This window comes from Meles meles, chromosome 17 (genome assembly GCF_922984935.1).
Source record: "Meles meles chromosome 17, mMelMel3.1 paternal haplotype, whole genome shotgun sequence".
Classification (NCBI taxonomy): Eukaryota; Metazoa; Chordata; class Mammalia; order Carnivora; family Mustelidae; genus Meles; species Meles meles.
This window is the reverse complement of record NC_060082.1, coordinates 25,413,500-25,464,871: the sequence shown is the minus strand read 5'-3', so window position 1 is coordinate 25,464,871 and position 51,372 is coordinate 25,413,500. Positions and strand designations below refer to the sequence as shown.

General features: G+C 43.5%; 1 protein-coding gene across 2 annotated transcripts; it reads right to left on the bottom strand.

The window, feature by feature from the left end:
• Nucleotides 1–18,031: 18,031 nt before the first annotated feature.
• Nucleotides 18,032–48,875, bottom strand: NUCKS1 (nuclear casein kinase and cyclin dependent kinase substrate 1). Of its 2 annotated transcripts, none has more exons than XM_045982772.1 (7): nt 48,650–48,875; nt 29,086–29,135; nt 26,822–26,927; nt 23,747–23,802; nt 21,774–21,926; nt 20,772–20,918; nt 18,032–19,306 (listed from the first exon to the last, which is right to left on the bottom strand). In XM_045982772.1, the coding sequence occupies exons 1-7, from the start codon at nt 48,664–48,666 to the stop codon at nt 19,107–19,109; spliced, it is 729 nt and encodes a 242-aa protein (XP_045838728.1). In that variant the 5' UTR covers nt 48,667–48,875; the 3' UTR covers nt 18,032–19,106. The 2 variants fall into 2 exon arrangements, with proteins under 2 accessions (XP_045838728.1, XP_045838727.1); XM_045982771.1 differs by having other exon boundaries at nt 20,772–20,921; nt 48,650–48,874.
• Nucleotides 48,876–51,372: the final 2,497 nt, after the last annotated feature.

Below are 51,372 nucleotides of genomic sequence, written 5' to 3'. Positions count from 1 at the left end.
TGCCCGGGCCACAACAGCAGAGAGAGAGGCGGCCTGCGTGAAATCCAGTGGGCTGCCGAGACCAAGTTCCCCACCCTTCATCACACTCTCCTGCTCCTCTTGTGCCTCTGTGGGCTTCCTTTAAGCCAGATTTCTGAAGTCTTCTCCTGATTAGCCCGCTGCGATGTCTTTTGGCCCTCCTTCCCCTTCGGGAAGGGAGAGGAGAAGGAAACTAACATTCATTCGGGGTCACTTGGAGTCAAGAACTCTATACGTACTGTTTTATTCATTCTTATGACTCCTACGAGAAAAATATTTATGTTCCTTTTACAGAAAGGTTAAGAACCTTGCCCAGAACACAGCTAAAATGGGGTGCTGGCAGGATTTTGAATCAGGTATGCTTCCAAAGCTCCCTTCCCTTCGCTCTTAGAGCTGCCTGGGCATCTCCGGGACTTCTCTGTGTACCAGCGTGCACTGCCCCGTGCTCTCTGTGCGCTGTTCTCATTCTCTTCCGCCTGGAGACTGAGCCCTACCTACCTTTGGGTTCCCTCCTGCCATCCCAGCAGCTTCCCTCTAATGATGACCTTGCCTCCTCTGATGGATCTTTTCTCAGAGGTGTCTTGATTTGGGGCGGGTTGTTGGAGGTCATAGCATCACGTGGGGGTAATTCCTGTGTTCTCGTTCACCTGTCCCTGGATAGAAGTGCTGTTTGTCCTCTGTCATTTCCAAGAAACGGTAACTGAGGATCCCCGCAGGATGCTGTCACTGGATAGAAAACCACTCAGTGTTCACCTAAAACCTGGACGCCAATGTCCACAGCCGCCTTATTGGTAATAGGACCCAGACTGGAAACGACACAGATGTCCTTCAACAGGCCAGCAGTCAAGCAGACTCTGGCACTAACATGCCACAGATTACAACCGGGGAATAAAAAGGATGAACTATTGATACACATAACAATTTGAGAGCACCGTCAGGGAATTAGGCTGAGAGGTAAGCCAGTCCCACAAGTCACATGCTATATGACTCCTTTCGTATAGAAATAAATTGGAGAAATGGAGCCCAGTGTTGCCAAGGGTCAGGGACGGCCTGTGGGGAGCTGGGTTACGGAAGGACGTCAGGGATCCTGTTCCCTGTGGGGTAGTCATTCAGAACCTGGATTGCAACAGCTCAGGTGTACACAGGCGACAAGACTGTAGGCAAGTCAACACCCAGGCAAACACACACGCATGTCACAGGTGAGTCATGGGCCATCTGCATGAGATTGGTGGAATGTATCCGCGTCCATACCCCGGATGTGATATTACACTACGTTCTGCTAAAAGTTACCATTTAGCAAAGTGTATAATCGCTCTGTATTATTTCTTTTCACTGCATGGGAACTTACAATGATCTCAATTTTAAAAAAAAGATCTGAGAGATTTCCTGCCCCCAAGGGCCTCACAGTCTCTGTGTGTCCCCTGTTCCTTTTCTCTGATTGTGTCTGCCTCCCGCTAGGGCCTGAACGTTGTTGAGACATAATAAATTGGTGGTCTGATTTTTCTCAGGGAAGAAATCGCTGTATGGTCAGTGAAGGGCCATCAATTCCGGTTAATCTTCAAGCCTCTTCCTGATTTTCCCAATGCGGAGCTCCTGGACTTTGCATTTTGTTAAGGGAGAATTGGGAGGGGGAGTCACCTAGAACCTTGGGGATCCAACCCCTCAATCAGGGGTGTCGGAGGAAGGCCACAGAGAAGAAGCCACCTCTCCCAGAATCCCCCATGTGGAGCCGAAGGGACTGCGGGGCGGGTCCCCCAGCCCCGCCCTCCCCCTCTCTCCAGCGGTGGAAAGAGGAAAGGTGCCCAGAGCCCTCACATCCTGGAACAGGCTTCATGAGTAACCCTTCCAGGGAAGCCGCAGCGCAGCTGTTTCCTGCTCCCCTCGCTGCTCCCGGCACGGCACCCTCACCTATGCGCCCACGTGGCACTGTGTTCTACCACCGCCTCCCGGGGACTGGGCCGCCCAGGGAGGCCTGGGGGGAGAAAGATCCTGCCGGCCGGCCTGGGCCCTCCGCCAGCCTCCCCTGCCTCCCCGCCGCCGTGTCCGCCCTCCCGCCCCCGCCCCCGAGCCAAGCTGGAAGCAGCCAGCGGGTCCCCAGCAGCTGGACACAGCAGGGGTGAGCCAGCCACACTCCTTCTCACTCCCGAGCTGCAGCTGAGGGACTGTGGATAAACAGCCCCTCGGGGACTCTCCACCAGGCAGCCACCACCTAATCTCATCCTCTGCTGGGCTTCCCCGACCCCCCCCCCCCCCCCCCCCCCCCCGCCCAGCATCCGTGTCATGCCCAGCGGCAGGTTGGGACAGAGGCCTCCACGGTCAAGAGGAAGTGTCCTGAGTGCAGCCAGCCGGCACCCCTGCGCAGGGATGTGGGGGAGGAGCGCGGAGGACAGACAGCTGCTTCCTTCTTGTCCCTCCCATGATACCCACGAGGAGGGGGCACGGGGCCTGGGGTTTCCCAGCTCAACTGAGAAACTATTTTCTTTCACGAAGAGGCATGTAATTACCCTCGGGGGAATGGGAGGAACCTGGAGATCCGCCCGGAGCCTCGGTTGGCTACTCTGACAAGAGAGGGGCTACAGAGTGATAAGAAGCCCCCCTTCCAGCCTTCCAGCCTCCCAGCCTCCAAAACACACAAACACTGGGTCCTTTGCCTCTTTCCTCTCTTGGACCCTCACCCAGGCCACACTCTGGGTGCCCCAGAAAGTGTGGACTGCCTTCCTCGTGGGGGGGGGCAGGGTGGGGAGTGGTGGGTGGAGGGAGACAGGTAGAGGCAGGATCACCCCTCCCCTCTCCTAAGAGGGGGTCCTGTGCAGCCTCCCTGCTCCACATTTCAGGTTCTCTCTCCACTCACACCAGCCATCTCGAGAGACCCCCCGTAGGTGTGGATGTCCGTTCCAGGCTTCCCCACCACCCCGCCGTCCCTCCTTCATGGGGACCTACTGCAGCATGAGAGAGGGCGAAGTGGGGGCTCATGCTACTTCCAGCCCATCCCGACCTCAGCCCGCATTAGCACAGTCCTATTTCCGAGGCAGAGCGCCCCTGGGAACCCTTTCCCCAGGGGTACTGGTTACCTGTGATGGGCCCCACGAACCACCCACCACCACCTAACCATGGAGACCTGACCCGCAGGGAGAGAACGCTGTTCTGAAGCAAGCCTGGCCTGTGCCCGTCCCGAATGCTCGAGCATTCCAACACAGACCCTGTCTGGCTCCATCCGCAAATACCAAAATGTACACAAGAAGCCCGTTGTTTGCCAGCTACTTTATAGGACAAAAATAAATAAACAGATAAGGCCTGAAGCAAGGCATTGAGGAGGCTCGGAGAATCAGGCGCCAGGAGCAGCCAGGAGCGTCGAGGCAAGGAGGCAGGGTGGTTCCCATTCTCCCATCCCCTTATTCACGCAGATTGCACCACTATCCCACCCTCAAGAGAAAACACAGAGAAATGTAACTTGCCTCACAACAAGAATGAAGGCCGTGTGGTTCCAGGGCTGGGCTCCTTGCTTATGCTGCAGAAGCATTACTAACCTGCCATCCCCTGAGGGGGAGTTTCGCTTAGGATCCTCACTCCAGCTCTGAGCAGTAGACCTTACTGCCATAGTTAACAGTCTGAGAAACAGACCAGGGAGGTGAGGTGTCTTGCCAAGCAAGGGCCCAGCTGGTTGGTTCGTGGAGAACCAAAACTCAAGCCCAGGTCCCTGAATTTCTGTCAAGAGCTTTCGTTTCCTCTTCATTGGATCTCTCTTTTCATCTGTTTTTCCATCAATCCATTGTTCCCTGATGCTTCTGCTAGAGGCTGGATATTCTGGGAAGCCAATGAAGAGAACCAAAATACAGCAGATCAGCATTGACCTTAGTTACTAAAAAGGTTGCCGTGTCGTGGTTGTTGGGTTATGGGATCTGGGGTACATGGTTCGAGTAGGTCAAGGCCTCCGTGTCTTCCTCTGTAAATTGGTGATAGCGGTATGACCTGTACCTGAAGGGACCGTCGTGGGGATTCAAGGAGAGAAGGCATGGTGAATGTTCGAAAAGGTTCCTCCCACTCAGCAACGGGAGTTACTGTTATGATTCACACAATGTCAGAAGAAGTAGAAGTCGACGGCCAGAATGAGTTTCGCAAGGGGAGATGGACATTATTAAAAGATGTTACCGTGTATGTTCTCTTTGCTCCGTTCTTGAATGTGAGTGTCTGTGGTTTGTTGAGGACATTTTCAGAGTCCAGCTGTCTTTCCAGGAGGAGAATGAAAAAGCCCTCAAAACCAGGGCATGGAGTCAATAGCAGACAGCATCCTTAAGTCACAGGATAAAAAGCAGAGGTGCCAGACGAGGTCTGTGACAGTGCGATTCATCGAAGGGAGAACAATGGGTTTCGTCTCCACAGACTCTTACAGAGAGATGAAGCATCCAAGGATGGGGACAGTTATTTCCAGGAAAGGCAAATAAGGATTCAGCTATAGGACTTCACTGGGGCTGTTGAGCCAAACCCCAAAAATATCCAATAGCTGCTTGGTCTCAGTATCATCACCTCGGCCAAGTTGCCTTTTCCAATCAGGAGAAACAGGCAAAAACCCAGGCAAAGGACCCGTCCCACTGATCCTCTGTCGTGACTGAAGCCCCCAGTGGTTCTCAAATGTCAGTGTGCTCCAGAATCAACTGGAAGGCTTGTGAAACCCATTCTGTTGGGCCCCACCCCGGGGGACTCTGCTTCAGTAGGTCTGGGATGGTACCGGAGGTTCTGCCCTTTGAACAAGTTCTCAGCTGATGCTGAAGCTGTTGGTCCCAAGATCACGGTTAAGGCCACTGGCTGAAAGCGCTTTCCTATGGGCGGCAAAGGATATCAAATTGCAAAACCCTTAGTGCTTTGCTTTCCAATGCATGTTAACAGTTGCATGGCATTATTAATTATTACTCTCTTCTAGGACATTAATTAGAAAATAAAGATGTGTCTTATCAGTTAAAAATTTTATGTCGAGGGCCACCTGGGTAGCTCAGTCAGTGAAGCATCTGCCTTCGGCTCAGGTCATGATCTCAGGGTCCTGGGATCGAGCCCAGCATCGGGCTCTCTGCTCGGTGGAGATCCTGCTTCTCCTTCTCCCTCTGTTGCTTGTCCCGCTGCCTGTGGGCTCTCTCACAAATAAATAAATAAATAAAATCCTAAGAAAAAAAAGAATTTTATGTTGAAAACAAAACTCAGCAGAAGAAATCTCTTTTGAAAGTCTGTTTGACATACTGTCGAGTGAGCAGAACAAAAGGCCTCAAAAGGCAGGGAGGGTTCCTTATTCCTCCCTCTGGTCCTTGGCCATCGGATGCCTTCTTGTGGAGACCCTTGCCTTGTGTCCCCCTCTGTGACCAAGCTAGTGTTGTGCATCCACAAAGAGGCTGCGACTTCCTCGTCTTCCAGACAAGAAGGCCGTAAACTCTCCTAGTTCACAGCTAAATTGTCTTAATACCACACTCCTAAGAGGGAACAAAAATCCAGTTCTCATGACCTTAAATGCTGACACTTGTCCAAAATGCCTGACGAGGAGGAAGCATGGTCATGTACTTTCACAGAGCTCACTGATGGTAATTGGGCTGAGAAAAGCGAAAAATTTTACTGAAGTCAAAATGACCAGTTCTAGCTCCTCCAACACGATAACGTGACAAGAGGAACTTTCGACTTCTGGGAGTTTATCTTATCTACACAAGAAGCACAAGGATGTTCTTTTAGATCTGATGGAAGAGATTGTTACAAGATGACAGGCTCTTGACCAGAATGTCAGGATTTATAGTCTGACCGTTACTGAACTTACATAAACCAAACTTGGTTTTTTTTTGTTTTGTTTTGTTTTTTGTTTTTTCAAAAGGCCTCCTTACTCTCTGTTGAAATTGGGTCTTTCTTCCCCAAGGCTGAAGAGAATTTGCGGGGGAGGAGGGAGGCATCCATTTCGCTGTTGCTTATCCCTGAGGTTCAGTTGCCAAGACGGGCTTCATCCATGAAAGGCTCTCCTGATAGGGGCTGTCCAGAAACCAGAACAGTGAGGCTTCAGGATCGTGAGAACTCAGGCAACCACACTGCATCACGAAAACAGTCCATCTGAAGCCTCTGGGTTCTGTCCCTGATCATGGCTCCCGGGGATAGTTTGGTGGCTTCCTCTCTGGTATGAATCTTGAAAGACTAAAGACTCAAAACTGTGCTGATTTCATAGCCCCCAAATATGCAACTGACAAGTATTTTGAGTCTGTTTTCTCATCCAAATGAGCGTGTCCCCGTTGACTTGGCATCCGCATACCGTTGGTAACCACTGGATAAAATTTTTTTCCCTCTGAGAGGCTGAAGAAACATTCAACTCCAATCAACTCTGTGTACTTCCACTACTAAAAACACACCTTTATTGTTCAATTTTTTTCAAAGATTTTATTTTAATTTTTTTTTTTGACACAGAGAGAGAGAGATCATAAGCAGGCAGAGAGAGAGACGGGGAAGCAGGCTCCTGGCTGAGCACAGAGCCGAGTGCGGGATGAGGGGCTCGATCCCAGAACCTTGAGATCATGACCTGAGCTGAAGGCAGAGGCTTAACCCACTGAGCCACCCAGGTGTCCCCACTAAAATCACACTTTTAGGAGTGCTGGTGACCCAGGAGATGCTGTCCCTCTTCCCTCCCTTCAAAAGTTGCCTTATATTGTGGCTTGGTTAAAGTTTACCCTTCTGCAAGAGTGTTCTTACTAATAAATAACTCATTTGTACTGCAGAGACAAAGCTAAAAGGATTTGGTTCTGCAGGAAGGAGGTTTTCACCCCCACATACCTTGCCTGGAGGTACATTGCGGCTTTTGTTTGAGGCTGGTTGGTCGCCAGTGCCAGCAGGGACCAGGGTGCACAGGGAGCGCTTTCCCAGGCGTTAGGTGCACGGGGAGAACCGGGCCCTTATTATTTTTTTTTTTAATTAATGTATAATGTATTATTTGCCCTGGGGTACAGGTCTGTGAATCATCAGGCTTACACACTTCACAGCACTCACCACAGCACATACCCTCCCCAATGTCCATAACCCCACCACCCTCTCCATCCCCTCTCACCCCCCAGCAACCCTCAGTTTGTTTCCTGAGATTAAGAGTCTCTTATGGGAACCGGGCCCTTATTATTTCCCTTCTATAACAAGGGGAATCAGGCAGGAGGTGGGGGGAGGTGGGGGGGGCAGGTGGGTAGGTGACTTGTGTGAGGTCACCCCGAAAACTGATCTGCTGCGGCCACCATCAGCCACAAAGCTTCTTGAAGCAGGTCACTAGAGGAGGAAAGATGACGGGGGGTGGGTTTCAGTAAAACAAAGGACTGCTCATGCCGAGTGGGCATGGCGTGTTCTTCTCAACTCTGCTGCTGGACACATACCGTTTCGGAAAGAATCCAGTTTTCACTATTTCTTTTTTCTTAAGATTTTATTTTTATTTATTTGACACAGAGAGAGAGATCACAAGTAGGCAGAGAGGCAGGCAGAGAGAGGGGGAAGCAGGCTCCCCGCTGAGCAGAGAGCCTGATGCGGAGCTCGATCCCAGGACCCTGAGATCATGACCTGAGGCTTAACCCACTGAGCCATCCAGGCGCCCCCAGTTTTCACTATTTCATGCTTTAGTTCCTTAAACCATACCGATATCCCAGAAATGCCACTGAGATCCAAAGTGCATCTTTGACCGGGTTTCTTACCGGGGAGTAGGACGAAAGTCTTCGTTATACCACAGGTCCCAATTTTTGGTTTGGGATATAGTCACCATAATTTTCATTGTCGGTAAATATTACTGGCCAAGGACATCTCTGGGTGGCTCAGTTGGTTAAGCATCTGTTTTCAGCTCAGGTCATGATCCTGGGGTCCTGGATTGAGTCCCACACTGGGATCCCTATTTAGTGGGGAGTCTGCTTCTCCCTCTCCCTCTCACCCTCCCCTCTGCTCATGCTCTCTCTGTCTCTGTCTCTCTCATTTGCATGTGTGCTCTCCCAAATAATAAAATATTTAAGAAAAAGATATTATTAAAAAAAGATTTTATTTATTTATTTGACAGAGGAGAGAGGACACAAGCAGGGGGAACAGCAGAGGGAGAGAGAGAAGCAGGTTCTGCGCTGAGCAGGGAACCCGATGTGGGGCTCAATCCCGGGACCCCAGGATCATTACCTGAACTGAAGGCAGACCCTCAACCGACTGGGCCACCCAGGTGCCCCTAAATAAATTAAATCTTTAAAAAATATATTGCTGGCTAATTCAGAGGGGATCTCTAGAAGCAACAGGTGTTCTGGAATCTCCCATTTGCACTGTCTGGCATTGTTTATTTCTTAGAGTTTTTCTAAAGTAATCTCCATGCCCAGTGTGAGGCTTGAACTCACAACCCCGAGATCAAGAGTCACAGGCTCTATTGACTGAGCCCACCAGGGGCCCCTCCACTGTCTGGCATTATTACTGTCTGCACTTAGACTTGAATCTCCCAGAGTGGGGCACCTGCTTCTCGGGGACTGCTCGGTGGTGTGATGCCTGGAGAAGACTGAGTGGCCCTTGAACCAAATAGGTCTTTTTTTTTTTTTAAGATCTTATTTATTTATTTCACAGACAGAGATCACAAGTCAGACAGAGATCCCAAGTAGACAGAGAGGCAGGCAGAGAGAGAGGGGGAAGCAGGCTCCCTTCTGAACAGAGAACCCGATGCGGGGCTCAATCCCAGGACTCTGGGATCATGACCCGAGCCAAAGGCAGAGGCTTTAACCCACTGAGCCACAGAGGCGCCCCTGAACCAAATAGGTCTTGTTGTTTCACTTGAGGGCGTGGGGAGAGAGTGAGGGAAAGAGAGATGAGAGGAGGAACGGCCTGTTTCTCCCATGGCCCAAGACTGGCCCATTGTGTAGGCCTAGGACAACGGCTGATCTCTGTACCGAGATGCCCGGGTCTACCCTGCATACCGCATTCACACCAGCGCTTCCCCTACAGTGAAGCTTGGCAAGCTCTGCGCTGCTCCAGGTCTGCCAGGAGATGCTGTTGGGCTTGTCCTCAAGCCCACGCTGTGGCCGTCCATAGGCTAGCAGGTTCCCCAACCACTTGTAGGCATACCTGGTTCATGGATAAACAGTATTTTTGCCCCAGAAACAGCATCCCCATAGAAACCACTCATTCACAAAAACAAGAGAAGGCGAGGAGAGATAGTGGTAAATGAGGTCAGAGGCAGGAGAAGAAGAGCAAACAGGCGGGGCTTGGAGCTTGTAACTGAGATGTGGCATGCATTAGATATGAAGTTGGGTCACTGAAGCCCGGGGCTGTTCCGAGATCGCCACAGAACGTCGACCGAGTCCTCAACTCAAGAAGAGAGTCTTACGGGGCGCCTGGGTGGCTCAGTGGTTTAAGCCTCTGCCTTCGGCTCAGGTCATGATCTCGGGGTCCTGGGATCGAGCCCCGCATCGGGCTCTCTGCTCAGTGGGGAGCCTGTTTCTCCCTCTCTCTCTGCCTGCCTCTCTGCCTGCTTGTGACCACTTTCTCTATCAAATAAATAAATAAAATATTAAAAAAAAAAAAAAGAAGAGAGTCTTACAGGGACCCCTTGGTGGCTCCATCAGTTAAGTGGCTGCCTTCAGCTCAGGTCATGATCTCAGGGTCCTGGGATGAGCCCTGCATCGGGCTCTCTGCTCAGCAGGGAGCCTGCTTCCTCTCTCTCTCCCCCTACCTCTCTGCCTACCTGTAATCTCTCTGTGTCAAATAAATAAATAAAATCTTTAAAAAATAAAAAAATTTAAAAAAGAGAAGAGAGTCTTACAAAAGAGCTTTGCTATGTCATTATTGTTACAAACTTCAGAAGTAAGACCACATTTTAAGAAGGCTTAGTGGGGTGCCTGTGTGGCTCAGTTGTTAAGTGGCTGCCTTCAGTGCAGGTTGTGATCCTGAGGTCCTGGGATCGAGCCCTTCATCAGGCTCCCTGCTCAGCAGGGAACGCGCTTCCCCCCTCCTGCTCCCTCTCCCCCTACTTGCGTTCCCCGTCCCTGTGTCTCTATCAAATAAATAAATAAATAAATAAAATCTAAAAAAAGGAATACACTGTTTTTTAAAAAAAGGCTTAGTATTTTATTCCAATAGGCTGCCTGAGCGAACTACAAGGGAACCAAAGGGAGCATGCATGCTTGTCAATGTCACTGTCTCTACACACCTGTTATTGATTCTGCCACTACACACACTCAGTTCACTGTGGATGAGAATCACTTCTTGCCGCATAGCCAGCCAGCTAGAATTACTGAACTGGGCATCTTCTTTAGATGTTTGGGCCATCATGGTTCTTGCTGCCATTACCTCCTACCTTTTTTTTTTTTTTTAAAGATTTTATTTATTTATTTGACAGAGAGAGAGATCACAAGTAGGCAGAGAGGCAGGCAGAGACAGAGAGGAGGAAGCAGGCTCCCTGCGGAGCAGAGAGCCCGATGCGGGGCTCGATCCCAGGACCCTGAGATCATGACCTGAGCCAAAGGCAGCGGCTTAATCCACTGAGCCACCCAGGCGCCCCACCTCCTACCTTTTTCAGAGCCTTACCTAAACCATCCACCCTCGTCTCTTGTTGTCGGGGCAGCTCTGCCCACACGTAGACTACGTATTCCTGTTCCTACCCGAGGTGGAAAGTGTACATCTATTAGATGCATTACGGTTCACATCGGCCTAGGACTTACACATTCTGCTAAAAGGGTTTGCGTGTGTTCACTACATATGGCATTATCTATTAATAGCTAACACAGTACCAACAGTGGTCATATATACACGATCTTCCACAACCTATTCCTTAAAGCCCAAATTTTTGGACAAATCATTTCTAGGTGCTACCTTAGAGCTAAGTCAACCCAAACTATTATTTCCAACATTTTACTATCATAGTTTTAAAAAAAGACTTTATTTATTTGTCTCAGAGAGAGAGAAAGAGAGAGGGCGCACAAGCAGGCAGAGTGGCAGGCAGAGGCAGAGAGAGAAGCAGGCTCCCTGCTGAGCAGAGAGCCCAATGCGGGACTCGATCCCAGGACCCTAGAACCATGACCTGAGCCGGAGGCAGATGCTTAACCCACTGAGCCACCCAGGTGTCCCTGCCATCGTATTTTTAAGTTATCATTTGCTTTATTAGGATGGAAACTCTGGGTGCACCCTCTCACTCCTTGACCCCTGAATTAGTAAGGCATCGGTTTCACAATATTTGTCCGGGACTTTCATACTGAAACAAGGGCACTCCCACGAGTGCTGCTGATTTCTCCTGGCCAAACCATGTCAGAGTGGGCACTGTCCATTCTATTAAGATAGTGGAGGGAACAAGAAGCATGCCATCAAGATAAAGGAACAAAAGGTACCACAGTTACCTTGAAAACAAGTTTCCGTGTTCGTTTTATGCGAACATGTGTTCGTGGTGCTTGTGCAAGAGACCAGGCTTCTGAGCTGGAGGGCAATTTCAAAAGACAACACCTGTTTCAAAATAGGGCCGAGAGTTCACCGTTGCATTTTGAAATCTCAACATATCCTTTCATTTTGGGGTATTACCATAGATTTCGGGAGTTGTGAAAAGAGAACATAGGCAGACTGATGTGTGTGAATCAGGATCCCATTTCCCACTTAGAGTAGAGAACAGACAACAGCTGCATACACTAGGATGTAAAGTGGGCAGACAGATCACAGAACCGGTCTCGTGCAAGTAGGTGGGAGGGCGTCTTGATACAGAGGACACTAAGCACGAGGGGACAGTACCTAAAAGTGACTTGGGAGAATGCCTGACTTGTTCAGTAGGTAGAACACGTGAGTCTTGATCCCGGGGGCATGAGTTCAAGATCCAAGCTGGACCTAGAGCTCATTTAAAAAAATGATAATGATAAGAGAAATAAAAATAAATAAAAATGAGCTGGGGGGGGGCACAAGCCCTTTAGCTAAGTATATGGAGGGCAGACACTGCCCTCTACTGGCAGAAGATAAGGGCCGTGTGTGTGTATATAGAGCCAAGATGACAAAATACAGTCCTCCAGTCAGTATCTTAAGACATAATCAGAAAATAAAAGCTTTTAAATGACTTAAAGCTTCATATCTAGGGGTCACAAGGACTTTCAGGTAAATTAACAATAAATTTTCATATCTTACCGAAAAGAAATTTTTCCTTTTAAATCTTTGATGTTAGTTATTGGACGGGCTCCTGTCATCAGCGCTAGTGAGAGCTCAGCTAATGGTCCAAAGGTGATCAGGAAGGAAGCGCAAGGCGTCCACTTATACAAGATAGTGGGGGCCAGTTTTGGAAACAGCGGCTGTGACCACTCAAAGCACACCGAGCTGACGACCTGAATTCAAAGCCTTGTTGTATCCCAACACCAGCCAGGACAAACCACATCGTACCTGAACCAGTTTCTGTGCCACGACATTGGAGGAACAACAGACATCTGGCCAGTCTGTTGTTGGGAAAACTCAGTGAAGTATTATGTAGACAGAAACCCTTCCATCTATTGCAAAGTGCCGAATATCTACAATGTCCGATTACGGTGTGGTAATGCTCGTGGATGGGAGAGGAGGGAGTGACAGGTCTATTTATGCCTCTGATGTTTGTCCTCCCGATGGTTTTTGAAATTCCTTACACCAGACTACATTTCTCCAGCATTGTACTGAAACAGAAATTTGGTATGTTAATCATAAAACACCTAGAGGTTTTTTTGTTGTTGTTGTTTGAGAGCGCGTGAGGGACAGGAGTGGGGAGAGTGGGAAAGGGCAGAGGGGAAAGGAGAAAGAGAATCTTAAAAAAACAGGCTCCATGCCCAGCAAGGAGCCCTCCTTGATTTCATGACCCTGAGATTATGACCTGAACAGCAATCAAGAGGCGGACACTTAACCGACTGAGCCACCCACGTGCCCCGCAACACCTAGAGACTATTGAGGAAAAGTGGCTGGTTCTCCCGAAGTCAAACTCTCTGTAAGAAATTAAGTTATCTAGTCACTGATCGGTAACACCATGCAGAAAGCATTTAATTTCAAAGCCAAGCTGAGTTGGTATGTTAATTACAATATTTAGATGACTAGGCAAGAATGTTAACAAGGGGAAAGGTTGAAAAGAATTAAAACCCCAATAGCTAGAATATCAGCCCAATTCTAAAGAGGGATCTTAAACCATGTATCTAAGTAATATTTAGCTCTAAGTTGCAGGTTAGTGTAGTCTGTATGGGTATCTGAAATTGAACACAATGTCTGGTTTTTTAGTATATTACCTTCTTCCATATATTATTGTTAAAGAATTTTGCCTTCCACAGCTTCATCACCTTGAATGTGAACATGAGGGAAAAATGCTAACTAGGAAACCTCATACACCCAGTCCAGTGCCCCCCTGATTATCAGAAGTTAGGGAATCTACTACCTATTCATTCCACACTCTTTAAGTATTAATTACTCCTTTTGACTTTTGAGACAAGACATGCCCCTCCCCTTTTAAAAGATTTTTATTTATTTGACAGAAATGGTGAGAAAGAGAACACAAGCAGGGGGAATGGGAGAGGAGGAAGCAGGCTTCCCAGCAAGCAGGGAGCCCAATGCAGGGCTCAATCCCAGGACCCTGGGTTTATGACCTGAGCCAAAGGCAGATGCCTAACAACTGAGCCACCCAGGCACCCCAAGACATGCCTTTCTTGTCACCAACAACAGTGATAGTCACTGTTAGTTTCTAAAGAATTCATTCAGGAAGTAGTTTCCCCCCTAAAGTCAGGCTGGACTGGGAGCTGACAGGTCAAGGTCATCACTGTAACATCAGTGTGTTCGCTGGAGAGTGTTGTAAGAAGTACACAGAGCACACATCTGGGTTATAAAAGCCCTTTTATAAAGCCATTTTTAAACAAAACAAAAAAAAAGTTTACAAAAGAAAAAAAAAAGATACAGAAAAAGAATAACTTGCTTCATATGTCCCAAAAAAGAGAAAAAAAAAAAATAAAGGGGACAATGCCAACATGCTCAACAATAAAGGGTTCTTTTTCTTATTTTTTTTAATACAAAATACAAGCAAAGGATACACATACTCAAAACAGAGCTCAGGAGCAGACACGCAGTCCTGGAGACCCTTCAGTAAAAGAAAGCAGGAGTTTGTTTTTTCTTTGTCTATGCAGATACATACAGAGACTGGGATATGTAAAAATTAAGTGTCACAAAAGACCATCACACAAGTCTACCAATGCACGTTGCATCTATAATTCACGAACATGGTCAACAAAATCATGTCCACTTCAACCTCGTTTCATTTAAATTAAAAAAATCTTTTAAATAAAGTGGTTACATTCAAACTTTAACTTCCTTAGTACCATGCGGCAGACGTCAGCACCGGGCAGGTATCACAAGGACGCCCATCCCCGGCGTCTGATCCTGGACCTAGCAACACTGTAGTATTAAGAAAGGGATGTCCCCCGTCTCAGCCCATGGACTAATTAAATACATTTAAACAGGTTCCTCTCTATAATCCTTCCTGCTCAGAACACAGAAGATTAAGAACTAAAATCAAGGAAGACTGGGAGTTTCAGAGATGGCCAAAATGAAGTCTGAAAATGAATCAAGGCAAACAATTAGTGAGAACTTGGCTGCTGCTTAACCTGGCAAGTCTTCAAGTCTTTCTTTGAATCTTGCTTGAATTGGGTGTATAAGGTTTGCTACAACATGTTCATGGTAAACAAACTCTACTTAGAGCTCTTATTTACAAATCTTGTAACAAATACTTCTGGAGGAAAAGAAGAGAATTCACTAATTTCCCGAAGACAAAAGTTTACTGCCAGACATATACAAACACACACTCACACACACACACCCACACGGTACTTCGGGGGATTTTATACATGTTATTTAGGGCATAAGCTGAGTACTATACCCCTACACCCCATTGAAAAAGGAACAACCAAAAAAAAAAAAAATCCCAATTTTACCCTTCCCCCATAAATCTAGAAAACCCTCCCTTCACCCCTGATGTACAAAGTGTATGCACAATGGTGGCATTCCACCAGCTCAGACAGATGTCATCAGCTCAGTTCCCCCCATTGGCATGGCAACAGGCAGGTTGACAGGACTTTTCCCAATAGTGGTTAATACACAGTCAGCACCACTGTGAATTTTGTGAATTAGACTTTGAAAAAAGGTGTTAAGTTAGGGATTTGGGATTCAGGGAGTCGTTTTATATCAAGTTTATCCCAAGATGAAAGGAGATGGGAACTGGGCTATAGATAGCTTGATGTCCCAATATTCAAACTAAGTCCCTTTTCTAATAAACCCAGCTCTGTGTGCAGAGAGAAGACAATTTTCTGACCCCAAGAGCAAACAGCTTGTTTTATCTTCCCTATCCTGTGGCAGGAAACATCTATTAACTTGTTCTGCTGAAGTTACCTCACTGCCATGAAAGAGCAGAGCCCAGGTTTTGTCCTTCCCAAACGCCCAAGGGGACAGTTTCTTCACTGTGCAGCTACTGGAGATGCAGGAACAGAAAGAACTGGTCAAATCCAACCCCCCATTCTTCAGAACAGCAACGATGGCCACATGATCCTTTAGAAAAAGCTTTCCTTGTTGTTCCTGGTAAGTTCTGCCCTCGCCTACCTACTACGCTCAAAGCATCTCCTAAACTGGTTTAAAGAAAAGCACCTCCTTCTCCCAACCAGTCAGCCAAAATCCACTTGATACTTGTATGTTCATGGATAAAAGAAGAAACTTTCTTTTTTTTAAAGGCATCAAGTTCAGTCTAGCGGACCATATTCACAAGTGTCATTTACTGGATTATAACCTCAAATTCCACCTTGATTTGTTACCCGTAAAAAATGCTCTTTCAACTCGTGCCAAGGATAAGTATGAACTGAGAATTGAAATGGAGCAAACCAATTACGGTGGGGGGGGGACAGTATCCAAGCTCCTTGGTGCGGGGGAGGGACAGTATCCAAGCTCCTGGGTGGGAAATCAACTACTCTTCTTCCAGAGGGAAACACTCCCACCTTTACCTCCCTAAAGGACACACCCATTAATTTCCCTTCAGGGACGCCATAGCTGGTGGGGCTATGAAAGGGAGAGACGTTTCAGAAAGCAGGACAAACCTACGTTCGCTGAAATTGACGTGCATCCTGGGGCGGGGCGCTCCATTGATTCCAATCTGAGGTGGGGAGAGCTAAAAGCAGCAGCAAGTTATGGATTTAAGATCCAAGCTACCCATTTCTAGCTGTGGACGTTGGGGAGGGGACGTCTGGAAATACAGAATGGTAAGAATGTAGTGTCAGTCAGCATAGCTGCCGAGATCCATGTTCCAGAGGTAAACCTAAGAGCTAAGAGAAATCAGGTACCACGAACAAGCACCTTGCCAGTGAACACCCCACTTCCTGAGCACTGCAAACAAGACCGTGAATGACGCTCTTGCCACTTCACCATAGGCACGCTAGAGGGAGAAACGGGAGTTGAGTCAAGGGTGGTGCCAATGGCCAGTCACTGTCAGCTTCCAGCTTGTGAGCCGGTCCTGATGTCGCAATCGATCAAGCCTGACTATCGAGCACCTGTTTCCAGTTGAGACACCACAGCTGTCCTCCTGCATGCTTGCATGATTGGAGGGGAAGACCAGAGTGTTTCCAATCATCAATAAAAAGTGGAGAAAACAAAGGTCATTCAGAGCCTGTCTCACCTGGGGACACAGATCCTTTTGTCTAGTCCATTAGAAATATAGAAGACATTTTTCAATCTCATGAATTAATTTTTAAAAAAGGGATCGCAACCAAATGCACACAAGTCACCTAGAAGACAGGATTACCTCTAAAGAATGAGCGTATATCACGGAGATGTTAGTGCAGATTAACATATTAAAGAGACCAAGTTACATAAAATACCAAGGCTAAAGTTTTAAAAGACCCCCGCCCCACCCCATCTTCACGAAACATAATCTAAGAAAAGTCCAAATGTTACTAGGAATGTAGGACTTAAAGTTACAAACCCCTAAAAACAGAAGTGCATGGTGGAAACACTGAGAGGTCTTTTGTTACTAGATGAACCCGAACCTTCTTGTTAAAACTGGATACCCGAAAACCCACTAAAGCAAATAGAACAATCTTTATCCCCCTCATTACAAAGTTCACGACTCTAAAGTTAACCATCATGAAAGATAATAATCCAACTGCAACATACGTTCAAGTTTCGCATTTTTGGCCAAGTACTAAAATCTTCAAATTCATTCTCTAACACACGCAAGTGTGCAACAGTGAAATGACTCTGCCACTGGGTGTTATTTTAAAAAGTCAGAGAGTAAGGACAGTCTCTAAAGTGTCTTAAAAATCAGAGTAAAAATATTCCTTAAATAACCTTTTGTCCTAGGAACATCTGCAAGAAAGCCACGTGGTCTGAGAGAAAAACATGCTCTAACATAAAAGACAGAAAGAAAACCGCTTAAGATACCGAAGCAGCACACCTACATAAGAAGGCAGAGGTTACATTTCACTATTTTTTTTTTTTTTTTCAACTTACTAGCACACTAAGCCCCCTAACCCTTGCTCTCATGAGCTCGTGGTTATCAGGATGTGGAGGATCAAACCTACAGAACTATCTCCCGATGACTTTCGTAAGGCATGGACAGTCTGTTCTCAGCGGCACATGGGCTCCTAACTACATGGTCTCCCTGGCCTGGAGCCCCTGAAACTTCTGCTTTAAGCAAGGCGAGCAGTAAAGCAGGGGCACAAGGAGAGGGACAAAAGCCAACTGAATGGTGTGTGAGTGGCATGTACCACACTCCCTCTCAGTCAAGCACAGAACATGAAGGAAGCAAAGGAGAGAGCTGGGGAAATCATGTCCCAGAGCAGAGCTGGCAGGCTCTGGGGATGGGGTATGCAGTGGGACGCTACGTAGGAGCAGGAAGCTGAGATGCACTTCACGTGTCTACAAAGTGGGAGGATAGGTATGTGAAAAGAAGAATGTTCTATCCCCAAATAAAAACAGAGCATGGTTCATGGGATAGGAATGCACATTTTTGGCATAAAAGAATTTCAATTTTCTGTTTTCATAAAGGAAAAATCTCAAGTCTTTGTGATTGAGTTTCACATTAATTGGTACTTTATTTGCTTAAAACCTAAACATTGTCAGTTAAGAAGAAATCCACTCTGGTGTATAGATCTTGCTGTTTAAATCCTAAGGTTTTTTTTTTTGTTTTTTTTTTGATCCTTGGTAATTTTATCCAAGAAACAGAATAGATACATATATACTTAAAAACATGAACCATTAGAGAATGAAATAGGAAATCAAGACGGATTTAAGTTTTGGTGGCCCTTGCCTTTTTTTCCTTTTTTTTTTTTTTTTGTTCTTTTAAAGTTCCTGAAAGACTGTAGCAGGATAAAAGGATCACTGGCTCCGGGTCTCTTTGAGATAACAAGTGATGAAATTTACAAAAAAAAAAAAAAAAACCAACAAACCCCCCAAAAAACAAAAAACCACACCCTCAAACAAGGTCAGGTAACACCATGCCCTGCCTTACCCCCAAGGTAAAAAATAGGAATACTTTTAGTAACAATTCAGAATTCATCTTTATGTCCTACCTGCCCCATCATTGGGAAGTTTAACATCATGATTTTTTAGACATCTATACTTATGTATATAGACATATAAACTTGTATTAGATGACAGCTGATTTTTTTTTAAGTCCAGGTAGAGAGAGAAGCAATCATTTTTAACTAAAACCCTTCTATGCTTTTTGATTACGGTTCATTTTCTACCATTTAGCAAAAAAGCAGAATTTCCATAGTGTTCATCTCAAATCTTATTGCTTTACAACTGTGGTATACCTTCCATTAAAAATAAAAAGGTGAAGCAGTCAATCCAGTGATTATTCTGACATGGCTTTCATTGGGAAGGGGTGGGAAAGAGGGGTGACGGCAAAGAGAGGACCAATAGACAAAAAGGTAAATTAAACTTACAATGGTTTTCTTAAAAAAAGAGAGCGAGAATGTTATTTTCAAGAAAAGAAAAAAAGCACTGAAAGCCCATGAGTCAAGCCATAGCCAAAACCATGTTCTATCTTAAGTAGGTTTTCTTTTTTTTCCCCCTTTTTCTTTTTTCTTTTTTTTCCTCTTTTTTTTAATAAAATCTCTCCCCAAACCATCATCACTTTTTTAATCCTCCCCAGACTGGGCTTCATCTTCGGACCCTTCGTCCCCTGATTTCTCAGGTGGAGGGCTTGCCGAGGGCTTCTTTTCTGGAGGGCTCTCTGGTTCCTCGTCTTCTTCTTTGGGAGAAGGAGTCTTTTCCTTTGAAGCCTTTGAAGCTGTGGGGCGCCCCACCTTCCCTTTGCCTTTCACAGGGCTTGGTGTCACTGGAAGAAGAAAAATACCAACATGGGGAAGGGAAGAAAAGAAAAGATCTTCAAAAAAAATTGGCTACAAAACAAAACTTTAAGAACTAAATGTATAGGGGCACCTGGGTGGCTCAGTGGGTTAAGCCTCTGCCTTCCGCTCAGGTCATATCTCTGGGTCCTGGGATCGAGCCCCACATCGGGCTCTCTGCTCAGTAGGGAGCTTGTTTCCCCCCCTCTCTCTGACTGCTTCTATGTCTACTTGTGATCTCTCTCTCTCTCAAATAAATAAAATCTTAAAAAAAAAATGAATTAAATCTATAAGGACCACACCCCAACTGACTACAAATCAAGCAGGGTACTGGTTCCCAATCACTCTTGCCAACACTACGGTGCTGTCTTAGCAGTGATGTTTATAATAAAGAAACAGGATGCTACAGAAACTGCATACTATCCTTAGTGGTTTGTGAACACAGGTTGTTTATGATAAAACTCAGGTTTAAAAAGCAGGTCAAAAAAAAAAAAAGGCGGGAGGGAGCCTCGGTGGCTCAGTGGGTTGAGGCCTCTGCCTTTGGCTCGGGTCACAATCCCAGCGTCCTGGGATCGAGTCCCGCATCAGGCTCTCTGCTCCGCGGGGAGCCTGCTTCCCCCCTTCTCTCTGTCTACTTGTGATCTCTGTCAAATAAATAAATAAAACCTTTAAAAAAAAAAAAAAAGGGCGGGTCAAAAAGCATGGATACAACAATGTGAGTAGAAACTGAAGTCATCAGATTTTCAAAACTTTTCTTCCAAGGATGTGTCATTCATTCATTCATTCATTTATTTATTTAGTAAACTCTATGCCCAACACGGGGCTCGAACTCACAACCAAGATCGAGAGTCGCATGTTCTACCACTGAGCCAGTCAGGTGCCCTCCTCAAGTCACTTCTGACAATCCCGTGATTCCCAGCAGTAAGAGGTGATGAGTGAAAAATGTAAAAAAATCACCAGTTCTGTCAGAAAAAAAAACCAAAAACAAAAACAAAGCAAATCTAGCTTTCTGATTTCAAGCTGTGACTAGGAGACTGGCAGCACTCGCAACGGCTCCAAGAAAATGAACCCATGCTGCCAAGTGTGGTTTTATTCTAGCACAAGGATGGGGTAAGGATCAGATGGGAGGACTGAAATCTGTGACTACAGGTGTGCATTTTCCCCTTTCAGGTCTTTCCTAGTTGCTGGGGTTGTGGCCCGGGCAGGAAACAGCACAGGCACAGCTCTGCTATTGGAGAGTTTCTACCGCCGGGCCGCCAGGCTCGCAGGGGCCATCGTCCTTCCCAGTAAGTAGGAGATCCCTCCCAGTGTGGAAGATGGGATCCTCGCACAATTCTTATTCTTGTGAGGCGTGTGGTCAATGCCGAGCCCTAATGAAGAATTTCTGCAGAGAAAGTTTACTGCTCCTTGAAATTTTTCAAAGCAGCCATTTAATTGTACTTGTAGACAACTCACCTGTGGCCTTTAGCCGGGGTTTGGGCATTTTCTTTTCTTTTCTCTCAGGTTTGGACTTCTTGACCATCTTTTTGTTTTTCTTTTTTGAACTGCCGTAGTCACTATCATCATCATCTTCCATTAGGAAATCTTCATCACTGCCGGAATCTTCTGAGAGGAAAGAAGAAGTTCAGCGTCCAACTTAATGTATACATCCTTCCCAGGGAATGGAGGGAGACAGCGCTAAGCATGACGGGAGGATGGGATCTGGGAGTCAAACACTCTCGGATTCTGGGGGCAGCCGGGCCGCCAGTCTGGCTGGAGTCCTCACCAGCCCCACATGTAGGGTGGGGCTTAGTGTGCGCATACGCGCACGCACAGACACACACAGACACACACACACACACACACACAGAGGCTGCAGAACTGACTTGTTTAAAGAATCGGATGAAAACAGGAAGAGATAAAACTTAATATGAATAAAAACTGAAGATATCACCAAACTTTTTTTTCATCAAACAATTTTAGGTAGTTCCCTCGTTCCCCTATAGTACTGGGGAGACCAGGGAAATCAAACAGAACCAATTTAGTGTCTTTGGTCCAACTATGAATAAATGAAACGAGAAAGCTAAAGACAAAGCAAAAATCATACAATTTATTAATCCAAGTAACGTGTGAAACACCTAAATTCTGCTATTAACACTTTTTTGTTGTTGGGAGAAGAGATCTACCCCTTTGGCTCCAAAGCCAAAAAAAAATCTTAATCACAAAACCCGCCATGTACTGTTATTCTAACAATTGCTGATTTAGTAGTTGAGTTCGAACGATGGACACCAAAATCAAGAGAGTCCCTGATCCCTGAGCCTCTTAAAATATCAACCAGTATCAAAAAGAGCCATCTCTTCTAACAGCAAATATCGAATTTAAGGGACTGGCTGTAACGTTTGGCTGCCACAAGAACGCAGAAGTAATCAAGGTCACCAACTCTGGTCCCCACCCAACTACCAAGCCAGCCGCACGTACTCTCCTGGAATGGCGTCTCGTCCTCTTCCTCTTGTTCTTCTTCGCTGCCTACATCTTCCATGAGCATTTCTCTCTGCTTGGAAGCTGCTTTAGAGGCTGCCTGCCGTTGCTGGCGTACATTTTTATGATCTTCTTTTTCATCTTCGCTGTCCTCTGTAATATCAAAGTTAGAACGCAGCGATCAAGGAGTTGTGCGTTTATCGGACGGCTGACTAGAAAAGCCAGTATGAGACAGAACCTGCAGCTTTATTTCATTCAAGTGGGGGAAAGTCTATCCTTAAAAATTCCTACAAAATATACAAAAGAGGAGCTAAAATACAAAGAATGAACTTGAGAAAGATTATGTCCTCATTACTGCATAGAAAAATATCATAGGCATGGAGTTTTTAAGTAGTCATGAAGCTGAATTTAGGTGTGAATATATGCTTCCTGTAATGTATTTTAAACTTGTATCACTGTGTTGCCCTAAAATTATCAATTACATTTCAATCTATATTCACAGTTTTTAGAAACTAAAGTCAGAATTTTTGGAGAGAGAGAATGCACGAGTGGGGGTGGGGTAGGTGGAGGCAGGGAAGGGCAGAGAGGCAATCTAAAGCAGGCTCCACCCAGACCCCCGGGATCCTGATCTCAAGACCCTGAGATCATGACCTGAGTCGAAAGCTTAATTAGCTGAGCCACCCAGGTGCCCCTAGAAAAATATTTTTATTTTTATTTTTTTTTAAAGGTTTTATTTATTTATTTGACAGACAGAGATCACAAGTAGGCATAGAGGCAGGCAGAGAGAGAGGGGAAGCAGGCTCCCTGCTGAGCAGAGAGCCTGATGCAGGGCTCCATCCCAGGACCCTGGGATCATGACCTGAGCCGAAGGCAGAGGCTTTAACCCACTGAGCCACCCAGGCACCCCTAGAAAAATATTTCTAAATAGAAGAGGGAAAGACTGTCTTCCAATGATACTATTCTAAGTTACAAAACACATTTCTTTACAATTTAGGCAGGCAGATAACAGGCTAGAAAAGGAATGAAAGCAAACAGCTCAGTGGAGTGAATTCAATGGAACTCTGTCTACCCCTCCACTTATCGGCTCATAACAGTGATCTCATTTAAAGGGGGCCCCAGGACACAAAAGCAGGGGAGTGCAGGTCAAAACTAAAATAAACCCTCAGTACTAAGAAGAGTTAAATTCAGAAACAGAAATATCAACAAGCAATCAGGATTTAACATTTTATTTACTATGGAGTCTCTATTCATTCTTTTGAGTTTAAATTCTTACCAGGAAAGCTTTCTCTGCGGCTACTGTTTCGAAGGACTACTTGCCGGCTGGAACAAGGGTGTTCTAGCCTTTGCTTGCTCTTTACCCCAGAGTTCATCCCCACCCCCTCCCCACTTTAGAGTGTTACATCACTTAGTATTTTATATGCTCTTTTAAATCAATTTTAGTTTGATGTCTATTTGTTCACATAAATTTTTTTTTTAAGATTTTATTTATTCATTTGAGAGAGGGACAGAGACAGAGACGGAGAGAGAAAGCACAAGCAGGGGGAGAGGCAAAGGGAGAAGCAGAACTGAGCGGGGAGCCCAAGATGGGGTTCGATCCTAGGACCTGGAGATCATGACCCGAGCCAAAGGCAGACCAACCATCTTAGCCACCCAGGCGCCCCACTTATATGGTTTTTAGTGTTAATGATGCAGGAGAATCATCTGTAAATATTTTTAAACAATAAAGCCCCAGTGTCCCACTGAGACCTGCTAAATCAGAAATCCAGAGTGTGTAAGCCTGTTAAGGAAAACCCTTACAGGAGGCTGCAGCAAGCCACCAGCACTTCAAAGTTCTTTGCTCTTCAAAGACAGAAAGCGCTTCGTCGTGCCAGTATTTACAGCAGTGCCCGGCATTATTATGAAACCTCTTATTAAAACGTCCAATGAATGAAGACATAAATCAATGACGTATTACATTAAAAACTGTTTACTACCTGCTGAGTGAGAATCGTCCTTCTTGGTTTTCACATCTTTTTCTTCGGAGTCCTCGCTAGAAAGGGAAAAGACAGTTAAAGTTTAAAAGTCTTAGATCAAAATCTAAGTGAACACAGATCCCCAGTGTCTCTGACAGGTAAAGAACACCTCTTCTGTAGATGAAATATTCAAACAGATGCCGAGGACTGAAACTGCTTCCATTAGTTCCCTAACTTGACAGGGATGCTAATGAATAAGCACAATTTTATCTACTTTGGGAAAATACTGCTTCCAAAGACCCAAAGGAAAAAAAGAAGCTATCTCAAACATGGGCTAAAAATGTCTCACCTGTGTGGATAAGGCCTGGTTCACAGCAACACTTTTTTTTAAGGTTTTATTTATTTATTTGACAGAGAGAGAGAAAAAGAAAACACAAGCAGGGGGAGTGGCAAGCAGAGGGAGAGGGAGAGGCAGGCTTCCCACTGAGCAGGGAGCCCGATGTGGGGCTTGATCCCAGGATCCCGGGATCCCAGAGCCAGAAGCAGACGCTTAACCGACTGAGCCACCCAGGTACCCCTCACAGGAACATTTAATAATAAAAAAACAATTCTCTGTTGTCAGAGGCAAAGTATAAAAACACAAAAAGTAAATTACACAATGTGTGAATGGTGCGAAAGTAGGCAATTAAATGGACAGCACCAATTACAGATGGAAAAAACACCTAGAACACAATTATTAAAGGAAATTGGAGTGCAATTATATAAATTACAATAGCCTTAAAAATTTATCTGAAACAAAATGAAAATAAATCAACTATCTCCTTATATTTTTGCCTCCAGTATTTCTATTATATCAGAAACACCAACACACAGACCTGCCCTGTACCATGGAGAAAATAAGTCAGCTCAAGATCACTGCGACTTCACAGTCGCCTCAGTTGGTTAAGCATCTGCCTCTGGCTCAGGTCATGATCCCAGGGTCCTAGGATCAAGCCCCACATTGGGCTCCCTGCTCGTTGGGAACCTGCTTCTCCCTCTCCCTCTGCCTGCCGCTCTCCCTGCTTGTGCTCCCTCTCTCTGTGTCACATAAATAAATAAAATCTTTTAAAAAATAAGAAGGTGCTTTAAAGGTCAATGGAAAGTTTTATAGAACAGTTTTTTAAAGGCACTTTATGTTCTCACAAATCTTAACTCAAGAATCTGGGTTCTAGTGTTCTTTGTCATTAATTACTTGTATGATCTCGAGCAAATCACTTGGTACTCTTCAGTGCTAAAATTTTATGATCCAATGAGAAATTCCAATAAACAAAAACAGAAACACTCATACGTAAAAACTGCCTTCACAGCTTTTTCCAACAGCAAGACTTGTAAATCTCTTTTGGTATTTCCTATAATCTAGACCACACTCAAATGACAAACTACCAAACCCAAGATTCCTGAACAAAGAGAAAAACCAAATATATTTCTTTACTAAGCAATCTGATCTAAGACGCACTGTAATTCTGAAACCTGTAGCTGTTCCAGATGTTTTCATGCAAAATAAGCACTTAATTCACAAGTCACAATGCCGAAGAACTATCACGTTCTCTAGTTCTCTTACTGGGTTTATAGAGACCATTACTCCTTGAGTCCCATTACAATAAAGTCAAGTAAAAGCTGAACTTTTAAGTAGAGACCAATAGAAAACTCAACACAACAACGGTCTGATGGAATAAACTATACAAGGCAGTTAACACAAATGGCAATAAAAACTGTATTTCAAAGACTCTTGACATTTAGGAAAGAAAAATAAAACCAAATGATTAGAACAAGGAAAAGTTTAGGCTAGATATTCATTATATTGTTGAGACATTGTAACAGGTAGCAGGGGACAGAGAAATTCATTCCTAAGAGAAAATATAAAAAATGAGTATGATGAAAGAGAATCGAAGCTGGGCTGCTATATAAAACTGGATTAGAGAGATACACTACAAACCATGGAAGACTTGTCTCCCCACAGCACAATTTTGTCTTCTTTTTCCTCAAAACCACATTTCTGAAATTTTCCAGGAAAGAAAATATTGGTGGTAAATACTGTTATTTCTACAAATTTAGCATCCTGCAAATTCAAAAATGGAAAGACTTCTGTGTGGGGCTGTATAAGATTTTAGTACTTGAAGGTAAGTATCTTGGAAGAACTGGTAAGATTTCATTTCTTTGAACTCTCCTACTTAACAGCATTATTTGGAAGTAATATCGCCTAATGGTTCAAACGTGGACTTTGGAGTTCAACAGACACGGTTCCCAAACCTGTTGGTCCATTTGCAGGATAACCTTGGATAAATCACTAAACCTTCTTCTAAGCTATTACCATAATAAAGGTGTTATGAGAATTAAATGATAATAAGTACAGGTTAGCACACAGTAGAGACTGGCAGAGAATCCTAAACACTACAGAGAATCATCATCACTACGGTCTTAAAGTTATGCTGCACTGAGATCAACAGTGTATAGATCTGTGACAGCAAAGGCAAAAATCACAATATCCTCGTCTCATGAAGCAATTACAGTTAATATCACAACACCTGTGAGCCTGTTTATAAAACTAAAGGAAAGGCGGAAAAAAGGAAAAAACAACCAACGAATGATTAAGGTTTCAGAACAAAGGAGAATTGATTATACACAGTGAAATGCAGCAAGCTACACAGCTTAAGATTCTAGAAGCGTTAGTTATGATTCTGCCAGTGCTGGGTGACTGAATGGGAGAGATCACTCTTTCTGCTATCGCTAGAGTGAAACCGTCAATACTAACGTTAGGTGACAAATTACATACTTAAACAATCTCTCTGCTTATGTTCAGAGGTTGGAGGCAGTGACAGAGGCATTCCTGGAGACAACCTTGGATTCCAGGTTGAGTCTAAGCAAACCTCATGACCTTATTAAAGAGGGTAGCCTCTAGACCCAAGAGGCACTGCCTGAGATAGGAAGAAATATGCAGAACAACATGAAGGGGACAGTAAGCACTTCCGCGAAGTAAACAGAGATGCCCCCAATTTAGAGATCGGCTCGCCTCCCGAGGGGCAGTGTAAACAGGAAGAGATTAATAATGCCTCTTACCTATCCTCCTGTGAATTCTTTCCAGATCGCCTCTTATTTTTAGCTTCTCGGGGAGATGACCGAATTTTCTTAGCTGGAGGGCCTGAATCTCTTCCATAATCTTCATCTAAACAGAGCATTTTTCAAATTCAATGAATTACATTATGATTTTACACAGAAATTACCACTGCTTATTTCTGGAGATAAATATCTCTCAAGCTACTCAAATAGTGAGGGGGCAGGATTTCCCAAATAATTTTCTTTCATTTTTAAAAAATAAATTGTTTTCTACCCCAGTCCCTTTTAGTCCTCATGTGTTTAATACATTCATAGCCAAATATCTCTTACCATTTCATATCCTGCCCTTTTAATTTATTAAAGATACTGCCATGTTTCAACATCTTCCTATTTACTTGAAAACTGTTAGAGTAATAAAGCAATACAGGCATTTTAGAATGTAGAGAACCCACAATTCTACAATCCTAACACAATTACTGTTGTCAAGTAAATTACTCATAAAGTATTAAATGCAGCATACTCTGACATTTGAGAAAAATACCTTCAATTTCCAAAGTTCCATAGAACTAAAGAAAATCACCCAATCTTAAAAACTGATCATTTCTTTTTTTAAGACTTATTTATTTTAGGGAGAGAGTGCATGCATGTGAGTGAGAATCTTGAAGCAGACTCCACGCCCAGCACTGAGGTCAACTCGGGGCTCAATCCCACGACCGCAAATCATGACCTGAGCCAAAATCTAGAGTCGGATACTCAACATACTGAGCCACTCAGGTGTCCCCAAAACTGATTTCTATTTTATTACACTCTTATCTATAATAGTGAAGAGATCTGGAAGTAGTCTGGAGCTTCAGCAATTATTAAATGGTTGGACACATTATAAATTCCACAATGGCCTATCATACAACCATTAACAGGAGTTTCTCAAATAACTTTTAATAACAGGAGAAATATAAGCAGGAGTGGGATAGGAGGAGGACAGAACTCAAAATTCTTTTTTTTTTTAAAATATTTTATTTATTTATTTGACACACAGAGAGAGATCACAAGTAGGCAGAGTGGCAGGCGGGGGGGGGGGGGGGGGGGGGAAGCAGGATGTAGGGCTGGATCCCAGGACCCTGATATCATGACCTGAGCTGAAGGAAGAGGCTTTTAACCCACTGAGCCAACCAGGGACCAGCAGAACCCAAAATTCTACAGCAAGACTTCAACTACATTTTTAAAAGGGAGAAAAGAAACGGGCTTTTTAAATAAAAAGGCTTAAATGGCCATTTGCTAATCAAGGGACCTTGCATAATATCACTGCCTCAATTTCCTTATCTGTAAGCTGTAACAGTATTCCCCATTCGAATAGGACTGCTCTACTAAGGATTAAATGAGTAACTGCAAGTATTTAGCAGCATTTAATAAGGGTTAGTATTTCTTCTGGGAGGTTGGCTTATATGTTATTACTCTTTTTTACATTTCTGCATTTTCCAAGTTTTCCCAAAGTGCACATATTACTTTTACAAGTAAAATTGGATTAAAAAAAAAAAAAAAGGAAAGAATAGCAAATGCATCTGGAAAATAATGAGAATGAGAGCAAGGAAATATTCTAAGTGAACTTTTATGGCTAAGATTTAAGACATACTACTCAGGGACGCCTGGGTGGCTCTGTTGATTAAGCATCTGCCTTTGGCTCAGGTCATGATCCTAGAGTCCTGGGATCGAGCCCCACTTTGGACTTGCTGCTCAGCAGGGAGCCTGCTTCCCTCCCTCTACCAGCTACTCCCCCTGCTTTTCTCTTTCTGTCAAATAAATAAATAAAATCTTAAAAAAAAAAAAAAGACATACTATTCATTCCATGATTAATTAGTTCATAATCCAAGATGTTTTAGAAAATACTTTCATCTTAGCTACTTTATTATGCAAAAAACTTAAACTAATATAAGGTAAAAGTTTTGCTGTGATTATAGATGTAGACATTATCAACTAATAAATACTGCATCAGAATTACTACACATTTAAACTACAGAATCCAAAACAAGGTAAGAAAAAAATTATTTAAGTATTTATTATCAATGACTTACTAAGGAAAGCTAATAAAATCCATGCAAGTTCAACTTTTGTTTTGGGTGACACAGATCCTGACATAATTTAAAATTTATTAAAATCATGAAACTTGAGGGCACGTTTTGCATGGAGCACTGGGTGTTGTGCAAAAAGAATGAATACTGTTACGCTGAAAAAATAAATAAAATGGAAAAAAAAAAAATCATGAAACTTACCTGCATCATCAGATTCCTGAAACTGTGAATAATCAACGACCTTCCTATTTCTGTAGAAAGAAGAGATTCTAATTAAGATCATAAAAATGTAGGACTTTTCTATGATATTAGAACACATGTTCCTTTTTCATAAACAAAATTAGAACTAGCTCTGTGAAAATTATTTTTCAATAAGCCCCCACCTCAGCCAAAAAAATCTTCACATGTTGTTACAGAAAAGTTGAAGCCAAAAAGTATTTTTTTTTTTTAAAGATTTTATTTATTTATTTGACAGACAGAGATAACAAGTAGGCAGAGAGGCAGGCAGAGAGAGGGGCAAGCAGGCTCCCCGCTGAGCAGAGCCTGATGTGGGACTCCATCCCTGGACCCTGGGATCATGACCTGAGCCGAAGGCAGAGGCTTTAACCCACTGAGCCACCCAGGCGCCCCTCTTTTTTTTTTTTTTTAATATTTTATTTATTTATTTGACAGAGATCACAAGTAGGCAGAAACGCAGGCAGAGAGAGAGGAGGAAGCAAGCTCCCTGATGAGCAGAGAGCCTGATTCGGGGCTCGATCCCAGGACCCTGGGATCATGCCCTGAGCTGAAGGCAGAGGCTTTAACCCACTGAGCCTCCCAGGTGCCCCGAAACCAAAAGTATTTCAAACTACAATTCTCCTACTGCTCATCTCAATGATGGCTCAAATATTATTCTCTCCCTCAAAACCTCCCACCTCCCAAAACACACTTAAACAGCAAAATGAGCCAAATAACCACATATATTCATAAATGCCACAGAAGTATCCCATGGGCACCAACAAAAACTGTAAATGCTTTACATTTTTATTCTTACTGCTATGCACACCATACACATGTATACCTGATAAAATTATTACTGAGTTTTTTTAAGGTAGTGGTTTTTAAATATAAATTAATTATAATATACAAATTATGGTGACAGCAGATTTAGCCTTCCACAGAAGAAACAAATAACTGATCCGTTCAGAGGATGCTTTTTATTAAAATGGTCTGTAATTAAGAAAAATATGAAAGTCTCATAAATTTATGTATCTACTTGACTCAATGATTTTTAAGTACTTCCTACTAGGTAAGGCATTAACAACTTGAACGAATCTTGATCTCCATTTTCCTACTTCACACTCTGAAAGTTTAAAATTCCTCTGAGATAACATAAAAGCTTCCCTGTTAGTATCCAAATAGCCTGGCTTTCCAAAAGCGCCTTTGAGGTACTGTACCATTTAGATACTGAGTAAGTGAACTGAAATCATTAAAAGAAACATGCCATCAACTTCCCTTAAGCCTGGGCAAGGAATACTGCTGATTTTATAGATTAAGACACCATTATATCCAAAGACAGGAAGCTCAGATCAAGCATACATACAATTGGGTATAGCGACACACTTGGCTTAGGAGAAAGACAGGCTCTTAAGGGTTTCTGCCTTCTGTTTTTTCCTTTGGTCTACCAGCAAGGAATTATCTTTTCATTGTACTGCCTCAGTAAGTTCAGGTGCAAAACTATAAAATACGCTCTACATATGTTTTGTTAAAAGTAGCTGGTTTTATAAACAAATGATACCGATGTATTAGGAAAGTTGATTTTAAAAACATGACTATTAATTCCACTTACATGAGACATCTAGAGCAGTCAAGTTCAGAAACAATGGTGAGGGCACCTGGCTGGCTCAGTTGGTACAGCAGGCAACTCTTGATGTAGGGGTTTTGAGTTTGAGCCCCCCGTTAGGTGTAGAGACAACTTAAAATAAAATAAAACCTGGGGTGCCTCGGTGGCTCATTCAGTTAGTGTCTGACTCTTATTTCCAGCTCTGATCATGATCTCAGGGTCTGGAGCGTGAGCCCCGCAGCAGAGTCTGTTTGAGATATCCCCCACGCCCGTTTGCCCATGCACTCTCTCTTGAATACTTAAAATCTTTAAAAAAAGAAACAAAGAGGGATGCCTGGGTGGCTCAGTTGGTTAAGGGTCTCCTGCCTTTGGCTCAGGTCATGATGCCTGAGTCCTGAGATCAAGGCCCTCACCGGGCTTCCTGCTCAGTGAAGAGCCCGCTTCTCCCTCTGCCTGCCGCTTCCCCTGCTTGTACCCTGTTTCCCTGTCAAATAAATAAATAAAATCTTAAAAAAGGGTTAAAAAAGACAACAAAAGAGAAAGGAAGAAAGGAAGGGAGGGAGGAAGGGTGGGTGGGTGTTCAGGGGCGCCTGGGTGGCTCAGTCTGTTAAGCATCTGCCTTGCGCTGGGGTCATGATCTCAGGGTGCTGGGATGGAGTGCCGCACTGGGGTCTCCCCCTGCCCCTCCCCTGCTCATGTTCTGTCTCTCAAAAATAAATAAAAATAAATAAATAAATAAAAAGAATAGGGGCACCTGGGTGTCTCAGTGGGTTAAGCCTCTGTGTTCGGCTCAGGTCAAGATCCCAGGGTCCTGGGATGGAGCCCCACATCAGGCTCTCTGCTCAGCAGGGAGCCTGCTCCCCCCCCCCGCACCTGCCTCTCTGCCTACTTGTGACTTCTGTCTGTCAAATAAATAAATAAATAAATAAAATCTTAAAAAAAAAAAAAAGAATGGTGGATGCTAGGGAAAAGGGGATAGTGAGTCAACAACATATATAGTTTCACTTTGCAAGAGAAAGAGTTCTGGAGATTGGGTGCAAAACAGTGTGAATGTATTCAACATTATAGACCTGTACACTTAAAAATGGTTAAGATGGTAAATTCCATGTGATTTTACCACAATTAAAAAGAATAAAATATTTTCTATTAAAAAAGACTACTTGGGAGGCTGATAATGAAATGCCTACTATGTTTTAACAAAAACAGTGATTTTAAATGATAGATACTATGAAAAACAGAATTTTGACTATATTCTGCATTATTTAGGATCAAGAAAAATGGGACATGTAACCGGGATAAGCAAAGTATCCAGAAGAGGGAGTCTGTTTGAAATCTTTTTTTAGATTTTTTTAAAAGAAATTTATTTATATGACAGAGAGAGAAATCACAAGTAGGCAGAGAGGCAGGCAGAGAGAGAGGGGGAAGCAGGCTCCCTGCTGAGCAGAGAGCCTGATGTGGGGCTCCATCCCAGGACCCTGAGATCATGCCTTGAGCCAAAGACAGAGGCTTAAGCCGCTGAGCCACCCAGGCGCCCTGAAATCTTAATCTCTAGTAGGTAATGTACAGGTTCTGAAATTGCAGGTCTAGTAATTCTAGTTTATCCATGCTGGTGGGAAAGCAACTAAAATAATGGTATAATTTCTGGGTACCATCTACCAATCGATCTATTCCATGAGACTATATAAAGAAGGGTAACCAGAACAGTGAAGAGTATATAATATGTAGGGCAACTAAGTAAACAGGACTTTTTAACCTACAAAAGAGAAAACGTGTTAGCTACTTTAAGGCTTTGAAAACAAAGGAGCAATAAACATACTGGTTTATTAGCTTCCTGATCAGATTAAGTGTGAGTTCAACATAAACAGCTTTGTAACAGTTTGCTAATTATAGTTACTTCTTTAGTCTGTTACCAGGAATACTCCAGAATGGGATTACACAATAAAAAGTATAGAATCTTTGTTAAGATTCCTATTAGGTTCTGGTTCTAGAACTTCGGGCAAATCACATAATTTCTCTGGGCATCAGATCCTTCTCTGTTGGAACTGATGGCCTAAATTGCTGGACAGATCCAAAACGTTACGCCAGAATTCTTTTTAAAGTTTATTTAAGTCACCTCTACACCCAATACGGGGTTTGAACTCATAACCCTGAGATCAAGAGTCGCACACTTCTCTAAGCCAGCTGGGCACCCCTATGAGATAAATTTAAATAAAATTACTTTTAAAGTTCAAGGAATAGAGTTTTTCTCAACTGCAAATGGTCAACTATTATTCTGTGTATCCTGTGTATCATACTTCTTACCTCATATCGCTGTTTTCTTCACTAATCTGAGCTTCCTGAGGGTAACAATGGTCGTTTCCTTTCCCCCACATTTTTTCCCTACCTTCCTACCTTCCTTCTCTTTCCTTTCCTCTTTCCTTCCTCCCTTCCTTTTCACCACAGAGCAAGGTAAAAAGCAGACACTCAAATTTTATCTTACCTTTTGCTCTTAGGGCCAAATTTAAGAGCTCTGTTAGAAACCCAATTTTGTAAGATACTTGAGAGGATAATATCCAATCTCCTTCAAGTCTCTGAAGGCCTTATCTTTTGCCACTTAATCAAGCAACCTGGAAATTTGTAATTCCTCCACTCAGGTTGTTTCATACCAATTCGTCTACACTGCTGCTCGCATCATTCCCACTCATATCAGATCCAACCTCACTTCCTCTCAACACCTCTAATCCTCTACTGATACTATATCATCTACTGAATTTCTGTCTTCCCTACTAAATGTGAACTTCTTGAGGACAGGGGTTGTCTCTCCTTCATTCAGAACATCAAAATCAAGACTTTTTTTTTTTTTAAGATTATTTATTTATTTGACAGAGAGAGAGAGAGAGATCACAAGTAGGCAGAGAGGCAGGCAGAGAGAGAGGGGGAAGCCGGCTCCCTGCTGTGCAGAGAGCTCAATGTGTGGCTTGGTCCCAGGACCCTGAGATTATGACCTGAGCCGAAGGCAGAGGCCCAATCCTCTGAGCCACCCAGGTACCCTAGACATGTGTTTGATGAGCAAATGGACTTGGCATCTACAAAGGGTCAGGGTGGGAAAGGGGATCATGCGAGAGGATGCATGCGGGAGCCTTCAGCCCATCAGGCATTTATTTTCCACTGCCCTAAATGACAAAAGAAAATTTAGTTTCCTCCATAGGAAGTGACTAGTTATTTTAAATCGAAGAAATTAAAAAGGCAACTATTTAGTACATTTTCTTCTATCATGGATTTTAACAAGCAGAACTACCAAAAATAGCCATGTAGACTATACTGATATTACAGGAGTAATCAAATTTTTATTTTTCAATATTTATTTTTCAATAAATTCAGAAACCATTCCCTCATTTGAAACACAAAATATTTTATTCTCAATTATGTGAAAATGGCCCAAATTATCAGATCTTATGTAGATAATAAATGTTATTTATCACAGACTATAAAATCCTAAGTAAGTCTGTCTTAAGGCTAACTACGCCCCCCCAAAAAAATAAATAAATAAATAAGGAAAATAGCATCCATCCATAAATGCTGTTAGAGGAAAAAGAAAAAATTATTTAAATAAAGGATCTGTGATAACAAGGGTCATTCATAATAACTCATTATAATGACTTAGAATAATAATTTGGTTCATTTCCTGCCTTCTGAAGATACTTCAAAACAACAGTAGAAATACTATTCCATTACTTGCAGATTTACCTTATATCAGGCAGAAATCACTTTTTTAAAAAAAAAGATTTTATTTATTTGACAGAGATCACAAGTAGGCAGAAAGGCAGGCAGAGAGAGGAGGAAGTAGGCTCCCCGCGGAGCAGAGAGCCCGAAGTGAGGCTCGATCCCAGGACCCTGGGATCATGACCTGAGCCAAAGGCAGAGGCTTTAACCCACTGAGCCACCCAGACGCCCCTAGAAATCACTTTTTATGAACTTACTCCTGTGTAAACTAAATACTGAGAAGATATACTGGGATGAAAACACACCATTTATGAGTAATACTTAAGTCGAAGGGGCATGAGAAGTTCTACTTCAAGTCGAAAACAAAGAAACATTCCTTTTTTTTTTTGTATTTATTTGACAGAGAGAAATCACAACTAGGCAGAGAGAGAGGACAAAGCAGGCTTCCTGCGGAGCAGAGAGCCCAATGCGGGGCTCGATCCCAGGACCCTGGGATCATGACCTGAGCTGAAGGCAGAGGCTTTAACCCACTGAGCCACCCAGGCGCCCCACAAAGAAACATTCTTACTTCCTCAAAATACCCTTTCTTAAAGGCCAGTTACACCAATTCTTCGGTGTAAAATGAGCATCAACAACTAGACCGGGAAGGACAACACAAAATTTCCCGAGAGCACAGAAGGTTAAAAACACACATTTTTGAACCGGGTTTAAATCCTGGCTCTGCCACTTACTAGTTGTATGCCACTGAGCAAGTTACTTCCCCCCACTGAACTCCAGTTTCCTCACCTGTAAAACAGCAATAACAACACCTATCTCTCAAGACTGTTGTGAGGGCCAGCCTCACGGCTAACCAAGGAGGAGCAGCTATCATTACGTGTAAGTTCTACTTGTTCCACCCAGGATACCACTGCAATTATGAATACACACAAGCAACACTTGCAATTATTTGGACATGATGAACGGACTGTTCTAAAATAGGTATGACTTAGGGAAAATCCATGTATAACTTTGGACTCTTCCGGCCCAACTTAACCGTGTAATAGCCTACTGTGGACCGGAAGCCTTACCAATCATAGAGCCGATTAACACATATTTTGTATGTCACGTGCATTCTTACAATAAAGTAAACTAGAGAAAAGAAAATATTAAGAAATTCCTAAGGATGAGAAAATAGATTTCTAGTTCTGTGCTGTATTTACCGAACAAATCTGCATAAAAGTGGACCCACGTAGTTCAAACTCAGTGTTCAAGAGGTCAACAGGATAGGAATACAAAAACTTCAACTAAGTGCCCGCTCTTACTTTATTTTTTTTTAAAGATTTTATTTATTTATTTAACACAGAGAGATCACTAGTAGATAGAGAGGCAGGCACAGAGAGAGAGAGAGGGAAGCAGGCTCCCTGCTGAGCAGAGAGCCTGATGCGGGACTCGATCCCAGGACCCCAAGATCATGACCTGAGCCGAAGGCAGCGGCTTAACCCACTGAGCCACCCAGGTGCCCCCCCCCCCCCGCCCTGCTCTTACTTTAAAAACATACATGATCTCTCCATCTAGATTCTAAATGCACTTTGGCCACAATGAGCCAATTCCTGAATGATCACCAGAGGGCTCTGGGATGAGAAGTCCTCACTTTTGCATCAGGTTAAAGTGCAAAAACAAAGAGTAAAGTGGGAAGCTAGACAAAGAACATGAAAAGATTTGATTTTGGTACCAAATGCGGATAACCGAAGCAATTCAGAAGCAATAGGGACTTTTTTCTTCCATTCTCTTAAACCTAAAATGCTTTCTCATAGCAGTGACTGTCTAAGACCAAAACATGAAACATGAGGCCATTCTCAAGAGTCAAGAATCAGTGTTTGAGAGGAAAATGATCACACCTTTGAGATGACCTTATCTAACCTTCCCTCTCTAGCTTGGGGCAGGTGGTGGCTGGTGAAAGGGAGAGGGAGAATCTTAAGCAGGCTCTATCTCACAACCCTGAGATCATGACCTGAGCCAAAATCAATAGCCAGAGGTTCAACCAACAGAGCCACCCAGGCAACAACCGACCTCCGCCCAGCGGCCCCCACCATCTCTTTTTAAAAAGTAAGCTCCTGGCCCAACGAGGGGCTTGATCTCATGACCCTGAGATCAAGAGTTGCATGCTCAACCAACGGAACCAGCCATGTGCCCCAAACCCTCTCAACTTTACAGATGAGAAAACGAAAACCACATACTACAGCTCTACTTTGTAACAAGCCTTCACATCAAATTATGGAGACCGGTAACAAGCAAACTCTGCGGAAGGAAGCAGAACTTAAAAATATAATTAAATATTGACACCCTAAGCTTTCTATTACTTGAAGAACACAAAACTATTTTCTCAAGGCAAACCCGAGAGCCTTTTAGACAATCTATTACATTATTAAGCTCCATCAACAGACTATAGTACCTTTTTTTTTTTTTTTAAAGATTTTATTTATTTATTTGACAGACAGAAATCACAAGTAGGCAGAGAGTAAGGGGGCGGGGGGCGGAAACAGGCTCCCCACTGCGCAGGGAGCCCGATGTGGAGCTCAATCCCAGGACGCTCTGGGATCATGATCTGAGCCGAAGGTGGAGGCTTAACCCACTGAGCCACCCAGGCGCCCCTATACTTCTGTTTTTACACTGAAGTTGTTCTGGTCAATGCAGGGAAGAAGAATAAAGAAAAAAAATCCACCCTACTAATTTTCTAGAACTTAACAAGTTCTTCATTAGGCACTTAAAGCACATTTGAAATCTGAGTTCTGAGAAACCTAAAATAACCAACATTGCTCTTTTCACTATCACCTGGGAGGTATACACATTTGGTCAGATGAACGAGAGCAGACAGAACAATGTTTTCCAACTGATAGGTCACAACCCAGGACTGGGTCCCTAAATAAATTTATTGTTGTGTAACCAGCATTAAAACAACAACAATGCAAAGCAAAAAAAATCACAGAAAACTGTACCTAAATAATAGTAAGTTCCAGAAACTTGTTTCAGGTGTTTGTATTCTTGTGTGTAGCGACCTGCTCAAACAAGTTCGAGACCCACCGCTTTAGAATAAAAAGCGGTTGCAAAAAGAAACTCATTATTTTTGCCTTCACACACACAAAAAAAGTGTTACTGATCCATGGCAGAAAAAGAATAACATCTCTTATTTTAATTTCCCCCCCTTTTTTTTTTTTTAAAATATTCAGCAGGTGCCATGCTGGGCATGGAATAGGGTTTGAACACACAACTCTGCAATCCAGATCTGAGCCGAGATCAAGAGTCGGATGCTTAACTGACTGAACCATCCAGGCCACCGCCACCTTTAAAGGTTTTATTTAGGGCGCCTGGGTGGCTCCGTTGGTGCTGCCTTTGGCTCACGTCATGATCCCAGGGTTTTGGGGTCCAGTACCACATTGGGCTCCTTGCTCAGCAGGGAGCCTGCTTCTCCCTCGGCCTGCTGCTCCCCCTGCCTGTGTGTGCTCTGACAAATAAAATCTTTAAAAAATAAAATAAAGGTTTTATTTATTTATTTACTTACTCAAAGAGATCACTCTTGGGTGGAGAGGAGCAGGAGAGGGAGAGACAGAATCTGAAGCAGGTTCCACGCTCAGTGCAGAGCCTGACTAGCACGTCTCAGGGCTGAATCCCACAAACCTGAGATCATAACCTGAGCTGAAATCAACCCACTAAGCCACCCAGGTGACCCAGGTTAAGTAATCTCTAACTTCAATGTGTGGCTTGAACTCACACCCCGTGATCACAAGATGCATGCACCCTTGATTTCCTATCTTTTTAAAAAACAACTTTTTCAAGCTTAAGCACTTATGAAACCTATCCAAGTTTGGTGGCTAGTGGTGGGGCAGGAGGTCTGGTGATACGACGATGATGATGATAGCAGGTGTATTATATGTACTTGAACTACTAGACTTCAGACAATCTAATCCAATCTTATCCCAAACTTACTATCCCGGCAACAAATGTCCCTAGAAGGGAATCCCAAGACCTCTCATGACCTCCCAAGGCAGCCTATTTTAAGAAAACTCCAAAAATAAAGTTCTTTTCAAGAAGGTGAAATCTGCCTTTGAAGTCCTCTCACGGATTCTGTCATGTCTATCTCCTGGATTACCAAGGTTTCCATCTAACCCCTCCTCCAGAGTAGCCCTTACACTTTATAGGAGTTTCTGCTTTTTTCTCTTTTTTTAAGATTTTATTTATTTGACAGACAGAGATCACAGAAAGAGAGAAAGAGAGAAAGAGAGAGCCTCATGCGGGGCTCAATCCCAGGACCCGGAGATCATGACCTGAGCTGAAGGCAGAGGCTTTAACCCACTGAGCCACCCAGGCACCCGAGTTTCCGCTTTTTTCTTAAAGGCTAAATATACTAGGGTTCCTTCAACCTCTCATTATTTCAAGCACCCTCATGACCTAGTTGTTACCCTGCATCCCAGTAACCTTGGACTTAGTGAAGTCTATCAAGCAGTGCCCCAATCTAATCATAACAACATAATATGGTTTACAAAGGAGTATGTGGAGGACAGAGGGAGATCACGATTACAAATGTCCTCCTCCTATTCTACTCTATTTGTACTAATGCAATCCAAGAGCTCAGCTGCCTTTTGGGCTGTTATATCACACAATGCAGATGTTGCAATTCCAATAACTAAAGCCTTCTTCCCGAGATCGAAAACCTTTTTGTACTTCATTTCAACATATTATTTACCTTTCTCAACTTCCTATTATCTGCAAACTTAATCAACATAGGCCAAGAACAAAGTCCTTTAAGGCATCAGTGGAAATGCTCTTTTAGGCTGACCTAAATCTATTCACCTGCCTTCTCTGGGTCTGGCTATTGAGGTACAAGTCCATGACAGTGAATCAGCATTCTGCCTACATTTCATTTTCCCCCCAAGGACCTCATGTGAAGCTCTGTCAAAATCCTTGTTGGAAGAGAAACCCAGAGGGCTCGTGGGTGGCTCAGTCAGTTCAGGGATTGACTGCCGCTCCCGTCATGATTTTAGGATCATGAGATGGAGTCTCAGATGGGGCTCTGGACTGGGGGTGGAGCCTGCTTAAGATTCTCTCTGGGCCCCTTCCCTACCCCACCGTACTCACTCAACTCACTGGGGAAAAAAAAAGAGAAAGACTGACTCCTGGGTGGCTCAGTGGGCTCAGGTCATGATCCCAGTGTCCTGGGATCAAACTGCATACAGGGCTCCCTGCTCAGCGGGGAGTCTGCTTCTCCCTCTGCCTGCTGCTTCTCCTGCTTGTGCTCTCTCGCTGACAAATAAAATCTTTGAAACCCGGTGTTTTTACAGTATTCTTTTACTCTTTAAAAAAAAAAAAAATGGGTGGGGCACGTGGGTGGCTTGTTCAGCCTCTGCCTTTGGCTCAGGTCATGATCCCAGGGTCCTGGGATCCAGTCCCGCATCTGGCTCAGCGGGAAGCCTGCTTCTCTCTCCCACTCCCCCTGCTTGTGTTCCCTCTCTCACTGTGTCTCTGTCACATAAATAAAAATTTTTTTTTAGATTTTTAAAAAAATTTATTTGACAGACAGAGATCACAAGTAGGCAGAGAGGCAGGCAGAGAGAGAGCGAGAGGAGGAAGAAGGCTCCCTGCTGAGCAGAGAGCCAGATGCAGGGCTCAATCCCAGGACCCTGAGATCATGCCCTGAGCCGAAGGCAGAGGCTTTAACCTACTGAGCCACCCAGGTGCCCCATAAATAAAATCTTTAAAAAAAAAAATGGGTTCATTTAAACCAATGACAGTTAAGCCTTTAAAAATAAACCTTGGGGGGGCGCCTGGGTGGCTCAGTGGGTTAAGCCGCTGCCTTCGGCTCAGGTCATGATCTCAGGGTCCTGGGATCGAGTCCCGCATCGGGCTCTCTGCCTGCCTCTCTGTCTACTTGTGATCTCTCTCTGTCAAATAAATAAAAAATTTAAAAAAAAAAATTAAAAAAAAATAAAATAAAAATAAACCTTGGGGCACCTGGGTGGCTCAGTGGGTTAAAGCCTCTGCCTTCAGCTCGGGTCATGATCCCAGGGTCCTGAAATCAAGCCCTACATCCAGCTCTCTGCTCAGCAGGGAGCCTGCTTCCCCCTCTCTCTCTGCCTGCCTCTCTGCCTACTTGTGATCTCTCTCTGTCAAATAAATAAATAAAATATTAAAAAAAATAAAATAAAAAATAACCCTTTTCTGTTTCAACGAAATATTCCCGGGAACCACAAAATAAAGCACAACTAGTAAAAAGTAAAAGCAGCATTATAAGAGCATGAAGTTGTCTTATAATTTCAAGTTTAAAGAATTTTCTCATTACAGATTTTCCCAACTGGTGTCGACATAGGTTTTCTGAAGATTTTCTGGCCAGATGAATTTGAATATTACCACTTCCTAAACAAGTGAAAGCTTTCAAAGTCCTGCATTAAAGAAAACTGCTTAACTTTGATCTCTAAAATTACCAATATTTTAAAAACAAAATTTGAACCCAATGCTTGAGATATCCCCGAAAAGCCAGCATTAAGAAGACTACAGACCTGAGACTTTGTGAATCCATGCTGAATTTAAAATTACTACAGCAGTTAGTATGACGTACCAGATACGTCACCCAAATTCTCATTTAATCCTCACAATCTCACAAGAGGAGCTCATTAACATGAATTCAATTTTATCTGAATCTAATGCTCAAGTAGGCTCAGTAACTTTCCTACCACTGCAAGTTATTACTAAAACCAATCTTCCAACTCAAGCCCATTTGAACCAATACCACACAGGGCACTGTTGTTGCCTGTAACCTCTCAAACCTTCTCTTCCTGATAATTCACAAAATCAAACACCTCTACACAAGAGAGCCCAATATAGATTCTGATATCTATGTAAAGTTCCTGTGTCACTACTCTACCCCATTAAAACTTAGGACATCTGTCTCTCTCCATTCTTCTATTGCTCAAAGACTTCACATGCCAAATCTGCTCAGGACATTAAGAACATTAGTTCAAGGAAGTCAGGATACCTAAACTCAATTAAGAGTAACTTCTTACAATTGTTTCATTCATCTTAAGCTTCAAGTTCCTGGCTAAAATTTATTCCTTTGTATCTTGCATCATTTTGTTAGTTACAACTAAAGGTAAAATTCAAAAAGTCACAAGATGAGGGGCGCCTAGGTGGCTCAGTGGGTTAAAGCCTCTGCCTTTGGCTCGGGTCATGATCCCAGGGTCCTGAATGTAGCCCTGCACCAGGCTCTCTGCTCAGCAGGGAGCCTGCTTCCCCCTCTGCCTGCCTCTCTGCCTACTTGTGATCTCTGTCAAATAAATAAAATCTTAAAAAAAGTCACAAGATGCAAAAAAGCAGAAAGTAATAAAAAGAACATTCTAGGAAAGCATTCCTAGGTTTTTTGCATGGAGTTTCTAATCTCTGCAGAAAAGGGGAGGCAGGGAAGGAGTTTTGAATGATGAACCAGGCAGATGTTTATTAGCTCACTGTCATAATCCCCTACTAAATCAGTATCAACTTGCTAATATTTCAGTCCAGATGAATATTCTTACATGACACTTCTTATTCCTAAACAATATTCAGTTCCACCATATTCTGTCCATATAGGAAACTATTTTGTTTAAAGGTCACAAACACAAATTCCAGTGTGTATAAAAGTATTAAATAAAACGGGCTAGATTTTTCCCAACATGTAAGTTGAGTGTAAAACCTATGCATTTGGGGTCAGAGAAAACTCAAGCAGGTGAGACTGAGGGCCTCAGATGTGCACAGTACCCAGCAGGGTCCTGTCTGCAGCAGTGTCTCGGGAACCTCAGAGGACTCTTCCAGTTCTATTAACGCGAGGGACAAACCTGTAGCCCATCAGGTTTAGGGACTCATTACAGAGAAGGCAATGGCACATCAGAAGTGTGGAGCACCTCACCATACAGAGGAAAACAAAAGCGTTTGGGGAAAGGTAGACTTTAGGGGAAATTAACATGAAGCAGTGTCTTGGTAGGCTCAAAGCACAGGGAGAATGTGTTTAATGGGGCTAACATCAGGTCTGATCACAAGTGGGTCCTATTTCTTGGCAGAGAAGTTAAGCTGGATGTGGAACTGGGTCCAGCAGCTCCTTATCTGAAGCTCTGAAGTTGGAAATGGAGTTCTCCAAGTCAAAGCACCTAGCTCTGACAGAAGTGTGCAGTTTCACTCTTACCAATTTCAAACAGCAGAGTTTCTGATAGTCCCTGCTTTTCCAGAATCATTTCTTAGTAGGAAAGCAGTAGTCACTAGGAGGAGGGCTGGTACGTCTTGGAGCTGCAGCTTCTCTGTGGAAGGCAGCTAGCCATATTTTGTTATCCCAGCCTAATGAATGGCAGAGTGGATTTTTTATTTCTAAGTGCAGCTAATGTTTACTTTCCAAAGTAGTTCATCTTCTGGGTCATTTTAGCTTGACAGATGAACTCTCCTTGAAGATCACCTTGGGCGCACAACTCAAAAAAATAGACATGCATGAAGCAGCACCTGAAAATACGCAACACCCGGTAGAAATGCTCTTTGGTCTCATTGCCTCAAGTATTTCAAAGACCTGTAATTGTGGCTAGGTAGATAGTAGTTATCTAAAAATATGGCAATGCAACTCTCTAACCATCAGTTCTACTTCTCAGAATCTAGATAGAAGTAGGTTTTGTTTTGTTTTTTTAAACAAAACAAAACAAAGGATGCTCCAGTTTGACCAAAGTGGGCCTGTGCTAAATCCAAAGGTTTCTACTGTGCACAACATGGCAGTGTTAAGTGCTCGCTCAAGTCTCAACAATCCAAGAAGCTACTTCTTCATCATCTGGAGTAATAAGGTCATATTTATTTCCATCTTTGCAGCTGAGAATTTAAAAATGCAAACAGAAGTAACACTTCACAGCATACTCAATAGCTTCCTTATTATTAAGTTCAAGTGCTCAAAGTCTGCAAAGCAAAACCCATCTGGCAGTGCGGGCTCTAATTCTTACTAAGTCCAGAGGAGCACCATTCACAGGACAGTGAGATGGTGTCCTAGAATTACACAGCACGGTGGTGACCTTGTTTTGCATTTCTGGGAAAAACAGGCCACTGACACAAATAAAACCAACTGCCCTTTTTTCAAAATGATTTTCCTTATTAATTTTATTTCTCCAGTTGAAAGAAACCTATGAAAACTGTAAAAGGCTTCATGAAGGCAAGCTATTCTTCTTCTAATGGAGTGCAAACATCTCCAATATATAAACCTAAATAGAAACCAGAGCCTACATCGCCTGATCCCCGGGTTTCTTTCACTGCACCATGTGACCTCCCCCCAACAATTAGTTTTATTTAAAACACTAAAAATTCAACCACTTACCTTAGTTTGAAACTTTTGTCAAGTTAAATCAACTGTAAATTTTTATTAATCTTAATTTTCCTTCTAATTCTAATATACTAAATTTTACAATGGGTGTTGAACCTTTCCAATGCCATGTTTTTGCTTTGTCCTTTATTTTTTTAAAGTGAGCTCTACACCCCATGTGGGGCGTGAACTCATGACCCCGAGCAAGAGTCACATGCTCTATTGATTGAGCCAGCCAGGTGACCCCTCTTTTTGTCTTTTGATATGATGTATCAGTAATAGATTTTAAGTTTTGTTCCTGGGACAAATCCCATTGATCATATTTATTTTTAATACACACTGGATTCAGTTAGCTAACATTGTTTGGCGGTTTTGCATCTATACTTGTACATAAAATCAATCTGTTAATTTTCCTATAGTGTCCTTTAGGTAGCTTTGACATCCATTCACTTAATTTAGGCAGGGAGCAAATGTCCTTGTATTACAATGTATACACACTGAAAGCAATGCCACTTATCTAATGCTCACATTTCCTCCCCCCAAGTGCCACACTATTTCCCTCTCCATTCAAGTTATCTTCCTTTAACCCCTTCACATATTCTCCTATTCCTTCCAAAAAAAAAAAAAAAAAAAATTCTTTCACCCTCCTCCCCCATTTTCAAGTTGGTCCTCCCCATCGAAGTCCTATTATGAACTGTGACCCCCTTTCAAGGATGGCAAAATGCGCTACTGCCATGAGAAAGAGTAACACCCCGTGACAGTGTGTCTCACGGGGAAGATCACATTGGTGGTGGGTTGGTCACACGTGGATTTGAATTTCTGCTTCACCTCTTCACAGGTGAACTGGGCCAGTTAATTTAGCCAAGCCTCAGCTACCTCCCATATGAGATGGGAATAACATACACCTTGCTTGAAGAGTTGTTTGAAGAATGTGAAATATGTGTAAAGTTTCTGGCAGAAAATTTGGCACAAAAAAAAGTTGCTCAGTGATAGCTCTTTTGGGTTTCAATGTGATTTTATTTTTTCTAAAATTGAAGGTTGAAAAAATACTTCTCTTAAAGGTCCACAATCTCTAATCCATAATTTAGAAATTCAGAAAGTTCTGAAAACCAAGTGTTTCAGGTTTACCTGAACAATAGGAGGGCTTTTTAGCTGCATTTTTGTTGTTGTTGTTAGTGTGAAAATTCAGTTTTATTACAAGAGACAGTAAGGTGTTTGATTACAGAAGTACTACTGCAGAACTCAATGGTGATAGGCCGTTAATTCACAGTATGCCCCATTACTTCTGAAATTTTTGAAAATAACTGAACTTCCAAAACACACATGGCTCCAAAGGTTTCAAACTATACAGGGACTGTGGACCTGTACTACCTTCTATGTGGAATCAAATACAGGCAATGCAGATCTAGCGGAAACGAGAATGGATAAAACTCATGTAGTTTAAATACAGTTTTGCTACTATTTTTACAACTTTAATTCCTTTGGCTTCAAAGTCATCACTGGTAAATTGAAGGAACTGGACTAAATCTCTCAAGTTCTTTTTAGTTTTTCCCAAAAACGTACTTTCAGTTAAAAAGTATCTCTGAAAATTATTTTAAATTGAGTTGAACAAAACTGCTTATTTAAATCATTTATTTAAAGTAATTTTTATCAACCAATATGAACCTATGCTTTCACATCTCAACTTTCAAGGTTTAAAGTTCCTTGCAGTCTCAAGTACTAAACAAAAAACCACCAGATATCAAGTACACTTATGTTCTGAAGAAAGGAGCAAACACTGATCTGATGACTTGGGATCATTTTCGGTAAGGGAGGAGGATCTTTGGAGAATACATTAAGCTGAATTTCAAGAAACCTGCTTTCTAGTCTGGGTAGTCAGTCAATCTCTGATTTTTCTTTCTCATCTTTACAAGTAATAACATTTTCCTTCCTTCCTCACAAGAATCATGAAAGCACTCTGAAGAGTTAAAAGTGCGGATATACTATAGTTAACATCAATACTTAACAGGCTGAAGGTAAAGCAATTATTATTCACAAAGGGTGAGGGTAAACAGGCCTAAGAATTAAGAAATCTAGGTTTAGGCCCAACCTCTGCATCTAGTATGTGATGCAAGACACTTCACTTGTACAGGTCCCCATTAAGTCACTTGTAAAATGAATTTGCCTAAATTTCTTCCTAGCTCCAAGACTATAACTTTATGCTATAAAACTGAACCCAAGGCCTAAAATATTTGAGCTCTCATTTATATGCCATGAGTCAGATGCTGTAAAAGGTAGGGACAGCAACACTGTATGAACTACTCAGATGTGTTGCACACATCTATGGAAAAATCTGCTCCGGCTTGTCAGTTCATTGTTCCCTGCACATGGAAATTGGTATCAAGTAGCCATTAGTACATTGCTAATTCTTCTTTAAATAAATGCTCAGGTTAGTATTAAAATGAAAATGAGTAATGCTTACAATAAATATGAACAGCAGAAAAACCTCCAAAATTATTTATATGCCCGAAAGGGCAGAAATCTGTCCTATAAGAAGCAGCACTCACACTTACTTCCCAATTTGTGCTTTTTTTTTTTTTTTTTGGTTTTAAACAGGTCGATCATTCTGATATTTGGTAAATGTCTACCATTAATTTTTTGTCAAATGCCCTCAGGTATACAGATTCTTCATTTACACCTTGGAACAAAGGCACTTCCCTAAGACAGGACTTTATTGCAAAATTTAACAAACCACCAAACTCAAGTTTAATTATTTCTGCTTTATTATTGGTCATGAGTATATTAAAAACTTTTTAAAGTTACAAAGACTTTAATCACTAAAATAATCAGAAACCAAGTTGCTTTAAAATAATATGAAAGTGACCCCAAAAGCCAATATATTTTCATTCTTCAATTAGGGGCAAAGAGACAATTAAAATTACTTTTAACAACATAAGGAACAAGAAAAAAGTTGTGAAGTCCCAAAGCCTCCAAAAACCGGAAAGACCCATGCTCAATATAGTCCCACCTGGTGATATTAAAAAAAAAAAATCAAAGTTTCAAGTAAAAAAAAAAAAAGTTCTGTTCGTGCTCCAATATCTAAATCTGGGAACACAAATTCAGGCAGATGAATATAATAAAGTCACAACAATAAGATAAAAAGTCATCAAAACCTAGTGAACCGAAGCTGAAAGGTAGAAAAAAAATAGTCCAGTTTCACCACACAGTAATTTACTTCCAGAGACAGGAGATCCAATCCAGATGAATCAAGTCTTTATTACGGTATTGTCTACTTAACCTGATCCTAAAGAAAATATTCTACATAAATTGATGGGATACATTGATCATTTTCATGCCAAAAAAAGGTATGCATACTATCATCTGAAAAATCTATTCAGACTCCTTGCCAGAAAGCGGGCAAACTCTTCCCGGTGGCGATGGTGAGTTACCAGAGATGCGGGCAGAAATTAGAAGGCAGAAAAGCAGTCAGGTAGTTAGTTAGCACTCTCCTCATGCCCACCCCGAGCGTGGAAGTATGCAGTCCCATACCACCACCAGTTGGAGACGGATGATCTAGTCAGGAGCTAGAACGGTGTGGAACAAAACCCGTTCCCGGGTTCCAAACCTGTCCTTAGAGCTCTAGGTCAAAATACTTCCGTTTCTCACAAAACTTGGAATGAAGAAGGGGAAGCAACAACTGTTAAAACATTTAAAATCTAAACCTTTACCTATTTATCTAGAAAACACTATGCGAAGCAGCCAATTCCTTAACATCGAAAGCGTCACGGACATTACATTAAAAGTAACAGTTATTTGCAACAGCTCTCCCTTTAAAGGCCTCAACACATTGGATTAAGCCACACCCCTCCATAAATGGCACATTCCATACAATAGCCAGGAGGACGGCAAAGGGCGATTCCACCGTCCGCTGGGGAACAGCAAACTTGTTGAAATTCTCAGAATCGCGTCTACTGGTTACCTGAACCTAGTCCCTTTATTATTAGGTTATGTGGGGGGAAAGAGAGGGTTACAAACACATCCGAGACACGTACGCCGAGTGAGCGTAGACAGGCAGCGGGAACGAGAACCACACGGGATTTGGGTCGTGCTGTTAACCCGCACCTTCCTGAGTAGGGACATTTCCCCGAGAAGGACATTTCTAGTCGGAGGGAAACAGAGAGCTCGGTGTGGGGGGAGGGGGAGCAGTTAACCCGCTCCGAATTCCGAGTTGGGGGAAAGGCAACAGTCATTATTTTCCAGGGCCCCGTCCCGGGCTCTCACTTTTGCCGGAGGGGAAAAGAACGGGTCCCGCCCACGCCCGGCCCAATCCGGGAGGCGGGGCCCTACAGCGACCCCGGAGGACAGAGGCGGGGCCGGTTGGCAGTACTGCCCCTCCCCCTTTGCATGGAACACCCCCGTCCGCTAGAGAAAGAGGGCTGAGTTCCCCCACCCCCACGCAAGCAGAGGGGGTAAGGGGCCACACGGGCGTCTCAGCCCCTCCTCACTTAAGGTGGGGTGGAGGAGCCGAGCTCGAGTCCGACTCGGCCGATCTCCCCGCAGGCTCCAAGGGGTTGGCCCCGAGGAGGTGGGGCCTGGGTGGGGGCGCTGACTTCACACCCCTCCCCCTCCAGCCGCTGGCGGTTCAGGGAACACCCCGCCCGCACCAGTGCGGCGGGTGGGGGAGGCAGCAGAGCAGCCTGGAGCCCTGCAGCGGCGCGGGGCGGGGAGGAGCGCGCGCATGGGCGCGCGGCCGCCACCCCCGCGCAGCCCCGCGCGCCAGCAGGGCCCCCCACGCTCAAGGGCGCGCGCGGGCCCCGAAAGGGAGGAGGCCGCGCGTGGCAACGGAGAGGGCCGACTGCAGGCTTCTGTCCCCCAGTCCTTCACCACTCACCCCCAACCCCCTCCATCCCGCTCCAGGCCTCGGACTCCGCACTGACCTGACAGGCCGAGACATGTTCGCTGTCGAAACAGGACCGAGTCGAGAAGCCAAAGACCAGGACCCCCCCCCACCCCGCGCGCTCGGCGCCCCACCCCCCCCAACTTCGGCCGATGGGGCCGCTGCCGCCGAACCCCGAGCTGCAGGCTTCTCAAACTCCGCTGCTTCTTGGTTCAGGGCCCCTTAATCAGACGAGCCCCCCGCTCCCCCGTCTCTTCAAAATGGATGAATCAAACCAGCCGAAAATGCGCCAAAGCCGCTGTGCAACCAAACACACTAGGTCCTGTGGGCTCCGCCCCATCACGCCCGGTCATTGGCGGTTTCTGCCAGATGCGCCGAGCTCATTAGCCTGTTTGAATCATCACGTCTCCCAGACCCCGCCCCGCGCACAGATAGGCCCCGCCTCCTCCGTGGGGTCCTGTTAGTCAAGATGCTCTGAGAGCGCACGGCCGCAAAACAAAAATGGTCGCTGCTTGGCCCGCCCCCTGGTTTCCACTCCGGAATTGCAGATTCGTTTTGGGTCGCATCTTGGAACGACTAGAAAAAAAGATTTACATAGGGTTCAATGTCATTTAGTGGTAGTTTAACGATGTTTCATTTCGCCTGTCTTGATCATCTAGAAACGGCACTACTAGCAAAACCTGTGGGATAGGCAGCTGATTCGTCACTAAGGCGCTGCTTCAGAATTGGAGGGAAATTTCATAGGTTCAAAATTTTTGACCTTAAACGCGCAAGCCCTTTCCCATGGCTCCAGCAACAGCCCTCAGGGGCCCCAACCGCTGTTGGAGCAGCGAGGCAGGATCATAATCAAGGAATAACTTCACTTCCAATTTCCATTCTCCATTCTGGACCTTGAGATCCATTTCAGGGTCATTAGAGTCCCAGTCTCCGACATTACTTCAGGGACTTCATGATTAGAAGCATGTGCTCTGGGGCCACAGCGCGTTTTGGTTTGAACCTCAGGTCCACAGCTTAGTAGTTGCAGAACTTTAATCACTGTGCGTCAGTTTTCTCAAGCGCAAAATGGGGACCAAAGATAATTACCTCATAGGGTTATTAGGATTAAATGAGTTGAAATACGAAAAGCCCCTAGGGCAGTCACTAGCGCACAGTAAGCAATATCTTAAGTATTTGTTAAATTCAGTTTTTGAAAATGACCTGATCCTTGCGTTCTTCTCTTAGGGCAGAGAATGACACAGTCCACCAGGGAAGCATTAAACAAGTTATCTTTTCCCTTTAGCCATGTCACTCTACCCTTTCTTCCCTGAATTTGTGTGTGTGTGTGTGTGTAGTAAAAAAGTGCAATCATTAAATTCACCATTTTAACTATTTTTAAGTGTATAATTCAGTGACATTAAGTACATTTGCATATTGTGCAACTCTCACCACCATCCATCTCCAAAACATTTTCACCTTCCTGAGGCTTTGTACCATTAAACACTAATTTTCCATTCCTTGTCTCCCCAGATTTGGGCACCCATCATTTTACTTTCTGTTTTTATGAATTTGACTACTCTAGGAACCTCATATAAGTAGAATCATGTAATATTTATGCTTTTGTGTTGACAGATTTCACTGAGCCTAACGTCTCCCAGGTTCATTCATGTTTTGGCATGTATCAAAATGTTTTACTTTTTAAAGGTCAAATAATATTTCAATGTATGTATATACCACATTTTGTTTACCCATTTAACTGTCAGTGGACACTTGGGTTGCTTCCAGATTTTCACTATGGTGAATAATGCTACTGTGAACATGGGTGTACAAATAGCTCTTTGAGCCCCTGCTTTCAGTTCTTTGGGGTATACACCCAGAAGTAGAATTGCTAACCGTATAGTCATATTGTTTTTAATATTTGAGGACTCTCCATTCTGTTTTCCACAGCAACTGCATCGTTTTCATCCCCATCAACCCTGCACAAGGGCTCCAGTTTCTCCACATTCTTGTCAACACTTCTGGTTTTTTGGGTAGTAAGCTTCCTCAATCAGTGTCTGAATATATTTTGATTAAGTGTATCGTCAAGCATATGATTGTCAAAATGCCAGTGGAGAGGCTGGGGCGGTGCAGTGATCACAAGTGACTTTACTGAAGGTTGTTTTCTTAGGGCAGATTGCTATTATTTTAGAAAGTACCTTTCTTTAGTACTGTGAGATGAGGCAGAGATATTCTTGTTACTCATTTATTAGATAAATAAGGGAACTGGCCATAGTAAACATGTCCGGGTACGTGGAAAATTCAGGACAGGTCTTCCAGGCCTTGCCCTCCTAGTTTAGTTCAAGACCAATTGATAGATGGCCACTGAATTAAGGCTCTTCCTCTTCCAAGGTGAGGGTCATACCCTACTCTCTCTTCACTTCAGCTTTAGCTAACATCTTCCCTCCATATGCTTCTTCATTCACTAAATCTTTCAACAAACACGGTCTCTTAAGAAGAAAGTAACTGAAGATTTGAACTTCTAGTTTACTTTTTAGTGGACAAGTACTGAATTATGCCTTAAGGAGCTCCAGCACTGTCTCTCTGGATACCAGAACCGGGAATGCAATCTTCAAGGTCAGTTCCCTCTTCCCCATCCCCAAGTGCTCTGCCCTAGGCACATGCCTCAGCCACAACCAATTTGTTGGAAACTGGAGACATCATACGATAGGCTAGACTTTAAAAGCACCATCAGACAACACTGAACAGACAATATACATCATAAAACTATAAAGAACTACGAAAACAAAA

Bases quoted from the DNA above. Each gene is read 5' to 3' on its own strand.
- NUCKS1 (XM_045982771.1), bottom strand. The intron at 26,928-29,085 runs GTAAGTTTCATG...TGCTCTGTTTAG, and splicing joins TCAGGAATCTGATGATGCAG to ATGAAGATTATGGAAGAGAT. The intron at 20,922-21,773 runs GTACGTGCGGCT...CTTTCCTCTCAG, and splicing joins CGAGACGCCATTCCAGGAGA to AAGATTCCGGCAGTGATGAA.